The sequence below is a fragment of the Papio anubis genome, chromosome 16 (genome assembly GCF_008728515.1).
Source record: "Papio anubis isolate 15944 chromosome 16, Panubis1.0, whole genome shotgun sequence".
Classification (NCBI taxonomy): domain Eukaryota; kingdom Metazoa; phylum Chordata; class Mammalia; order Primates; family Cercopithecidae; genus Papio; species Papio anubis.
Window position 1 is genome coordinate 11,534,697 of NC_044991.1, and position 70,436 is coordinate 11,605,132.

A 70,436-nucleotide genomic window follows, 5' to 3' on the forward strand; every position below is an offset into this window, starting at 1 on the left:
ATCCTTGGAGCTCCTCTTTGTCCACATCCTTCCCCAGGGTGGTCTCATCCTGCTCTAGGGGCTGATCCCCACCCACGAGCCAGTGACACCCGAGAAGTGTCTCCAGCTGGCCCCTGCCTGCTCAGTTCTGCCCCGTGGAAGTCTTGGATTTATCACCTCGACCTGTCCAGCCTCAGCGCCTGTTCTCCCTGCTCCATCCCACCCCAAACCTGCCCTCTCCAGCTGGCCCCATCAGTTTCAGTAACTCCGTCCTTCCAAGTGCTAGGGTCCAAACCTTGGAACAGGCCTTGACCTTCTCTTTCCTTTACCACCACCCTTCATCAAATAGGCCACACTGCTGTTGGCTCCACCTTCTGTTCCTCGCCCTCTCCATGGCTGCTGGCCCAGCCTAGCCACACCAGCCCCCCTCCTACAGGCTGCTTAAGCCTAAGTCAGATCATGCGTTTCTCTACTCAGACCCTCCCCAGCTCCTGCTCCAGGCCTCACTCATAGCCTCAGCTCAGGTCCTTACAAAGGCCCGCGAGGACCTATGGGGTTTTACCCTGACTCCGTCTGCTTGGGCCCCCTCTGCCGACAGCCCTCCTCCTGCAGAGCCCGACCTCGGTGGGCTCACTCCCTCACTGCCTTTAATCTGTGAGGCCCTCCCTGGCCACCCCACATCAAACCACTACCACCTCTGGATCCTGCCCCATCCCTCCTCAGAGCACTGACTTCTATTCCCTTTACTCATCCGTTGTTTTCCTGCCTGTTTCCCTGTATTTGAATGGAAGCTGCACGGTGCCTAGCATGTGGTTGGTATTCAAGAAGTAGTTGTTGAATTGAATGAATGAATGAGTGAATGAATGGCTGACCAATCTCTGTGTTCTTTCCTGGGGAATGCCCACTTGGCTAAGAATCTCTCTCCAGCCGGCACTCCAGACTTGTAGTGAGTTGAAGCCAGCCTATCTTCCCCGCGCTATACTTAAACCGGGCTCCTGCCACCAGCGGACCCTCCAACCACCTGCCGTATTTCCCACCAGGACCACATTCCCTCTCCCCAGCCTCTGTGTGAGTAGTCACCTCCTCTCTGAAGGCCTCCTGATTCCTCCATGTCTCCCTCTCTTTCTCAGGTGCCCTCCTGAGGGGTACCATGTCCTACCTGTGTCTGTGGGCCTTATGACTGGTAACTCTCCCACCCTCCTGACAGACAGTTAACTCGCCAGGGTCTCCGTCTCCTTCATGTCTGTAACCCCGGCACTCAGCACAGCCTCAGCACACGGTAGGCACCCACTCAGTGTTTGCTAACTAGAGTTGAACATTTGCCTTAGTTTTATGTTTAGTCTTTTCTGTTGGCCTTATTTTATTTCGTTTTTTTGTTTTGTTTTGTTTTGTTTTTGAGACAGGGTCTCACTATGTTGCCCAGGCTGGTCTCAAACTCTCAGGCTTAAGAGATCCTCCTGCCTCAGCCTGCTGAGGAACTGGGATTACAGGTGTGAGCCACCATGCCCAGTGAGTTTATTTTATTTTAATCATGTTCATTTGTTTTCTAGTTCATCTTTAATTTGATTTTTACAACACTTATTCTCCTTTCTCTGATTGTAAAGCTACGTGCTCATTGCCGAAAACATTGAAAATACACTGTAAATACACAGGAAATAGGAAATTCCTCATGATTTGGCAACAGAGATCACTGTGATTAGCATTCGAGTCACTTTGACTTCTTCTCATTGTGCGTTTTCCCTTTTAGTAAACCTTATATTGGGACCCTTTCTTAGGTCCTCACCGTTCTTCAAAGGCATCGTATTTGATGGCTGCATAATATTCCATTTCGTCATTTTATCATTATTTAATCAAGCGTGCCACACACAGATGATCATGACACCCCCTGTGCCCATCCTCCTCCACAGACACAACCCCTGCCCGCCCCCGTGTCTGTAAACACACCCGGCCGAGCCGCAGTGGCCCCCAAGCCTCACAATTGAGGTGATTTCCCAGGGGAGGCTGAACAATGCCCTGGACATGTGGACCCAGCAGGGTGGGGTTCCAGCCTTTTCCTCCTACTGTCCTTCAGACAGACAGAGAGACAGACAGATGGCCAGCCAGACAGACAGGCAGACAGGACAGGCGGGTGGGACACGCAGGCGGGAGGCACCAGGGGAAGGCGGAGACAATAGCGTTGGGGGTGTTTGGCCTTTTGGGGGGGTCAAGTGGCAGGGGAGATGGGGTCGTTGGGAGCAGGGTCCTGGCCTGGAGGGGAGCTGAGCTCTGTGGGGTGAGCTCTAGAGAAGGGCAGGTAACAGGGAGGAGTTCTCTCTGCTCAATCCTCCTAAGGGCATGCAGAAGGTGGTAATTGATGGTCTCAGAACCATAAAGTTGAATTTCAGAATCCTGGGACCACAGAAGACTGATGGGGCTGGCCCCGGAGACCACATCCTCTAACCCTGTGATGGTCAAGTGGAGGTACAGAGGCCCAGGGACTTCTCAGGGCTCCTGACTCCAGCGAAGAGCTGCTCCTGCCTCTCGCTGTGGCCTGGACCAGGTTGCTCTGGTCTCTGTCCCCAGAGACACCGTGAGCTGTTGAAGTGGGAAACGGGGCCTGCAGTGCAGATGGAGCTGGAGTTCCCAGGACTGGGCAGGGGCTTGGGGTGGTCCTCGAGCCAGCAAGAGAGGGGAGGGAGAGGGTGGGAGGCCAGAGACTGGCAGCCTAGATGCATCCACCCCACTGCAGCCCCTCCTGCTTGTCCTGTCCGGGCCCCTGGAAGATCCCTCCAGGCTCTCCAAGGGCAGAGGGCAGCATGGGGAGCAGGCTTGGTCTCCTGCGGAGGGGAGGTCTCTGAAGCCACCAGCTCCCAGCTTCTCCCCAGACTGCTCTGGACCTGAAACTAGGGGGCGTTTGCAGAAAAACATGGAAAAGAATTACCCTAGTTTTGGTGGTTTTGCGGAGCAGCAAGTCCCTGGATTCCCAGGTCAGCTTGACCGAGCTAGCTGTGGGATCTTGGACAACGACCCCCTCCCTCCTAGGACCCCAAAGGCACTCCCAGGGTGAGGGCTCCAGAGCCTGACCACGCCCAGGCCCTCCCCTCTGAATGTTCGAATCCTGCAGACCATGGCTGTGTGGCGGTGGGAGCCGCTGTAACCCACCAGGCCTGGCCCAGTGCGGAGAAGGGATTGGCTCCTGCCCTTAGTCAGAGGCACAGGCTCTGCAGAGAGGCAGTGATGATGTCACAGAGCGTGACAAGGGCAGCGATACAGGGGTTGCCCAAGGAAGGGATCAAAACCTCCCATCTTGCAGATAGAGATACTGAGTCCCAGAGAGGGGACGTGGCCGTCCAGGCACTGGAGACTAGAACCCAGGAGCCTTCTACCTCTCCCCTCTTCAGGCCCTGACCCCCAGAGCTTCCCTGGGGACGGTAGGTGGGCTAGGGAGCTCCATAAGGTAGAACTGAGAGCAGAAACCCCTCCTCTGTTAACTGACTCCTCCCGGAGCCCTGGAATCTCTGCTTCCAGGGTTGGGGTTCATTTACTTCTGCGATAGTCTGGGCTGGGTGGGACTGGCACAGGATGGGTCCCCTATCACCCCAAGTCCAAGGGGCGCCCCAAGCAGGGTGCTGCTGTGCCATGTCGGGCCAGGCTGGCAATAGGCCAGGGCCCCCGGCAGCGCCGAGGCAGCTGGACAGGGCAGCCGCCAAGAATGCCAGGAATGCGGAGCGGCCGTGTCCTTCCCGCTCCTCTTCCTCCCCCCACCGCCAGCCCAGAACAGGATATTCCCTGTCCAGGGAAACCCAAGTCCGGTCCCTTTATGGGAAAACCATGGGGCACCTGGTGGACACTGTTCCTGCACTGGGACGGGTGTTCAACACAGGGGAGACCTCAGAGACGGGGGCATCGGGTGCTGCTGCGGAGGATGCCAGGGTCTGTAGGGCTGGCTCTGTGTGGGTTCAGCACACTTGAGGGCCTACTATGTGCTAAGGGCTTCATGTGAATTAACTCACTTGTCTCACATCAACCCTGGGAGCTTCTGCTTTGCAGATCAGGAAACTGAGGCTCGCAGAGGCTAAGGAGCTTGCCCGAAGGCCCCAGCTAGCAAGCGGCAAAGCCAGTCTGACTCTGATACCCAGATTCTCAGCATAGGCCAGGTGGCCCCAACTCAACTGTGGACATGGGGGCATGGCCTGCACCCTCACATGGCACCTGTGGGGGAAGGGCATGTTATTCCCAGCTGGTCCGTTTCAAAGGTGGCAAAGGTTTGTCTTAGAGATGCAGGGCTGTTCTTGCAGATCTCAGCACCATGGAATTCCAGAGTTTGATTAGGATACAGACCATTGGCACCAGGAGGGGCTCCTCTGGACCCTCCCTGATGAGCAGGGGAGGCGGTTACTCTGGGGGTCCAGGGATAAGAGGTGGGGCTCTGAGAAAGCTGAAGGGGGGACACAGGTGTGGGAAGCCAGCGGGGCTAGCTGCACTGACTCCAGCCCTGGGATCCTAGAGGTGCTGCGCCCTGCTGTGGGCTGCACGCCCATCACCTCCCTTCGAGGCCAGCCCGCCTCGGCCCTTTGGTTTTGCTACAGGTCTGGGGCATTACCCTAGTGGGGTCAGGTGCAGCCAGAGACGTGTAGACCCAGCCTTGGATCAGGCCCTTGGCAGGTAGAGAACGGAGAAAATGCAGAGGCATGGGCTGTGCTGCCACCCTCGCCACCCCTGAAACCAGCCCAAAGTGATTGGAGACTAAGGGACCATCTACACAAGAAGTTCTCCTCATTTAGAAATAGGGGAAACTGAGGCACGGGAGGCCATGTGGCTTGCTCAAAGTCATAGAGCTGTCACCTAGTGGAGCTGTGATTGGAATCCTGGTCTTTCTGTCTCTGGCCCCCACCCGGGGGCCCCTGACGGTCCCTCCCTTCTCCCCTGCTTCCCTAGCCCCCCAGTTCTGGCTGGTTCTGTTCCACTGTGTTGTCCTGTAGGGCTTCGGGTCCCCCGGGGGGCCAGGGTCAGGTAAACAGGATCCCAGCCGCATTCCCTGACCTTGTTTACCTCCCAAAGGAATGTGAGGGCATTCTTCCCCTTCCCGGGCCGTGAGTCAGCTCTCAGCAATGCGCGGGCTGGCTGCTGGCTGCCCCTCCCCCATGCAACCCCCTCGGACCCCTGCCCCTTGCCTTCTCACCCGCTGACGTCACTGATGTCACCCCTCCCCACACCCTCATGGAGCCCACCGGGCCTCCAGTTGCCATGGCGACGGCTCACAACAGGAAGCACGGCCCCATGGAGGCCTGCGCTGGGGCAGAAACACAGGAAGCCGCGCTAAGCACTGAGCAGCATTGTCAGCCCCGTAAAAAACAAAACAGGACAAAAAGATTTAATGAGAACAATCAGCCCAAAGAAAAAGGAAAAAAAAAAAGACCAAAAAAACAAACAAAGCCAAACAGCCTGAAGGCAAGGGGTTGGCAGGGCTCCAAGGACCCCACGTTTTCCCTCCCAGCACAATGTAAGCTCAATAATACTTCCTTCTCAGAAGGAGGCTCCTGGGGGTGAGCAGCGGCTGCAGCAGCTCCTCTGCTGAGGCCTCCAAAGCTACTCTTGGCTACCCTTGGTAACCCCAACCCAGGTCCAGCTCTGTGCCCTCTACTGAAGGCTTTAGGGGACTGGATGGGCTAGTCCTGCCCCCACCTTCCCAAGTATTACACCTCCCAAGTCCTGCTAGGGGACATATTCAGTTCAGTGGAAGAAAGAGAACGGGCTCCTGGGTCACCCAGATGGAAAATCTACTCCTGGCCCAGCCGCTGCCTGATCGTGAGATTCTGTGCAGTGGCGATCTCTCTTGCACCTCACTTTCCTCATTGGGTTTGCAACCATCACCGTTATCAGTATCCGCCTTCACACCTCATAGAGGTGTTGCAAAGCTCAGGTGAGCTGGCACATCAACTAGCACCCAGTAGGTGTTCAATGTGTGCAGCACCCAGTAGGTGCTCAATGTGTGCAGAAGGAACTCATGGAGGATGAATGAATGGGGCAGAAATTCCGTGGAGGCAGCTAGGTCAGCTCTGAACTAACCATCAGAGATGGACAAGATGCCCCAGTGGGTATGGGGATCCCCGTCGCTAGATGGGGCAGGCTTGTGACGGCTTGGTGGGACCTTGTAGAAGGGACTGAGCCCTGGAACAGGGAGGGTGTAGGGGAGGAGCAAAGCTCCCTCCCTCCAGCAGAAGGCTCTGGCCCAGTGGTCCCGTCTGCATAATCCCATTTAGTCTGGTATCTGGTTGATGCCTGCACCGTGACTGTGGGAAGATATCCTACAGTGTCAGAGGGGCCGTTGGTGGTGGTGGGACCCCTGGCTCTTTCTCCATTGCCTGGAGAGAGTAGGGCCCTGGGGCAGAGGAGGCCACCATTCTAGTCCATTTAGGAATGTGATGGATAAGAATGATCCCCATGGGACAGTGGCAGAGCTGGACTCTGACCACATGGGCAAGTCAGGCCATCCCCTGCCATGAATCGGTCCAGCACCTCCTGTTGGCCCAGTGGTTCCTGCAAATGGTTGGTGATAGAGCAAGCCTTGCAGGGCCTGGCTGAGGAGTGGGGGACGGGATGCTTAGGCGAGGAGGCTGACTGAGGTTCAGAGCCTGGCTCCAGGTGGTCAGAGAGGCCACGTGGGGGAAATGGGCCAGAAAATGCGGATGGGACTTTGTTGGGTAAGGACAAAGATGGTGGCCGGGCGCGGTGGCTCAAGCCTGTAATCCCAGCACTTTGGGAGGCCGAGATGGGCGGATCACGAGGTCAGGAGATCGAGACACCCAGGCTGGACGGTGGGAGCCCGACCTCAGCTCACAGAAAGCTCCACCTCCCGGGTTCATGCCATTCTCCTGCCTCAGCCTCCCGAGTAGCTGGGAGGCTGAGGCAGGAGAATGGCATGAACCCGGGAGGCGGAGCTTGCAGTGAGCCAAGATCACGCCACTGCACTCCAGCCTGGGCGGCAGAGCGAGACTCTGTCTCAAAAAAAAAAAAAAAAAAAGGACAAAGATGGTAGCTGTTCCACTCAAGGGCATAGCAGGAGCACAGGTGTGGCAGTGAGAAAGCCCAAGGTGTTCTGGCCATGGGACCCAGATCCACGTACCTGTAGTCGAAGTCGGTGTCACAAAATAAAGAGAGATCCCACGGAAAAGAGGTTGGAGCCAGATCTCAGAGGGTCTTGAGTGTCACTGCCAGCAGTCAGGAGCTGACGCCCTAGGCACCGGGGAACTGCTGGGGGCTTTTGACCAGGGTAGTGATATGTGCAGCCAGCTAATTTAGGGTGATGCCTCTGTGTGGATTAGGAGTGGAGGATGCACCAGGAAACAGCATAGGATGGGAGGTCAGGGAATCTGTGGTCTGCTGGATTGGCTTCTTTTCTTTTGAACTTAATAATAATGAGACATAATAGATGTCCAATCAGGCTGGGCGCAGTGGCTCACACTTGTAATCTCAGCACTTTGGGAGGCTGAAGCAGGCAGATCACCTGAGGTCAGGAGTTCGAGACCAGCCTGACCAAGATGGTGAAATCCCGTCTCTAGTTAAAAAAAAAAAAAAAAAAAAAAGTGCAAAATTAGCCAGGTATAGTGGCGTACGTCTGTAATCCCAGCTATTTGGGAGGCTGAGACAAGAGAATTGCTTGGACCTAGGAGGCGGACGTTGCAGTGAGCTGAGGTCACACCAGTGCACTCCAGCCTGGGCAACAAGAGTGAAACTCCATCTGAGAAAAAAAAAAAAAAAAGTGTTCAATCAATATTTATAGAATGAATGAATAGCAACCACCTTATACTGTGATATTTATTTTGCATACATTGTCTTGTCAGTTCTCACTACAACCCCAAGAAATCGGCCTCATTCTTCCTGGTTTTACAAATGAGAAAATGGAGGTTCAGAGAGGTTGAGGGACCTGCTCCAGGCTGCACAGCATGCTGTGGTGGAGCCAGATTCCAGCTTAGCTGAACCCACCCACCATCTCCCACTGCAGTCTACCCCAGTGCTGGGCTCTGTGCAAGGCCTTGGGGACACGCAGATAACCAAGCTCCAACCATGTGCCTGAGTAGGCCCCAGATTAGAGGCCTCAGTTTTCCCAGCTGTGGACTGAGAGCTGGTGGAGGAGTGCTCAGGGAAGGGGTTGCCCTGGGCCCAGCTGGGGGAAGACAAGACTGAGACGGGGAGGAAGGGAAGGGTGCCCTGAGAAGAGGCAGGATAACTGTGGGGCGCTTGCAGGAAAGGCGCAGAGGCCAGGGCTTGGTAAGGGGATGAGGGGAGAAGCAGACATGCTGAGAGGCAGGAGCAGGTGGTCAGGGGCTGGGAGGAAATGGATCTCGGCCGCAGTTCTGAGTCCCAAACACAAGCAGACGGGGGATGGTGCGAGGAGGCTGCACCTGGAGCCTCAGGTGGGACCCGGAAAAGACATGCCTGCCCACACCTCCTCCTGCCCCTCTATCCTCCATCCGGCGCCGCTCGCGCACCTGCCCCTCCGGCCCCTATCCGGCCCGGGGGTGGGAGGGATGAGGACCTCTTCCAATCCCTGGTGGAAATCCTCTCGGGGGCTGTTGAAAGGGGCTGTAGGAAGGGTTGTAGTCTGTGGGTGGCTTGGGTCTGGAGCAAGGGAGGAGCGGGGAGCTGGGTAGAACTGGGAGGCTCCTGGGAAAAGCCCACGGGAGGGGAGCCGGGGCTCCTTGGACAGGAAGGGATAAGGGGTCTCCACGACGGCGGAGGAAGGGGTGCTGGCCTCGGAGCCACCAGGCAGGGACCCTCATTTTGGTTCTGCTCCACACGAGGAGTGGGATCCTCAGCAAGCGATTCCCCTCTCTGGGCCTCAGTTTCCTCATCTGTAACAGGAGGAGATCTGACCCCAGGGAGGGGCCCCAGGGAAGCCCAGTGCTTAAGAGTGTGGGTCTGTTTGGGACTGGACTGTCTGGGCTCGATCCTGGCTCCGGTGGCCGTGCAGACAGGCCTCATGGTGAGCGTCTTCAGAAAACAGGATGTGACCTAGCCTGCAGGTGTGCAAATGTCTGCCTCCATCACCCGATAGCTGCTGAGTGGCTTTGCGAGATGCTCAGCATTCTCTTCCATTTTCCTGTGACACAGCCATCATCCACAGCCCTTCTCCCTGTACTGTAGAGGGTGCTGATGGTGGATGCTCAGGCAAGGAAAGCAGATGGGGAATGTCCCCTCTAGGACCTGCTGTGGGTCCTGCAGGCTTTGCCTCTTGCTTTCCTGGTGCCCCATCCACCCAACACTCGGGGAAGCGGGGACCGAGCGCTGGGCAGCCGGACGCCGGAGTCCTGGCGCCACCTGGTGGGCAGAAAGAGTCCTGCTGTCCTCCAGTGCTCTGGACGAGAACTGGGCACCAGGCGTCCTGCAGCCATCCCTCTCTGCTTTTTATTCAACTGGGGCCGACCTTTTTAAGATTTTAAATTTAATTTTTTGGCCAGGCGTGGTGGCTCACTCCTGTAATCCCAGCACTTTGGGAGGCCGAGGCGGGTGGATCACCTGATGTCAGGAATTTGAGACCAGCCTGACCAACAAGGTGAAACCCCGTCTCTACTAAAAACACAAAAATTAGCCAGGCATGGTAGTGCGCACTAATCCCAGCTACTAGGGAGGCTGAGGCAGGAGAATCGCTTGAATCTGGGAGGCAGAAGTTGCAGTGAGCCGAGATCACGTCACTGCGCTCCAGCCTGGGCGACAGGGTGAAACGCCGTCTAAAAATAAATAAAATAAAATAAATTTTAAATGTAATTTTTTTAAGGGATGGAGTCTTGCTATGTTGCCCTGTCTGGTCTTGAACTAGGCTCAAGCCATCCTCCCACCTGTAGCTGGGTCTACAAGGGCACCTTTGTAACAACTTTCCCCACTCCCGCTGTGTAACCCCATCTTCTGCCCTCTCCCTGTGGCTTGCTCACTGGGCCTTTATCTACTCAAACACAGGACCCCTATTGTGTGCATGGCCCCAGTCAGAGCATCAGGATGGTGACTGAATCAGGCAGTTCCCTGTCCCTCCCAGAGGAGCTCCCAGGCTGCTGGGGGAGACACACAGACCACAGCAGGACCAGGGCTGGGGCTGAGGGGAGCCCAAAAGTTTTGGTGGGGGCAGGCAGAAGGGTAGCCAGGGGAGGCTGTGGAGGAGGAGCTGATCGGGCTTCGATTTGAAAGCTGAAAGCAATAGTGATAGTGGAAGCGTTTAGTAAGCAGAGAGCAGGTGGGGAGATGTGCCAGTGCAGAATGGCCCCGAGCTGAGAGCTACCGAGGGGTTGTTCTAGGGAGTGATGTGGTCAGTCCACTGCCAGTGCGAGATGGTGGAGGTGGCTGAAGTGAGAGGTGCTGGTGGCTACATCTTGGAGGGTCGGGGGTCATGGCTATAGAGACTGGGAGAAAGGGATAGTGAGAGGCAGAGCGAGGTGAGCCAGAGAAGGACCTGGAACACTCCTTGGGTACCTGGCTTGGCTGGCTCAGTTCACCTGGACAGGTACTGGAAAAAGGGGAGGAGAAGGGGGTGTGGGAGGAAGAGGTGACCTGGGAGAAGAAGAGGGCAGGGTGCTCAGGTCTGGGTATGTTCAGTCTGAAAGATCATGGGGCTTCCAAGAGGAGCCATCCTGGGGGCAGTTGCAGCGGGATGTGCGATGTAACTAGGGAAGAACTCACAGTACCTGGTGACCTGTGAATTAGGGGGGAAAAGTCTAGAATGTTCCCTTGATATAGCCTAAGACGGTGCTTCTCACAAATGAACGTGCACGTGAGTCCCCTGGTGGTCCTGCTACACTGCAGGTTCTGACTCGGTGGGTGTGGTGCGGAGCCTGGGAATCTGCATTTCTGACAAGCTCCCAAGTGAGGTTGATGCTGCAGGTCTCAGACCACACTTTGAGGACAGAAGACCTAAGACACTTAAAGGATGGTGGCCATTGTCCTTGAGATCAGGAACCCAATAGAGGTGGAGGTGGGTCTGAGAGTTTGGGTTTTTACAAGCTCCACAGGTAATTTTGATGCCTGAGCAAGTAAGGCAAGCCAGATGTGGGTACAGACATACTGGGGGTGGCTGCATAATTTGTGGGGTCCCATGCAGAATGAAAACATGGGGCCCTTTGTTCAACAATTGTTATGAATTTCAAGACAGCGGAGCATTAAGCCGCGTGCCTGGCCCTTTGAGGAGGGAAGCCCTGTGTGACTGATGGACCACCTGCCCATGAAGGTGGTCCCCCTGGGGCAGGGGTTTGAGGCAGGAAGGTGAGGGGCTTCTCCTCTGATGACATCTGTTTCCCCCTCTGAAAGGAGAAGGCTCAGCTCAGTGGAGGGCACTACGCTTTCCCAGACTGGGGCATCCAAACTGACCTTCCACCTGCCCGGTACCCCAGTTAATTCACCCCATCTTCTCTCTCTCTCTCTAATCTGGTTACCTGTCTCCATTCTGCTGCAGGGCCATAGTCTGGGCCATGCTCTTGCCTTTGCTGGGCCATGCAGAGGCTTCCTGAGTAGCCTCAATCCTGTTTCCCTCCAGCTAAGGTCCACCATAGGCAGTTGCAGAGGCCCCCCGACTGCCTTCCCTTAGAGATTATATTCAGGGCCCCTTTTTTTGGTATTTACACATCAAAATTATATCTGTGTAATGTATATATATTTTCTTATTATATGGATACACACATTATTATACATGCATATAATTTGTATTTATAATGTGTATATATACACACATATCATATAGTTCTGCAAGGTTCTTTTTTTTTTTTTTTTTTTTTTTTTGAGACAGTCTTGCTCTGTCGCCCAGGCTGGAGTGCAGTGGTTCGATCCTGGCTCACTGCAACCTCCACCTCCTGGGTTCAAGTGATTCACCTGCCTCATCCTCCTGAGTAGCTGGGATTACAGGTGCATGCCACCCACCCTGGCTAGCTTTTAGTAGAGGCGGGGTTTCACCATGTTGGTCAGGCTGATCTCAAACTCCTGACCTTGTGATTTGCCCGCCTTAGCCTCCCAAAGTGCTGGGATTACAGGCATAAGCCACTGCTCCTGGCCCTCTGCAAGGTTCATTGAGAAAAATGATATTCCGGCCGGGCGCGGTGGCTCAAGCCTGTAATCCCAGCACTTTGGGAGGCCGAGACGGGCGGATCACGAGGTCAGGAGATCGAGACCATCCTGGCTAACACGGTGAAACCCCCTCTCTACTAAAAAATACAAAAAAAAAAAAACTAGCCGGGCGAGGTGGCGGGCGCCTGTAGTCCCAGCTACTCGGGAGGCTGAGGCAGGAGAATGGCGTGAACCCGGGAGGTGGAGCTTGCAGTGAGTTGAGATCCGGCCACTGCACTCCAGCCTGGGCGACAGAGCGAGACTCCGTCTCAAAAAAAAAAAAAAAAAAAAAAAAGAGAAAAATGATATTCCCCACCCTGCTTTACCTCTTTCCAGAGGCAACCATTTCAGTTCCTTTAGCTGGTTCTTTTGTGTAAACCATGAAAACTGCATGCAATGGGCCACTTCTGGATCTTTCAGTGTTTGACATTACCTATTGATGGCTACTATAGAGTGGGTGGGTATGGCTCTCCTCTGCTCCTCCTTTTCCTCCATTCTCCCAGCATAATTACATTGTCCTTTTGGTTACAGCAATATCCAGTATGATATCATTAAGATTATGTCAGTGTGCTTCATAGCTGAGCCACATGGTGTGCTATGATTACTTCCACTTTCTCAAAATTAACTGTATTTTTTCTGGACTTTCTATTTGTCTTTTATTTTGCTTCACTTTATTTTATTTTATTTTATTTTATTTTATTTTATTTTGACACAGGGTCTCACTCTGTTACCAAGGCTGGAGTGCAGTAGTGTGATCACAGCTCGCTGCACCCTCAACCCTGTGAGCTCAAGCCATCCTCCCACCTCAGCCTTCTGAGTAACTGGGACTACAGGTGCATGCCACCACACCCAGCTAATTTTTGATATTTTATAGAGACTGGGTCTCACTGTGTTGCCCAGGCTGGTCTTGAACTCCTGTATGCAGGTGTTCCTCCTGCCTCAGCTTCCCAAAGTGCTGGGATTACAGGCATGAGTCACTGGACCCGGCCTGCTTCATTTTTAAAAATGTGCTTATTACTAGTTTGATTCCAGACATCCTGCCAGTCACCTAAACCATCTCAATGCTTTTGGGCCCATCAGCTATTCCATCAATTTCATCTTCCTGAAGGCAGCTCTCCCAGTGCCTCCTAACTTGCTGTCGTCTGAACAGACTCTCCTCTGCACCTAGGCTATACCTGTTGTTCTGGAAATATCCTTCAGTTCTCTCCTTTTCCCCTGGCTCTCATGACTTCTTTTTGTTGTTGTTGTTGCTTTGTTTTTTTGAGACAGAGGCTCGCTCTGTCACCCAGGCTGGAGTGCAGTGGCGTGATCTTGGCTCACTGCAACCTTCACCTCCTGGGTTGAATCAATTCTCTTGCCTCGGCCTCCTGAGTAGCTGAAATTACAAGCGCCCACCACCACGCCTGACTAATTTTTGTATTTTTAGTAGAGACAGGGTTTTGCCATGTTGGCCAAGCTGGTCTTGAACTCCTGACCTCAGGTGATCTGCCCACCTCGGCCTCCCAGGGTGCTGGGATAATAGTTGTGAGCCACTGCACCCAGCCTCCCATGACTTCTTATTTGTTCTACTCCATCTTTTTGGTGGCAAACATCCTGCAGTACCTTCCTGAGAAAGAGTGCATGGGCAATAAAATTTTGGAGACTGTGTGTGTCTGAAATGTTTCTGTGTCCCTCCTCATACTTCATTGGTAGTTTGGTTAGGTATAGAATCCTAAGTTGAAATGATGCTTTTTCAGGAATGTGACGGGATTCCTCTATCGTCCTCCTACTTCTACTGTCTCTGAGCAGTCTGAAGCCATTCTGGGTCATGATTTTTGTATATGACCCATTGGTTATTTATTTATTTATTTATTTATTTATTTATTTTTGAGACAGAATCTCGCATTGTCACCCAGGCTGGAGTACAGTGACGTGATCTCGGCTCACTGCAACCTCCACCTCCTGGGTTCAAGTGATTCTCCTGCCTCAGCCTCCTGAGTAGCTGGGACTACAGGTGTGTGCCACCATGCCGGGCTAATTTTTGTATTTTTAGTAGAGACAGGGTTTCACTATGTTGGTCAGGATGGTCTCGAACTCCTGACCTCGTGATCTGCTCACCTCAGCCTCCCAAAGTGCTGGGATTACAGGTGTGAGCCACTGCGCTTTCTCAATCCAATAAAGGGTGTCTACACAAATCTATAGCTGACATCATAAATACTGGTAAAAATCTGAGTGCTATCTCCCTAAGATCAGGAAGAAAGCAAGTATATTTACTATCAATATTTCTACTCAACATTGTACTGAAGGTCTTAGCCACTGCAATAAAAAGGCAAGAAAAAGAAAGGCATACAGATTAGAAATAAATTAAAGCTGTCGTTATTCACAGACATTATCATCTATATAAAAAACTGGGACAGGCACCATGGCTCATACCAGTAATCCCAGCACTTTGGGAGGCTGAGATAGGCAGATCACTTGAGGTCAGTAGTTCGAGGCTAGCCTGGCCAACATGGTGAAACCCTGTCTGTACTAAAAATACGAAAATTAGCTGGGTGTGGTGCCTGATGCCTATAATCCCAGCTACTCGGGAGGCTGAGGCAGAAGAATCACTTGAATCCAGGAGGTGGAGGTTGCAGTGAGTCAAGATTGTGCCATTGCACTCCAGCCTGGGTGACAAGAGCAAAAAACTTCATCTCAAAAAAAAAAAAAGAAAAAAGAAAACTGGGCCAGGCACCCTGACTCATATCAGTAATCCCAGCACTTTGGGAGACCGAGGGAGGCAGATCACCTGAGGTCAGGAGTTCAAGACCAGTCTGGCCAACTTGGTGAAACCCCATCTCTACTAAAAATATCAAAAATCAGGTGGGCATGGTTGTGCACACCTGTAATTCCAGCTACTAGGGAGGCTGAGGCAAGAGAATACCTTGAGCCCAGGAGGCAGAGGTTGCAGTGAGCCGAGATGGCGCCACTGCACTCCAGCCTGGGCGACAGAGCAAGCCTTCATCTCAAAAAGAAAGAAAAGAAAAGAAAAGAAAAGTGAATGGAATTTACAAAAAAGCTAGTGGAACTAACAAGCGAGTTTTGCAATGTTGTCAAATACAAGGCCAATATAAAGAAATACAATTCAGTTGTATAAACTAGTCATGAACAATTAAAATTGAAAATTAGAAACACCACTTACAATGGCAATGAAACACTTAGGGATAACCTGGTAAAGATGTGAAACTGCAACTGTACCCCCAAACTGTAGAACATAGCTTATAGAAACTAAGCAGAACCTAAATAATGAAGAGATAGAATGTTTTCATGGGTTGGAAAATTCAATACTGTTATGATGTAAATTATTTCCAAATTGATCTATAGATGCAAAATAATCCCAATAAAAATATCAATAGTCTTTTATCTTTTTGGTAGAAATTGACAATGTGCCCTTTGCCCTTTATATGAAAGGGCAAAGGACCTAGAAAAGCCAAAAAAAAAAGAACAAAGTTAGAGGACTTAGACTACCTGATTTTAAGACTTATTATAGGGCTGGGCATGGTGACTAATGCCTGTAATCCCAACACTTTAGGAGGCCAAGGTGAGAGGATTGTTTCAGGCCGGTAGTTGGAGACCAGCCTGAGCAACATAGTGAGACCCCCATCTCTACAATTTTTTTTTTTTTTAATTAGCCAGGCATTGTGGCACACACCTGTGGTCCCAGCTACTCAGGAGGCTGAGGGGGAAGGATCACTTGAGCCCAGGTGATCAAGGAACAGACTTGAGAGGTCAGAATTTAATCCATGCACATAAGAGCAATTGACTTTTGATAAATGTGTTGAGGCAATTCAGTGAGGAAAAGTACAGTCTTTCCAACAAAAGGTGCTGGAACAATTGATTAACCATATAGAAAAAAATGAACCTTGATCCTCACCCCACATCATATACAAAATTAACTCAAAATGGATCATATTCTTCAATGTAAGAGCTTTTGTTCTTTGAAAGACATCATTTAAAAAATTAAAAGGTGGCCAGATGCAGCGGCTCATGCCTATAATCCCAGCACTGTGAGAGGCCAAGGCAGGTGGATTGCTTGAGTTCAAGAGTTCGAGACCAGCCTGGGCAATAGGGCCAAACCCTATCTCTACAAAAAATGCAAAAATTAGCTGGGCATGGTGGTGTGCACCTATAGTCCCAGCTACTTAGGAGACTGAGGTGGGAGAATTACTTGAGCCTGGGAGGTCAAGGGTGCAGTGAGCCATGATCATGCCATTGCACTCCAGCATGGGTGACAGAGCAAGGCCCTATCTCAAAAAAAAAAAAAAAAAAAAGAAAAGAAAAAGGAAAAAGAAAGGAAGGAAGAAAGAAAGAAATTAAAAGGCAAACCAGTCTTGGTGAAAATATTTGTATAAAGAATTCTTTTTTTTTTTTTTTGAGATGGAGTCTCCGTCCATTTGCCCAGGCTGGAGTGCAGTGGTGCCATTTTAGCTCACTGCAACCTCCACCTCCTGGGCTCAAGTGATTCTCCCGTCTCAGCCTCTCAAGTAGCTGGGATTACAGGCACACACCACCATGCCCAGTTAATTTTTGTATTTTTAGTTGAGACAGGGGTCTCACCATGTTGGTCAGGCTGGTCTCAAACTCCTGACCTCAAGTATCTGCCTGCCTCAGCCTCCCAAAGTGCTGGGATTACAGGTGTGAGCCACCATGCCTGGCCAAGAATTCTTGTAACTCAAGACTAAGAAGATGACTTGATTTTTAAAATGGGCAAAATATTTGAAAACACATTTCACCAAAGAGGATATATGAATGGCAAATAAGCCCTTGACAGGGTCCTCAACATAATTAGCCATTAGAGAAATGCAAATTCTCTACATTCAGTCAGTATATGGGCAATAAATAGCTAAAATTGAAGACTGACAATATCAACTGTTGGTGAGGATGTGGAGCAACTAGAACTCTCAAATAGTGTTGGTGGAAATGCAAAATAGCACAGCTACATTAGAAAACAGTTTGGAATTTTCTTTAAAAGTTACCATACATGGCCAGGTGCCATGGCTTACACCTGAAATCCCAGCACTTTGGGAGTCCGAAGCGGGCAGATCACCTGAGATCAGGAGTTCGAGACCAGCCTGACCAACATGAAGAAACACCATCTCTACTAAAACTACAAAATTAGCTGGGTGTGGTGGTACATGCCCGCAATCCCAACTACTCGGGAGGCTGAGGCAGGAGAATTGCTTGAACCCAGGAGGCAGAGGTTTTGGTGAGCCAAGATCACACCATTGCACTCCAGCCTGAGCAACAAGATAAAAACCCTGTCTCAAAAAAAAAAAAAAAAAGGAAAGAAAAAGGCCAGGCACGGTGGCTCAAGCCTGTAATCCCAGCACTTTGGGAGGCTGAGGTGGGTGGATCACCTGAGGTCAGGGGTTCGAGACCAGCCTGACCAACATGGAGAAACTCTGCCTCTACTAAAAATACAAAAATTAGCTGGGCGTGGTGGTGCATGCCTGTAATCCCAGTTACTCGGAGGCTGAGGCAGGAGAATTGCTTGAACCGGGGAGGCAGAGGTTGCAGTGAGCCAAGATCACGCCACTGCACTGCAGCCTGGGCAACAAGAGCAAGAGTCCGTCCCAAAAGGAAAAAAAAAAAAAAAAATGGTTACCATACATAGGCCAGGCACAGTGGCTCACGCCTGTAATCCCAGCACTTTGAGAGGCTGAGGTGGGTCGATCACAAGGTCAGGAATTTGAGACCAGCCTAACCAACATAGTGAAACCCTGTCTCTACTAAAAATACAAAAATTAGGCCGGGTGCGGTGGCTCACACCTGTAATCCTAGTACTTTGGGAGGCCGAGGTAGGTGGATCACCTGAGGTCAGGAGTTCCAGACCAGCCTGGCCCACATGGTGAAACCTCATCTCTACTAAAAATACAAAAAAATTAACCAGGTGTGGTGGCAGGCACCTGTAATCCCAGCTACTCAGGAGGCTGGGACAGGAGTATCACTTGAACCCGGGAAGTGGAGGCTGCAGTAAGCCGGGATCACACTACTGCACTCCAGCCTGGGTAACAGAGCAAGACTCCGTCTAAAAAAAAAAACAGAAAAAGAAGAAAAGAAGAAGAAGAAGAAGAAGAAAGAAGAAGAAGAAGAAGAGGAAGAGGAAGAGGAAGAGGAGGAGGAAGAGGAGGAGGAAGAGGAGGAGGAAGAGGAGGAAGAGGAGGAAGAGGAGGAAGAGGAGGAAGAAGGGAAGAAGAGGAAGAAGAGGAAGAGGAAGAGGAAGAAGAGGAAGAGGAAGAAGAGGAAGAGGAAGAGGAAGAAGAGGAAGAGGAAGAGGAAGAAGAGGGGAAGAGGAAGAAGAGGAAGAGGAGGAAGAAGAGAAGAGGAAGAGGAAGAGGAAGAAGAAGAGGAAGAGGAAGAAGAAGAGGAAGAGGAAGAGGAAGAGGAAGAGGAAGAAGAAGAGGAAGAAGAAGAGGAAGAAGAAGAAGAAGAGGAAGAAGAAAGAAGAAGAAGAAAGAAGAAGAAGAAGAAGAAGAAGAAGAAGAAGAAGAAGAAGAAGAAGAAGAAGACGACTTGGTGCACATTCTTGCCAGTGCTTGCAAGATTTTTTTTTTTTTTTCTGAGACAGGGTCTCTTGCTGTCACCCAGGCTGGAGTGCACTGACATGATCATAGCTCACTGCAGCCTTGAACTCCTGGGCTCAAGTGATCCTCCCATCTCAGCCTCCTGAGTAGCTGGGAGTACGGCATGCACCACCATACCTGGCTAATTTCTGATTTTTTTTTGTAGAGACAAGGGTCTTACTATATTGCACAAGCTGATCTCGAACTCCTGGGCTCAAGCAATCCTCCCACCTCAGCCTCCCAGAGCACTGGGTTTACAGGTGTGAGCCACCACGCCTAGCCTGCTTGCAATAATTTTTAAATCGGACTTTAAAAGTGTTGCTAATCAGTTGTAGCTCATTGTGGGATTTTATGTGTGTTACTCCTGAGCTTGAACAACTTTTCACAACTGTTGGCCACTGGTGATTCCTCTCTTTGCCTGTCCGAGTCTTTGCCACATTCTGCACTCTTGTATTTTACTACAGCTGATTGTCCATCTTCCCACTTGATTGACAGGAACTCTTTACATCACCTCCTTTGTCCATTTATGAGTGTTTTAAATATTTTTCTTTTCTGTTCACTTTATATACATTTTTTTCTTTTTCTTTTTCTCTTTTTTTTTGAGACGGAGTCTCACTCTGTTGCCCAGGCTGGAGTACAGTGGTGCTACCTCAGCTCACTACAATCTCTACCTCCTGGGTTCAAGCAATTCTCCCTGCCTCAGCCTCCCATGTAGCTAGAATTACAGGCACCTGCCGCCACACCCGGCTAATTTTTGTATTTGTAAGTAGAGATGGGGTTTTGCCATGTTGGCCAGGCTGGTTTGAACTCCTGACCTCAGGTGATCCATCTGCCTCGGCCTCCCAAAGTGCTGGGATTACAGGCGTGAGCCACTGTAATCTCTTTTTGTTTGTTTGTTTGGAAACAGAGTTTAACTCTTGTTGCCCAGGCTGGAGTGCAGTGGCGTGATCTTGGCTTACTGCAACCTCCACCCGCCAGGTTCAAGCAGTTCTCCTGCCTCAGCTTTTCAAGTCGCTGGCTGACTTTATATGTATTTTCATAAAGAAAGCTCAAGTTATCAATTGTTTTCTATATGACTTATGTTCCTGGTTTCTTGTTTAAGAAACGATTCCCTACTTCATGATCATAAAGATAAAGATATTTTAAAATATCATCTTCTAAAAGTTTTTGTCTTTTACGTGTAGGTTTTGAAGTCGGATGGAGTCAATTTTTGCCAGGCAGGAGGTCTAATGGTCTAATTTCATTTTTTTCCTGTATGAATAACTACCAACATTATGAAAAAGTTTATTCTTTACCCAGTGACTGCAATTTTAGTCTCCCTCTCTCCTCTCTTTTTCTAGGCTCTCATTGTTATTCCTTTTTTTTTCTGTTTGTCTATTCTTGCAACAATAAGACATCGTCTTATTTGCTTCAGCTTTATGTCTTGATTTTTTTTTTTGAGACAGAGTCTCACTCTGTCACCCAGGCTGGAGTGCAGTGTTGCAATCGTGGCTTACTGCAGCCTGGACCTCCCGGGCTCAAGCGATCCTCCTACCTTAGCCTCAAGAAGAGCTGGGATCATAGATAGGCACATGCCACCATGCCTAACTAAATTTTGTATTTTTAGCAAAGATGGGGTTTTCCCATGTTGGCCAGACTGGTCTCGAACTCCTGACCTCAAGTGATCCTCCTGCCTCGGCCTCCTAAAGTGCTGGGATCACAGGCGTGAGCCACTGTGCCTGGCCAAAAAAATAAATTTAGATCTTCTTTAATGTCTTGCAATGTAATTTTATGATTTTATTCCATAAGGACCTTGCACATTTTCATTAGATATCTTATATATTTTTATTATAATATAAATAATGTTTTACTTCATTTTCTAATTACTACTGGCATATGGAAATACAAAACACCATAGATTTTCTGTTAATATTTTATCCAACAATTTTGCTAAATTTTCTTATTAATTATAATAAAGATTCTGAAGATTTTAAAAATATTCTACATGAATCTGAAAATAATGATTCCCTCCCTCTCTCGCTCGCTTTCTTTCTTTCTTTTTTGATGGAGTCTTGCTCTGTAGCTCATGCTGGAGTGTAGTGGTGCCATCTCAGCTCACTGCAACCTCTGCCTCCCAGGTTCAAGCAATTCCCCTGCCTCAGCTTCCCAAGTAGCTGGGACTACAGGCAACTGCCACCACACCTGGCTAATTTTTGTTTTTTCAGTAGAGACAGAGTTTCACCATGTTGACCAGGGTGGCCTTGAGTTCCTGACCTAAGGTGATCCACCCACCTTGGCCTCTCAAAGTGCTGGGATTACAGGAGTGAGCCACTCCGCCTGGCCTCATATAACTTTTGACTCTCCCAAAACTTAACTACTAATAACCTGCTGTTGATTGGAAGCCTTACTGATAACATAAACAGTCAATGAACGCATATTTTGTATGCTATGTGTATTATATACTGTGTTCTTATGATAAAGTAAGCCAGAGAAAAGAAAATGTTATTAAGAAAACCATAAGGAAGAGAAAATACATTTATTCTTCATTAAGTGGAAGCGGATCATCATAAAGGTCTTCATCGCTTCGTCTTCATGCTTTGTAGGCTGAGGAGGAGGAAGAGGAGGGGTGGGTCTTGCCGTCTCCCAGGTGGCAGAGGTGGAAGAAGACTCATGAATAAGTGGACCCATATGGTTCATACCTGTGTTGCTCAAGGATCAACTGTAATTTAAAATTTTCTAAAATCCTCATTAAGAATTAGTTCGTAGGCTTGGAGTGGTGGCTCACGCCTGTAATTCCAGCACTTTGGGAGGCCGAGGCGGGTGGATCACCTGAGGTCGAGACCACCCTGGCCAACATGGAGAAACCCCATCTCTTCTAAAAATACAAAATTAGCCAGGCATGGTGGCGCATGCCTATAATCCCAGCTACTCGGGAGGCTGAGGCAGGAGAATCGCTTGAACCCGGGAGGCGGATGTTGCAGTGAGCTGAGATCGTGCCATTGCACTCCAGCCTGGGCAACAAGAGCGAAACTCCATCTCAAAAAAAAAAAAAAAAAAAAAAAAAAAAAAATTGTAACATTTTACTTAACCCAATGTATCAAAATATTATCATTTCTATATGAAAGAAATATCAACTTATTAATGAGACATTTTACAGGTTTTGGGTACTAAAGCTTTGAAATCTGGCATGTATCTAATTTTATTCTTATGTCTGAGTTTGAACTAGTCACACTTCAAATGACTGACAGTTACATGTGGCCAATAAAGATTCAGGATATCCAGTGTGATGTTTAATGGAAATGGGGATTCATCCAATCTTGCCTTGTAACCGATCTCAAGGGAATGTTTTCCACATTTCATCATTAATTAAGATATTTGCTGTAGGTTTTTTGTAGAGACCTTTACCAGGATAAAGACATTCCCTTGTGTTGATAGTTTGCTACAAGTTTTAAAACAAACAAATGTTGAACTGTTCCTGCATATACTGAGATGATCACATGTCTCCCTCCTTTATTTTTTAATTTTATTCATGTATTTATTTATTTTTTGAGATGGCGTTTGCTCTTGTTGCCCAGGCTGGAGTACAATGACATGACCTCAGTTCACTGCAACATCTGCCTCCCAGGTTCAAGTGATTCTCCTGCCTCAGCCTCTGGAGTAGCTGGGATTACAGGTACCCACCATCATGCCTAGCTCATTCTCCTTTAATTTTTTTAATGAGGCAAATTATATTGATTGGTTTTCAAATGTTAAACCAACCTTGCATTTCTGGATTAGACTCAATTTTACCATGATGTAGTATTATTTTTACATACTGCCCAATTTGATTTGCTGATGTTGTATTTAGGATGTTGTTATCTATATTCATAAGCGACATTGTCCTGTAATTTTTTCTTGTGCTGTACTTGTCACATGAAGGATTGGGAAGCAGTCTCTCTCTTTCTATTATGTGGAAAAGTTGGGGGTAGCACTGGAATGAGTTTATTTCAATAGCTTACAGGTGACGTCTTCTGAGTCTGAGCTTTCTTTGTGGAAGCATTACGGATTCAGTTCCTTTAATCATTATGGGGAGGTCTGATGTCCAGCTGGTGCTATAGGATTTCAGACCGCTCAAGTTCCAAAATAATTTCATACCAATTGGCATGTAGCTGCTACGATCAACCTCCTAAGTACAATGACTCTTCCAGGGATGCCCCAGATCCCCCAGACCTTTTGATGACACATAAATCATGGAATTAGTGCGTGGATAGCCTTCTGGACCCTGCTTCGTGTGCAGGCTGGAAAGTGTTTTAAATGGTCAGTAACTGGCTATGAAAGTATTTCATAATTTGGTACTATGACTAGGGATGCTACTCATTCGGGCTTTCTCTTTATCTTGCGTCCATTTTGGTAAGGTATATTTTCCTAGGAACTTACCCCTTTCATTTAAATTTTTAAGCTATTGTAATGAGATTATTCATAATATCCTCTTTTACTTTCCTTTTTAAAATGTCTACAGGTTCTTTAACTTTTAATTACTGATATTAGTTAATTGTGTCTGCTCTCTTCTTGATCAATTTCAACAGGGGTCGTCCATACCATTAGTCTTTTCACAGAAATAATGTTTGGCTTTGCTGATCCCATTTCATTATTTTCCCCCTTCCCCTTCCCCTTCCCCATCTCTACTAAAAAGACAAAAATTAGCCGGGGGTGGTGGCGGGTACCTGTAATCCCAGCTACTTGGGAGGCTGAGGCAGGAGAATCGCTTGAACCCCGGAGGCAGAGGTTGTAGTGAGCTGAGATCACGTCGCTTCACTCCAGCCTGGGTGAAAGAGCAAAACTCCGTCTCAAAATAAATAAATAAATACAACGAAAACAACAACAACAACAAACCCATACTTCTTACTTTCCAAACATGGGGCTTTTGAAGCGAACTTTTTGTTATTCATCTCTAGCTTATATGCGTTGTGGTCAGAGAATGTATTCTGTTATTTCTGACGTTTGAAATTTATTGAAATTAACTGTTTTTGTAAGTATTCCATATGTCTTGAAAAGGGGAGTATTTTACCATTGTAGATAACAGTGTGCTATAAGTCTATTAGTTAAGTTTATTAATCATGTTTGAGTCGCCTATCTCCTATATACTATTGAATATTTTTCTTCTCCTACCAATTATGGAGGGATGAGTGTTAAAATCTCCCACTATAATTGCGGATTTGTCGGTCTCTCCATCTAGTTCTCTTCTTCATGTTTTTTATATTTTAAGACTGGTATTTGCATACAAATGTGAAATTGTTCTATTTTTCTGGTGAATTGGACACTTTTCATTGTGAAATGACCTTATCTCTAGTGATGTTTTTCCCTAGATGTTAGAATAACTGCACCAGCCTTGTTTTTGTTAGCATTTGCATGGTATTTTTACCCCATGTGTTTACTTTTGACCTTCACTAGCTTTATGTTTTGGAAGTGTCTCTTGTGGATTTCTCTTGTAAACTGCATCTAGCAATTTATGCATTCTGATAATCTTTGTATCTTAACTGCAATATTTAGTTACATTTATTGAATCACAGAATGTTAGAATTTATAGCTATCGTCTATTTGTCCCCTCCCTGCCCCGTCTTGTATTTATTTCTCTCTCCATTCTTGCCTGCTTTACGGTTGTTCGGGTTGATTTGATCATTCTTTTTCCTCCTCCAATAATTTGGATAACTATACACTGCATTTCCAGTCCTACAGTGTTTATTCCAGTAATGACAATCTGGATTCTTAAATTCGTCAAAGTGTATTTGGTATCTATCTTCACCCTCCTCCTGAAGAATATAAGGATCTTAGAACACTTTAACTCCACTCACCCAAGTATATGCCATCACTGTTACGTATTTTACATCTGTTTTTATCCAGAAGACATTGTTATTGTTTCACACTATCAATGTCATTCATTTTTCTTTATTCCCTGTTGCATCAGACCTCTGTCTGGGATCATCGTTCTCCTGCCTGAAGTTCCCGCTTTGGAATCTCCCTCCGGAGGGTGTGCCAGTGGCAAACTCTTAAGTTTTTGTATTCGTGTTATGATTTCATCTACGTTCTGGATACATGTACCTCACACTGGCTACATAATTCTTAAAAGATAATTTCACTGAAAATGTAATTCTAAGATGATGGCATATCTCTGGCTTCCGTTGCTCTTGATGAAGTCAGGTGTGAATCTATTACTCTCTTTTTCTGTGTGCCAGAAAGAGGTGTTGGATTTTATTCTGAGGGGAATAGGAGGAAAATTTTTAAGCACAGGGTGACCCCGTCAGATCTGCATTTGAGAAGCACACTCTGGCACTAAGATCGGAGAGACGGCAGCTCCGCAAGGTCTCTGCTGTGGTCCAGAGAAAAGACGGGGCAAATTCGGGCGGTGGGTGCAGTGAGGGCAGGCAGATCCGAGTCCCGGAGGGGAGGCTGGAGCGACGGGAGTTGGGGTCAGTGCAGGAAGGAGCAGGGACGACTCCGGGCTCCCAGCGAGGAATGGAGACGCGTCAGCGAAAAAGGAAGGGGGGTGAGGAATCAAGAGTTCGTCTCGGACCTCATGCCACAAATGGCTGAGCCCCCACTACGCACCGAGCGCCCAGTGCACGCGGGGCTGGGGAAGGCTGGGGCAGCGCGGCGGCAAAATCCGTCCCCGGGGGACCTCAGCTCCACGGCGGCCGCTCCTGCCGCTAACGAGGGCCCGGCCCGGGAGCTCCCGAGGCAGCGCCCGCGTCTGACCCGCGCGTCTCGGTACCGACCATCGAGGGTCGGGGGGATGGACAAATGGAAGGCGGATGGAGGTCTCGGTGGACGGACGTGGGGACACCAGGCAAACTGCGCCGCAGCCAAGGCCGGATGAGGGAGACTTCGGCCCCGCGACGTCCGGACACAGTGGGAAGCCTTTTGGGTCCTGCCTCTCCTGCAACTCGAGGGGCTGCGCCTCGGCCCGGTCTCCTCCGCTGCGGGAGGTGGGCAAATGGCCTCCCCGCTCTGAGCCTCGACTTTGTCGTCGGCTCCACTGGGCCCTGCCACTTCGGCCCCTGGCAGTCGCCGGGAGGCTGTGAGGCGCCCGCCTGGGTATTAAGGATCACGTCCGCCGCGGCGCCACAGCGAGAGGGTGCTCGCGAGCCTCCGCCCCGCCCCAGCCGGGACCCCAGCCAAATAAGTCCTGCGGCCGCGCTCGCGGCTCGCGGCCCAATCGCAACCCGGAGGGGGCGGATCTCTGGGGGGGTGGGGCTCAGTCGGGGGCGGGGCTTGGGGCGGGGCTGACCCGCAGGGCGCGAGCTGAGCCCCGCGGCCGGGCCGCGCGCTCCCGCCCCGCCCCCTCCTTGCGCGCGCTCGCTCGCTGGCGCCGAGGAAAACGTTGCGCAGGTTCAAAAATGGAACGTCGGCGGCGTGAGGGAGCGCGAGGGGGTGTGCGCGCGTGCGCGTGCGCGTGCGCGCCCGGACGAGGGTGACGGGGACCCCGCCAGCCCTAGCATCGCGCGCCGCAGCCGCGGCCCCGCAGCTCCGCCCCCGGCCCGGCCCGGCCCCGGGCCCGCTCGCCCGCCGCCCCGCATGGAGCTGTCAGCCATCGGCGAGCAGGTGTTCGCCGTGGAGAGCATCCGGAAGAAGCGCGTGCGGAAGGTGAGGCTGCCCGGGGGCGGCTCCCAGGACCCCGGTGGGGTCCCTCCCGTTCCCAGCACCGCTCCCTCCACGCTGGGGCTGAAGGGGAAAGCGGGGCGCGGGGGCCCCGGCAGCCCTACGCTGCTGGGCCCGTCTCCCCAGCCCGTGCCTCAGTTTCCCTGCCACCGTGTAGGGCGAGTAGAATCAAAGTTGTCGCTCCGGGATGCTAGTGCCGGCCGAGCCTGACTGAGCTGGAGATTAGGATCGGACATAGGAATCCTGAGCTCCATCCCGCCTCACTCCCCTTTTATTATAAATATGGGGAGACTGAGGTCCAAGTTGAAAGGACTTGCCTAGCGCGTTAGCGTCAGAGCTGGGTCTTGAACTCGGGACTCTGGACGCTTGGCACCAAGTCCTTTCAAGTTGTAAGTGCAGCTTTGGAAAAGTCTCCAGCCTGTGAAGTTTTCCTGCTGGACTTTGGCCTTTTCCGATCCCGCCCCCTCTACCCCTACCCAAGCACATCCCTCTTTCCCGCCCCCACCCCCACCTCAACTCCTAGCCCAGTCCAGGGCTCTGAAGCCCGCCCCCTGCGCTAGGGCATCCCCTAGTCTCCTACCCCATCTGCCTTCTCCTTCAAAACATACACCCTGCAATTTAAGGAGGTGTCTGTTCTGCTGGTTTCAGAACCCCACACTTTGGGGCTGGACTTTGTCCCGGCCTGGTGTCTACACCTCCCGTGCACTTGTTTCCCCGCCTAAGGCTGGGGAAATCCTTGGGGAGAAGTTCCTCTCCTGGTATTCACTACTGTCCTTCCTTCGTCTCCTCTTCCCTGCAGCCCTTTGGGAGGCTCCAGGCCGACTGGGAGGGGCCTTAAGGGGGTCACCTACTCCCATTTAACAGAGACAAAAACTGAGGCCCAGGCAGAGGAAGTGACCTGCTCAAGGTCACCCAGTGAGTTAGAGAGAGAGGTAGAGCAGGAGCTCACCTGGGCTGATTGCCAGCCCATCTTCTTTCTCCATAGAGAAAACTCAGTCCTGTCATCTTGGGCCAAGGGTGAAGGTCAAGGTGGTCAGGAGCATCTTTTCTTCCTCTAGCTCTACTTGGGGTTTTACTCTTCTGATTGAGGCAGCTGTTCCTCCTTCTTCTCCTTTTTCCTAGGGTTTCCTCCACTTAAAAGATAATTAATTTATTCCACAAAGCTCAGTGCTTTTCGTGCTGTGTAGCCTGAAGCAGGCACAGCACTAACCCCCTCTACGATGGAGCTCGCAGAGTAGCACAAGAGCGCGAGACCATCATTCCTTCAGCCAGTCACTCAAAATATTTATTGAGGATCTGTCAGGTACCAGGCACCAGTCTAAGCCCCAGGGATCCATCCCTTCCCTCAGGGAGCTGGCATTCTGCAGAGGTGGCACACAGTGAGTGAGGAGATACAGACAGATGCCCTCAGATGGAGCTGTTTGCTCTGCAGAAATGGAACTGCAAGGTGCCAGTGGAGACAGCATGGGAGAGGGTCATCAGGGAAAGCCTCTATGAGGAGGTATCATATTTTGGTTGTAAAGTTCTGGAGTGGAGGGGCTTCACTCACTGAATGGGGCTGGACTGTAAACTTTTTTGTTTTTGGCACCAAGACCTCACTCTTGTCACCCAGGCTGCAGTGCAGTGGCATGAACATGGCTCACTGCAGCCTCAACCTCCCCGGCTCAAACGATCCTCCTGCCTCAGCCTCCTGTGTAGCTGGGACCACAGACAACTGCCACCATGCTCGACTAATTTCCTTTCTTCAGAGACGGGAGTCTCACCGTGTTGCCCAGGCTGGTCTCAAACTCCTTCCTGGGCTCAAGCCATCTTCCAGCCTCAGCCTTCCAAAGTGTTGGGATGACAGGCGTGAGCCACCGTAACTGTCAACTTTTAAAGCCTGTGAGGAAGGGAGGGGCCTGGCTCTAACAACCGCAGGGCTGACCACCCCTTCTGAAGGTGGAGAGTTTGCCAGTCTTCCATGGGGTCCTGCCAGGGTCTTTTGAGTTGAGAGTCCTCAAGTCACTGGCCCATTCATTACCTGTGAGCCAGCGGCAGCTCCTCACAGACTGAGAGGAGACTCGGCAGGTGGGGTAGGAGCGTGAGGACCACCCCAGAGAGGAATGTTCTCGAATTTGGAGACTTCCAATCTAAAAAAGAAAGTGAGCATTCCGACCTGTGCACTGGGGCTCTAGACACTGTGGGTCTTTGGCCACGCATGCACACCTCCATGCAGTCTCAGTTCCCCATGTGTGACATGAGCCCTGGGCTTGGGCCTCAGGAGCCTCAGGAGCCTCAGAGGTGTCTGGAGCCAGAGGCACTCCTGTGCTGTCCTAGGGAGGGCAGTATGGGGTGATCATGTAGCAGCCAGGGTTATACAGGTTGGTGAGGATCTGGTGGACAGTCCCTGGATTGTGTTTGTGTGTTGGGGAGACACGTGTCTGCAGAGGGGATTTGGAGCTGGGATCCTTTGGGCCTTAACTGTCCTTCCGAGTGGCTGGAGGGGCAACCATGAGACTCACTGTGTCTGTTTCTCTCTCTTCTCAGGGTAAAGTCGAGTATCTGGTGAAGTGGAAAGGATGGCCCCCAAAGTAAGCCCCTTCGTGTGTGTGTGTGTGTCTGTCTGCCTACCGACCGGTGCATTCCTCCACCTGCCTTTTGCCCCCTCCCCTGCCTACCTTTTAGCTCCAGCTACTCTTGTAACTGGACAGCTGACCTTGATTTAATCATCATCTTCTCTGGGCCTCAGTTTCCCCTTGGACCACAGGAGGGTCAAGGTGTGTCTCCAGCTTCTCTTCTCACCCTGCCCTCCTAAGTGTTGAGCTCCTCTGCTGGTTGGAGCTTCTCCTCTCCCTCCTCCCCTCCCTCTGGCTTTTCTTGGCAACTGGGAGGTGAAGGCCCAGCATCTGAGCTACTGGAGATGGCTGCTGGACAGGAGGAGGGGCCCCCAGCCGCTTTAAGCACAGTGCTGCATGAATCTTCAGTGCTGTGTGGCCAAGGGCAGAGCCTGAATCCCCTTCGCCTCTGGACGGCACTTTCCAGTCTACAGAGCAGGTTCCTATACAGATTTGGAAGGTAGGTGTGATCAGGTTCTCTCAAGGTGATGAAACAGGCTCAGAGAGGGTAAGCAGCTTGCCTTAGGTCACACAGCAAGTGGAGGCAGAGTTGGGACTTGAACTAGGCCTTCTCCTTTTCAGGAGCCGCCTCTGTGCCTTCCCAGCCTCCCATCTCAGAGTTGGGAGGCAGGGAGCTGCATCTAAGACCTCCCAGCAGCTCCACCTCTCCTGCTGAGGCCCTATCAGGACCCACCAATGCCCTCCAGCAGGGAGTTGTTGGGAGGGGGAGCGAATGAGCTAGTCGTGGAGCCTCCCCATTGGTCTGTGGGTGCCCCACCCCCTGCTCCGCCTGGCAGAGACTGACTCCTGGAAACCCCCTCTGCCCAGAGCTGCTGCTGTTGGGCAGGGACTTTCTGCTGTACTGGTGGGGGCTGACCTGGTATTGGGTCCTGTGGGCATTCTGGGGTGATGGTGGGGAGAGACAGCAGAGAGGAAGACAGCCCACAGTGCCTCAGCTTCCCTCTCTGCAAAATGGGTTCAGAAACCCAGGCCATGCACTCATCTCACAGGCTTGGTGGCCCTGTGGGATGAAAGGCCTGGGCGCATGTTCTGGACGACCTGCGGCTATCCTGATGATGGGGGTTGGGAACTGGCAGGCAGAGAATACACTCCACCCCTCACTCCAACCCCTAGTCCTGTTCTCCCTTCCCAGATATTCTGAGGGCTGAAAGAGAATCCCTACCCCCTGCCCCTGCACTGGGCTGCTAGAAGGTGGGCTTCCGGCCTGAGTGAAGGGGGCAGTAAAGGGAGTGACAATGCCCAGAGTGGGCAGCAGGAGCATCACCTTCCTGGGCGCGCACACCCCTGCCTCTCTCGCTTCGCACTGGGAAGCTGTGGCCACCAGCTGTTAGCCTTCAGGACACTATTGGCTATTTTTCCTCCTCTGGAGACGCCACTCTTTGGAAGATTCTCTTCTGTAAACAGAGGCCGTTATGAATGAAAAGTTCCTTCCCCCACTTTGATCCTGGATGTGAATCCATCTGCCCACTGCAGCTCGTCAGGAGGGAAGGAAAGAGGCTCCCAGAGCAGAGGCCCTCGATGCCTCTGTTGTGCTGTGCCCCTGGCCCGGGCACCCATTTGTTTCTTAACATGCCGAGGCCACCAGATGGGCCCTCATGGCTGCTTCTTCTCACCCCCCTCCACTTTGGTCCTGGGTTCTAGGCCTGGCTGCCCACCTGACAGCCATGAGCCCTGGGGCAGGGGCCCACCATGGCTGGGTCTCTGCTTCCTTATCTTTGAGTTGAGATAGTGAAGCCTCCTTTGCAGGCTGCTGTGAGGGTGAGAGGGTGGATGTAAGTTAGCGAATGTGTGTTCAGCCCAGTCCAAGTGCTTTTAGTAAACATTTGGTTTTCAGACTAAATTAGATAGACAGATAGCCTAGCTGTTCTTTTTGTTTTCCCCAGGCAGGAAAGGGACCTAGGGGATTCCATTCTTCTCAGGAGCTCAAAGTATCCTTAGAAATCTTTTAGGCCAGTCCCGTCATTTTTCAGATGGGGAAACTGAGGCCCAGAGAGGGTTGGTCCTTACAAAAATATAACTGCCAACCCCATGCACTGTGGTGCCCACTTCATGCCATCCACAGTGCCACCGCGGTCTGGGTGTGAGGCAGGTATGGCTGTTAACCATCCCCACCTCACTTGGGGGAAACAGGTTCACTCTGGGGAGAAGCAGGGGAGCCAGCTCTGTCTTCCCCTCCTCAGGGGGCCTTGCTTGGAGAAAAAGCTGAGAAAGAGGGTGGGGGGTGGGGAGTTAGGCAGGCTGTGTCCCCGAGGCCTGGGAGCCTTGGCAGGGCAGTGCCAGCCTGGGTGGGGGTAGTCATTCTCCTGCTCAGCATCTGCCCTCTGGGTGGGGAGACTTACATTCGCAGTAACAGGAACCATGATTTAAGTGGACACTCTGGGACGGGCATGGTGGCTCAAGCCTATAGTCCCAGCACTTTGGGAGATTGAGGTGAGCAGATCACTTGAGGTCAGGAGTTCGAGACCAGCCTGGCCAACATGGCAAAAACCCCGTCTCTACCAAAGCATAATAAATTAGCCAGGCATGGTGGTTTGCGCCTGTAATCCCAACTACTTGGGAGGCTCAGACAGGAGAATCACTTGAACCTGGGAGGTGGAGTTTGCAGTGGGCCGAGATCGTGTCACTGCACTCCAGCCTGGGCAACACAGTGAGACTCCGTCCCTCCACCCCCCCCCCCAAAAAAAAGTGGACGCTCTGTGCCAGGCCCATGCTAAGCCACTACATGCCTTGCCTGATTTATCTCCCCAGCAAACAAGTGTGGTAGAGGGGCTCTCTTGCTTCTGGAAAGCACAGCAAATGGCACAGGGAGGGGCTCGGGGCCCCGGGCAGGGAATGTGACATTGTTAGGTACAGATACCAGCTGTGCCTGAGGCCTCCAGATAACATTTCAGCCTGTCCGGGGCCCTGCTGTTCCCCCTTCCAGAATGCCTTCCTTTCTTCCCAACTTGTGAATGGTTCTGCATCGTTTTGGAGGGAGTGGCTCTATGGAGTTTTAGGAATGATATCAGTGGTCACAGCCATGGCCAGGCTGTCAATTAATAAGCCCCTATTATGAATCAGGCATTGACTCGTTGAACCACTCATAGCAACCCATTTTACAGATGGAGAGACAGAAGCCTACAGCAAAGAGGCCTTGCCTAGGGTTATAGAGCTGGGAAGATGTGAACTACAGGCTGCCTGATAACACAGGCAGCTTCACTAGAGGTGACTAGGACTCTTGGCTGCTGGCCTTTGGGCCAGTTCAGTGGGAAGTGCTGAGGCTTTGCGCCTCTGAACTCTAGTTGTGGAGATTTACAGCTGCGTGACCCAGGGCAAAGCCCTCAACCTCTCTGTGCCTAACCTCCCTGGGCCCTGCTGAAGATTGCCTGAGACAAGATAAGATTCATTAACACCCTGCCAGGGGCAGAGTGGGAGCTAATGTCTCCATCCAGGCTGGGGAGACTGGAGTTAGGAGCCGCAGACTTTTACGCTCCCTGGGCTTTTCATTGATTTAACCAGGCTGCTTTGCCTTCACTGTGTACCACACTGATCGAAATGCTTTCCGTGGCTTAACACATCTAATCTTCACGACAGCCCTATACGACTGGGGTTACTGGTGGGCCCACTTTAGGATGAGGCCCCAGAGCGGTGGCGTTTCCTGAACGAGGCCGCACCCGGCAGTCTGGACCAGAGCCCATGCTATTTCTCCTGTGGAGCAGCTTTAAATCGGAGTGGGGACTGGGACTTGGGGGTTGGCCTGGCTCTGCGGGGATCCGGGTGGTTCCACCTGCCCCAAGGCTGCCTGCGTCACAGCTCAGCAGCGCCCCCAAACCCCGCTTCCCCCTACCCCCCCGGGAAAGGTCGGCGGGGGGCGGGGGTCCTGCATCCGCTGCGCCCCTTCCCACTCCGTGCCCTCACCACAGTAGGGCGAGCCCTGCGCGGCGGGCCTCAGGCTGGGCCGCCCGGGCTTGTTTACCGGACCGTGGGGCGGGGCGGGGCGGTCACGTGGCCGTGTTTATCTCGGAGCCGGCGCGCGCCGTCTCTGTCCCCGCCCCCGCCCCCTCGGTTTGCCGGTAATCCCGGCGCGCGCCCCTCCCCGTGCGTGCGCGTGACCGCCGGCTGCGGGGGCGGGGCCTAAGCGCTCCGCCCCCTCCACGGGGTGATGGGTTCCCGCCCAGCGGGCGCCGCAAGCCTAATGCAGACCCCTGCAGTTCCCCAGTGTACACGCCGCGGTCCGCGCAGCGCAGGCAACGAGCGTGTCCCTAGAGCCCTGGCTCCTTTCCACCGTTCCTCCCCTGGTGTGGGAAGGGTGTCCTGGGGCTTACGGGAGCCCGCTTTCCTCCAGGCACTCGAGGGTCTCCGGTGATCATGGGATCTAAGCCCATTGATCCGCGGCGCCCAAGCTGGTGGCGCGCTCCTGGGTTGCCAGCGCCCAGCTCTTCGGAAGCGCGTTCCCCTAGGCGCCTCTGGGCTCCTGCACTGCGGAGGGCGCGGTGCGGCGCGGCGTCCCCCTTAACGCCTGGGTCCAAGGGGTTAAGACGCTGGTGCCGCCCCTGCCCCCAGCTTGAGGCTGCATTTGGCCGCCAAGTGTGACCCTGTTATCTCAGACCCGGCTGCCCGGGCCGGCAACCACCCCTTCTTCATCCAGCGGAGCCTTTCGAGGCGCCCGCTGTGCGCCGCGCCCAGCGGTCGGACACTGAGGACCGGGGGCGGGCGACGCCCCCTCCCGCGGTCAGCACAGTCGGGGGTCCCAGACGCGGTGGCCTGTGAGGAGCCTGAAGGTGGAGTGTGGCTGAGGGCCAACACGGGCCAGCCACTGACTGGCTCAGTGACGCTGGGCTGGCTGCCCAACCTCCGTGTCTCAGTTTCTCCACCTGTAAAATGGGGGTAAGAACTAAGCACCTACCTCACTAGCTTCTTTTGAGGATGGGTGCGGTCCTGGTGGTCCTGGTGGCACACCTGCTGTTACCGTAGTGGTCATTATTCTTGAGATGAGGAAACTGAAGTTCAGAGAAGGGTAGGGACTTGCCAGGATCTACACAGCAGGGACATCAGCAAGCAATGGGCAGGGCGGTGCGGAGGAGCACGCTGTAGAGAGAGGAGCACAAAATTCCCCTTCCTACCAGTTAGAGCTGAGGAGATTCAGCCTTTTCCGGGGGGAGGAAGGGTTAGAGTGTCTGCCAGCCTGTGGTGGCTTCTGCTGTAGTTTCGCTTTCGGCGTTCTGCAGGGGCTCCCCAGCCCTTCCCAGAGCCCTGAGCGGGCCACTCTGCGGGGCTCTGCCGGCCAGGGTGTTTTCTGGTCCATTAGTGATTATGGCCAGGGCCAGGTATAGCTGTAAGGAGGGTGGAGGAGGGGCAGGCTCGTCCTGCTGGCAGTGGGGCAGCCTGGGAGGGATGTCAGGGAAGGCTACAAATACCTGACTCTTAAGGGTCAGCTAGGAGTTGACTGTAGGGATGGGGCACCCAAAGGGGAGGGAGGGCCGGCTGGCAGGGGGCACATGGGAAGGGGCAGCCCAGGCTCAGGGCTTCACAGCGAGCCCACAGAGGCCCGACACTAAGTGGGTGTGCCAGAGTGTTAGAGGAAGCAAGGAGGCAAGCATTCTGTCCTTGGGGAGCATTTTGGGACTGTGAACTAGCGTTAGGTAGTTCCCAGGATAGCGTAAGGTAGAGGCCGCAGCTCTATGGAGGCAGCAGGGCGGGGGGTCTCCCAGGTGCTTTCTGCCTTTTAACCCCTCGCTATCGCCCATTGCTTTCCGTCTTACCTAGCAGAGCCTCTGGCCAGGACCATAGGGCATTGCTTTGCTTTTGTCTGTATGTATTTTATACACAGTCACACGTCGGTTAATGACAGGGATACGTTTTGAGAAATGCATTGTTAGGTGATTTCATTGTATGAACATCAGAGTGAGCTTAGCCACACCTAGATGGTACAACCCACTGCACACTTGGACTGTGCTCCTAGGCTTCAAGCATGCACAGCATGTGACTGTACTGAATACATCCAAACGCAGAAAAGGTGCAGTAAGAATACAGTGTAAAAGATAAAACTTGGGACACCTTCTAGAGCACTTCCCAGGCACAGAGCTTATGGGGCTGGAAGTTACTCTGTCACCCGGACACATGTCACTCAGTGTCAGCTAGTGGAATGTGAAGACCTGGTCTATTGTAAACATTGTACACTTATGCTACACTAAGTTATGCAGAAATATTTTCACATTGTACACTTAGGCCATACTAACTTGTGAGGAAATATTTTTCACATTGTACACTTACGCTACACTAATTTATACAGAAATGTTTTTTTCGATAATAAGTTAACCTGAGCTTATAGTAACTTTCTTTATAAGCTTAATTTTTTAAAACTTTTTGTCTCATTTCGTAGTAACACTTAGCTTAAAACATAAACATGTATGGCTGTACAAAATACTTGCTTTATATTCTTTTCTTTCTTTTTTTTTTTTTTTTTGAGACAGAGTCTCGCTCTGTTGCCCAGGCTGGAGTGCAGTGGTGCAGTCTCAGCTCACTGCAAGCTCCACCTCCCAGGTTCACGCCATTCTCCTGCCTCAGCCTCCCTAGTAGCTGGGACTACAGGCACCCGCCACCATACCCGGCTAATTTTTTGTATTTTTAGTAGCGAGGGGTTTCACCATGTTAGCCAGGATAGTCTTGATCCTGACCTCATGATCCTGACCTCATGATCCGCCCGCCTCGGCCTCCCAAAATGCTGGCATTACAGGCGTGAGCCACTGCACCCAGCCTTGCTTTGTATTTAAAAGCTGTCTTCTATTTAAACAAAAGTTCAATTTCTTTTACTTTTAAAGTTTTTAAAAATTTTTTTAAAAATATTTTTATTTCTATTTTCATTGTTTTTGAGATAGAGTCTTGCTCTGCCACCCAGGCTGGAGTGCAATGGCACAATCTCGGCTCACTGCAACCTCTGCCTCCTGGGTTCAAGTGATTCTCCTGCCTCAGCCTCCCGAGTAGCTGGGATTACAGGTGCCCGCATGTCTGGCTAATTTTTGTATTTTTAGTAGAGATGGGGTTTCTCCATGTTGGCCAGGCTGGTCTCAAACTCCTGACCTCAAGTGATCTGGCCACCCAAAGTGCTGGAATTACAGGCGTGAGCCACTGTGCCCAGCCTTAAAACTTTATTTTTAAAACCTAAGACACTGGCCTTAAAGCTCTGTTTTTAAAACCTAAGACACAAACACACACGTTGGCCTAGGCCTGCGCAGGGTCAGGATCATCAAGACGTCACTAGATGATAGGAATTTTTCAGCTCCTTTGTAATTTTACGGGTCCACCATCACATGTGCAGGCCGTCATGGACAGAAACATTGTTATTTGGCACATGACTGTACGTATATTGTTTTTAATGGAAAAGTTTTTATGTTTGCATCGATGGTGAGTGATACTGGTTTTTCCATTTATGGAAGGCATAGTTTGCTTTTAAAATAATTTAAACCAAAAAAGCTGCTCTAAAGGCAGATACAAAGTAAACAGGAGTGCTAGTGGAACGAGGGCGTGGCGGGTGTCACCACGGTGGTTCTACAGATAGGTGAGCTGTGGAGCCGCTGTGCTGACATCACAGGGTCTGCCCCAGCAGGAGGGTGCTCCCTGGCTGGGTGGCGAGGGTAGAAGATCCCCTGTAGCATTACCAAGGGGGCCTGTGCTAGGCCTGCTGAACCATTCAGCCAGTAGACATTTACCAAACACCTGCTGTGTGCCAGGCCCAGAAACAAAGGAACTTCAGACCTGGCTGTGTTCTGGGTGGAGTGCACTGAGGAGGGAGACCATTCTGGGCTTGGAGGGCAGGGAGAAACAGCCACAGCAGCACACACAGTGCACGGACAACACATCAGGCACGCTGTTAGTCTTGTAACACCCTCTAAACACTTGGATGACACATCTCATCAGCACAAGAGTCCTTTACAGATGGGGACATTGAGGTACAGAGCTGTTCAGGAAGTTGCTCAAGGTCACACAGCTAGCTAGGGGCAGAGCTGGACTTGAACCCAGGCTGCGAGCATGTCCCTGGAGCTCTGGCTCCTTTTCACCCTCTCTTGCCTGGTGTGGGAAGGGTGTCCTGGGGCTTACAGGGGCCCTCTCTCCTCCTGGCAGCTGAGGGTCTCCGGTGATTGTGGAGTCTAACAAGGAGTTGGACCCAGTCACATTGTAGTGTGATATGAACGAGGGCAGCTCTGGTGTCGCTGGAACCCTCAGGAGGCCCAGACTGGGTCTGTCCTTGAAGTAGGTGACAATGACACCAGGACAGGGTGAAGGCACACTTGCAGTGGGCCCTGGGTCAGCAGTGGTGGCCTCTGCTGGTGTACCTGCCCAGTAGAAGCGATGACTCTGACCTTTCTTTTTTTTTTTTTTTTGAGACAGAGTCTCACTCTGTCACCCAGGCTGGAGTGCAGTGGCGCGATCTTGGCTCACTGCAACCTCCGCCTCTTGGGTTCAAGCAACTCTCCTGTCTCAGCCTCCTGAGTAGCTGGGATTACAGGTATGCACCATCATGCATGGCTAATTTTTGTATTTTTAGTGGAGACGGAGTTTTGCCATGTTGGCCAGCCTGGTCTTGAACTCCTGACCTCAGGTGATCCGCCCACCTCGGCCTCCCAAAGTGCTGAGATTACAGGCATGAGCCACTGCACCCAGTGCTGACTCTGACCTTTTGTTCCTCTCCCCAGGTACAGCACGTGGGAGCCAGAAGAGCACATTTTGGACCCCCGCCTCGTCATGGCCTACGAGGAGAAGTACGGTGTCCTTGGCGCCGCCGGGTGGGGCTTAGGGCCAGCTCAGAGGCTCCTCAGGAGCCTGCTGCTGGCTTGGCAGGGGTTTTTGGGGCAGGGCGGGGGTGTCTGATGGGACAGGGCAGCCCAGCCTACAGCTGGGTGGAAGTGGTGGGCACTGAGTCCCAGGGCAGCTGAGGACCCTGGGTCCCTTTCCTGTTGTTGGGCGATTTTGGTCACTTCCCTTACCCACCCGGGCCTCAGTCTCTCTGCTGTAAAATGGGCCACCCTGAAGAACACCCCGATTTCCCAGGGTGAAACCTCAGAGGGGCTGTAAGAGGTTTCTGTTCCAGTGAAGAATGTTAAAATGCTTCACAAAGATGCCCTGTGTGCCAGGGGGCGGCACTGCCACTTGTGTGGGGGTGACAGATCAGAGACAGTGTCTCTAGAGGACCTCTTAGGGCTACAAGGAGCGTCTGATGAAGCTCATGGAAGTCGGGGCAGGAGCATGGGCTTTGGGACTGGGATTTCTGAGTTGTGGCCTGTTCCCCTGCCACCTCCTGTCCAAGTGGCCCGGGCAAAGTCAGTCTGCCACCTCTGCCAGTGCCTCTCAGGGATTCTGAGCACGCCCGACTGTTCTGTGTGCCCTCTCTGGCCACCCTCCCCACCAGCAGGCAGCCCAGGTCCCCTGCCACTCCCAGCCCGCCTGCCTTGTGCGGCGTGGGGCCATTTCACAAAATCGTTTGTATTTGGTCCCTATGGCAACCTGCTGAGGCAGGAGTGAGGGTTTTGTTTGTCAGAGAAGGAAACCAAGGCTGCTACCTAGAGCCTCAGAGCAAGGACCTGGCCAGGGCTGCTGCCTCCGGGTGGGGGCTTTTCCGTTGCCCCTCGTTGCTGGATTCTCGTGGTTCCTCCTCCAGGAGGTTTCCTGCCAGGGATTCAAAGGACACATTTTATTGTTCTTTCCTTTTAAAATCAGGGTGTTCCTGTCGCAGGGTTTCTTTCTGTCTCCCAGGTGTGTGGTGGGGCCTTGGTCCAACAGGGTGCAACACTTGGGAATCCTGTGGAGCGTGGTAAGGAGAGCAGTGGGCAGGTATCAAAGGCCTGGATTCCAGTCGTCCGCCAGAGGCCCTTTCCCTTTGGCCCATGGGCGTCCTGCTGGGGATGGATGCTCAGTGGATGGTCAGACATTTGCAATAGATGCCGTGGGGTTCCTGGTGTGTGCTGAGCTCAGAGTAAGAGCCTGGCCCAAGGTCACATGACCAGGAAGGGGAGAAGGGATGAGCTCCTGGCCTCCACGTTCTTTCTGCTGTCCACGTGGCCTCTGTACTGGGGGCCGCAGAGAGTGTGGATGGAGAGAACTGAAGTGGGAGGCAGGATGAAATGACTTTGAATCTCCCCACTACTTTCGGCAGTTGTGTGGAGTCTCTGATTGTGTTGTCTTGTGTGTCATGTGTAGCTTCGTGGCACTGTGAAGTCGTGCTTTTTTTTTCGAGACGGGGTCTCACTCTGTCTCCCAGGCCGTGGTGCGATCTTGACTCACTGCAACCTCTGCCTCCCAGGTCAAGCAGTTCTCCTCAGCCTCCTGAATAGTTGGGGCCACAGGTGTGTGCCACTGCGCCCGGCTAATTTTTGTATTTTTGGTAGATGGGGTTTTGCCGTGTTGCCCAGGCTGGTCTCAAACTCTTGAGCTCAAGTGATCCGCCCACCTCAGCCTCCCAAAGTGCTGGGATTACAGGCGTGAGCCACCGCACCCGGCCTAAGTTGTGCTTTGTGTGTGTGTTTGATACATGGGAAGGCATCCGCTGGGCACTCAGAACAGACTGGTTTTCATCCTGTCCCTGGACAAGATGGGACAGACAGGGTAGGAGCTGGTCCGCTCTCCTGGGTTCACAGAGATCCCAAATGCGGGGCAGTCTGTGCGGAGCTTTACTTACGGAGGGACTCGCCATTCCCTTCAGCTCTCCTGGGACATTCAAGGCAGATTGGATTGACAGGCTTCTGTATCATTCCCCTAGCAGGAAAAACTGAGCCACGTGTTTAGGGGCTCCTTAGGAGCATGTAGAGCAGAGCCCTCACATGGCCCTGGAGCCCCATAAGGACCCACTGTTTTTGGAGATGCTGCGAGTCCTCCCTCAGCAGTTACCTTCCCCATTTGTCAGATGGGAAGACCTTGGCCCTGGGAGTTGAACATCTGACCCCATTGTTATGGCCCCAGCCAGGCAATGGGGAGGATTGGTGGGCAGGCCTGTGGGGAGTGTCCCCTCCCTGACAGGCAGCAGAGGGTGGGCGAAGCGACGCCTTACCTTCCCTTAGATGTCACCAGTATTTCCTTTTCTTTTGCCACCTGCTTCACGCCCCAGGGAGGAGAGAGACCGAGCATCGGGGTATAGGAAGAGAGGTCCGAAACCCAAGCGGCTTCTGCTGCAGGTAACCAGCCTGCCTTTGTGCCTCCTTTCTCCCCTGCCCAACTGCAAGTCCCCTCTGCCCCTTGGTGCATTTGCACTGGCTGGTTGAACTGATCTGCGTCCCCTCCTCTGTACCACCCAGGGCACTGTGGGGTGGGGCACTTGGGTAAGTTTTGATGGGAGGAATTGGGAAAAGCCTGCCTGTGGGGCTGGTGCCCAGGGAAGACAGCCTGGGTGAGAGGTGCCACATGGGAGGGAGGGTAGGCATATGGCCAGTGGACTCCTAGAATTCTCAAAGCTTAGAATCTTGCTGTAAGGAAGGCTTGAAAGCTTTGAGCCTTTCGATGCTCAGAATCCCTGAACAAAATTATCATTGAGAACCTCAGAAACATAAATGTTAGAATTGAGGAAACATGAGAGGCTGGAATTTCAGAATCCAAGAAACAGAATCTTTTTTTCTGTGAGACAGAGTCTCGCTGTGTTGCCCAGGCTGGAGTGCAGTGGTGCAGTCTTGGCTCACTGCAAACTCCACCTCCCGGGTTCACGCCATTCTCCTTCCTCAGCCTCCCCAGTAGCTGGGACTACAGGTGCCCACCACCACGCTTGGCTAATTTTGTATTTTTAGTAGAGACAGGGTTTCACCATGTTAGCCAGGATGGTCTTGATCTCCTGACCTCATGGTCCGCCCACCTCGGCCTCCCAAAGTACTGGGATTACTGGCGGGAGCCACCGTGCCCGCCCAGAAACAGAATCTTAGAATTGTAGAACTACAGCCTTGGAATGTCAGACTCTTAAAAGTGTGTCATTTTTGAGTGGGAAGAAACTTACAGGGTCTCCTCTTCCAGCCTCAGTCAGGTGGGACCCAAGTCTCTGCAGCATGCCGGAGTACCTGCTTCGTAGGTCTTGGGGGCCTTTGCTGACCTCAGTGCTTTGCAGTGACAGGCGAGTGGATCTTGGAGCAGTGCAGTCACAGGTTGAGTCTCCCTGATCCAAAATCCAAAATGCGGCCGGGTGCGGTGTCTCATGCCTGTTATCCCAACACTTTGGGAGGCTGAGGCGGGTAGATCACCTGAGGTCAGGAGTTCAAAACCAGCCTGGCCAACATGGTGAAACTCCGTCTCTACTAAAAATACAAAAATTGGCCGGGCGCGGTGGCTCAAGCCTGTAATCCCAGCACTTTGGGAGGCCGAGACGGGCGGATCACGAGGTCAGGAGATCGAGACCATCCTGGCGAACACGGTGAAACCCTGTCTCTACTAAAAAATACAAAAAAAACTAGCCGGGCGAGGTGGCGGGCGCCTGTAGTCCCAGCTACTCCGGAGGCTGAGGCAGGAGAATGGCGTGAACCCGGGAGGCGGAGCTTGCAGTGAGCTGAGATCCGGCCACAGCACTCCAGCCTGGGTGACAGAGCAAGACTCCGTCTCAAACAGACAAACAAACAAAATACAAAAATTAGCTGGGGATGGTGGTGGGTGCTTGTAATCCCAGCTACTCAGGGGGCTGAGACAGGAGAGTCACTTGAACCCAGGAGGTAGAGGTTGCAGGGAGCCAAGATCATGCCATTGCACTCCAGCCTGGGTAACAAGAGTGAAACTCCGTCCCTCCCCACCAAAAAAAAAAACACAAAATCTGAAATGCTCCAGAATCCAAAACGTTTTGAGCACCAACATGATGTTCAAAGGAAGTGCTCATTGGAGCATTCTAAATTTCAGATTTTTGGATTAGGGATGCCCAGCCAGTAAATGTAATGCAAATATTCTGAAATCCTAAAAAAATTCGAAGTCTGAAACACTTCTGGTTCCAAGCATTTTGGATAAGGAATACTGTGCCTGTGTGTGGTTGTAGGCAAGCCTTTTCACCTGTAAAATGGGGATGAAGAGAATACCCACCCTCCTTAATGTAATAAGAGCCACCAGGCAGGATATTGGAAGCCAGAAAGTCAGGATTCTTGGTTCATTTGCATGGGGTCTACATCAAGCGTCCTGGCCACTCCTGATTATAGCCCACGGAGGCTTTCACCAGAGCTGGTGGGCCTCTCTTCATGCAGTGGGCATGTTCTATTGGGTTTGGCATGAATTGAGCCTAGGAAGGAAAGTAACATCTCCCGGACGTCCGTGTGCCAGGCTCTGTGCCTGGCGTGCCTCACAGATGAACACACTCCATCCACATACTAAGCCTACAGGGCAGGTGTGTTCGTTATGTCTTCCCCTCTAACGTGGCAACTCAAAGCAATACACACTGATTATTTCCCATGGCTTCTGGGGGTCAGGAATTTGGGAATGTGCTAGCTGGTTCTTCAGTGGTTCTAGTCTGGGCTGCAGTCATCTGCAGGCTTGACCAGGGCTGCGGGATCTGCCTCCGAGGGGGCAGCTCACGTGTCAGTGAGTCAGGGCTGGGCGTTGACAGGGACTGTTTCTCACCATGTGGACATCTCCAGAGGGCTGCTTGAGTGCCCTTACAGTGCAGCCACCAGCTTCCCGAGTGGGTGGCCCGAGAGAGAGAGCAGGGAAGAAGCCAGTGTCTTATGTTCTGGCCTGGGAAGTCACACACCACAGCACTGGGGGTGGGAATGGACTGCGCGTAGGTGTGAATGCCAGGAGGCGGGTGTGGTTGGGGCCTTCCTCGGAGGCTGGCTCCTACAGTCTCTTCACTGTTTCGCTGAGAAAGAAACTGAGGCCCAGGGAGGCTGGTAGCTTCCCCAGGACTGACTGTTGGGACCCTAGTCGCTGTAGTTCTTTCGTGATGAGGTTGCCAAGGACGAAGAAAAACCTGCCTCGCAGAATGGTGGAATGTACTGGGATTCTTTTTTCTTTCTTTTTTTTTTCGCTCTGTCTCCCAGGCTGGAGTGCAGTGATGCGATCTCGGCTCACTGCAACCTCCGCCTCCTGGGTTCAAATGATTCTCCTGCCTTAGCCTCCCAAGTAGCTGCGATTACAGGTGCCCACCACCACGCCCAGCTAATTTTTGTATTTTTAGTAGAGACGGGATTTCACCATGTTGGCCAGGCTGGTCTTGAACTCCTGATCTCAGGTGATCCAGCCGCCTCGGCCTCCCAAAGTGTTGGGATTACAGGTGTGAGCCACCGCTCCCGGCCCGTACTGGGCTTCTGGTGGCCTGTGAGGCCACTGGGAGGAGTGGGTTTTGAGTCAGCTGCCTATAGGACGTGCCTCCCAGCCACGGCAGTATTTTCCCAGTCCCCTCCCAGTTCAGCCCTCCTCCCATCACTGCGGCAGCCCGCACCTCAGGACATGTGATGCTGTTGGCAGGCATGACTGTGAGCAGGGCCTGCGTGTGTCATCTCTTCCCTCAGCTTAGAGGTGTTTGACCTCACAGGTCCCATCTGGTGGCTGCATTCTCTTCCTGGGAGCTCTTGGCCTCTGGTGGCAGGTGGCAGGAGAAGGTACTGTCCCAGTGATCCCGAGTCTCCCAACATCTTGGCACCATGGATCTTTTGTAGATGCATGTAAATTCTCCCCAAATAAATAAGAAAAATCCCGAAATTATAAACTCCAGGGGTGGACGGACTTGCCCTCCAGCTCCAGAGGTGTCGCAGGCAGTCAGCAGGGGGAGCTGCAGGAGGCAGCTCGCAGAGCCCAGGAGCTCCCTGGAGGGGTCGGGGTGCATCTGCAGGCCAGGTGGAGCCCTGTCCCTTCGGCTAGGTGGCATGGGCATCCGGTGCTGTGTGTGCTGCTTGCCTGGCTTTGCCCCAAGCAACTCCAAGAGCACACCTTTGCCCTCTGCCTCCACGGTCTCCTGGGCGAGCTGGCAGTGTCGGTTTTGGAGGTGCTCTGGCGCGCAAAGATGCCTTTCCTAAAATGAAGGCTAACTCTTTAATGCATCCAGATTTGTTTCTCTTGGTCAGTTGTCAATGTGTCCTTCTTGTATGCTTCTCTGCTGGGTATCAAAGAAGTAAACCCTGGGGAGGTGAGAGTGCTCTCTGGGGCCCAGAGGCGGGGCCGAGCTGGCAGAGCCTGGGGCTTGTTGGGGCCCACTCTCTGGGCTGGGGTGGGGTGCGGTGGGGTGACGGCCGGCCATGGCATGGGGAGGAGTTGGGTGGGCAGATGTGGGAAGGGCACTCCGGGTGGGAGGAGCAGCATGAGCAGAGGTGTGGCGGGTGGGAGGGTGGGGCTGACCCGCGCTGCCCTGGCTTGCCCCCGCAGCGGCTGTACAGCATGGACCTGCGGAGCTCCCACAAGGCCAAGGGCAAGGAGAAGCTCTGCTTCTCCCTGACGTGCCCACTCGGCAGCGGGAGCCCCGAGGGGGTGGTCAAGGCGGGGGCACCTGAGCTGGTGGACAAGGGCCCCTTGGTGCCCACCCTGCCCTTCCCGCTCCGCAAGCCCCGAAAGGCCCACAAGTACCTGCGGCTCTCACGCAAGAAGTTCCCGCCCCGCGGGCCCAACCTGGAGAGCCACAGCCATCGACGGGAGCTCTTCCTGCAGGAGCCACCGGCCCCAGACGTCCTGCAGGCGGCCGGCGAGTGGGAGCCTGCTGCGCAGCCCCCCGAAGAGGAGGGTAAGGCGGCCCCGGCCCAGAGACCCTCAGAGCTGGAAAGGGACCTGTGGGTCATCAGGTCCAACTGATTCAATGTCGAAAGAGGGCCCGTAGTGCTTTGTGGGGATAGTAGGGTCTGGGCTCAGGGTCCAGCACTAGCCCAGGGCTCCTCCTGTCGTCCTGCTCTGGCCGAGCTCTTGTCCAGGTGGGGAAGATGCACCCCGTTGCCTCCTCCCAGGTGTCTAGCCCTGTGTGAGGCCCTGAGCTGACTGAAGACGCAGAAAGGAAGAGCTGCAGTTGGGATGGGGTTGGGTGGTCTGTGTAGCTTCCAACCTTGTCAACGCTGCCCCTGTCTGTCTGTGTGTCTCACGCTGCAGCAGATGCCGACCTGGCTGAGGGGCCCCCTCCCTGGACACCTGCGCTCCCCTCAAGTGAGGTGACCGTGACCGACATCACCGCCAACTCCATCACCGTCACCTTCCGTGAGGCCCAGGCGGCTGAGGGCTTCTTCCGAGACCGTAGCGGGAAGTTCTGAGTCACCGTTTTTACTCTTCTTAAACTGTTTTCTTTTGGGCTTGGGGTGGGACTTCCAGAGATAGGGATGGGTTGGGGGCGGGGTAATTATTTTATTTAAAAAAATACCGAGCAGCAAAAGGGGAGAAGATCCCACTACTCTCCCACCACCTGCCCTTTCTCTGAGGGACGTTTACCACGAGGCCTCAGGCTGGGGATGGAGAGAGTTGCTCTGGGAGTTGGGGCACCACCCCCAGGGCAGGAGGGGGACAGAGTCACCTGCCCAGGACACCACCGTTATCATTCTCCTCTAGTGACGCAGCAGCTGGTTCTAGGGGTTAACGGAGCATTGGAAGGCCCAAACCCTCTCCCTTGAGCGGCCCACCCCAGCCTGGTTGGCTGGTTTTCCTCTTTTCTTTTTGTTTCGATTGGGTCTTTACCTTGAACTTTCCTCTCTGGCTTTGCAGTGGGCTGTGGAGGCTGGTTTTGACCAAAAGTGAGTGGGGCGGGAGCAAGGGGCAGGAGGAAGGGTTGAGGTTGCTGGGGCGAGTCCCTTCCCCTTCAGAGAGGCTTCTACCCTTCCCAGGGAGGAGGCGCCGCTGAGACCCTTCTGCTGAGAGCTCTGCCCTCCCCCCATCACCTGGCCTGTGCAGAAACGCTCACGTACACCCGGCTGCACAGGTGTGCACGCATTACCCTTCGCGTGTACGTTCCCGTGTGCCCCGTGAACGCATGTGTGTCTACAGATGTGTCCACATGGGCCTTGCGAACCTGGTTTAGAAACCCTGGCCAGGCGAACGTGGGGTGGTTCACAGCACAAAAGAACTCACCACCATGCCTGCACTTACCCCACCTTGCATGCACCTTGCTACGTGCTTGCAGCTTTCAGCGGAGGGCAGGGGTCTGGCACAGGTGCGATGGCACCCCATGCTCCAGGCATGCAGATGGGGTTTCTCAGGCTGCGGGTGTGCAGGCGTCTGCTAAGTTGTATGATGTATCAGCACAGGCTTTGAGACATCTGGACCCTGTCCTTCCTCCCCCGAAGGGTTCTTGTTCTTTCTGACTCAGGTGACTTTTCAGCCCTTCCAATTCCCCTCTTTCTCTGCCCTCCCCTCCAACTCAGCCAGTCCAGGTGTGGGCAGTCAGGGAGGGAGGGGGTGTCCCACCACGTTCTCAGGGCAGCCCTTGGCTCCTAAGCCCCTTCCTCCTTCCATTCTGCATCCCCTCCCCATCCAACCTAAATGCCACAGCTGGGGCTGAGCTGTGTTTCTGTGGAGGGACCTCTGCCATGCCTCTCTGAGGTCAGGCTGCACTGTGTGATGGGCAGGCTTTGCCCCAGCCCACCCCCTGGCAAGGTGCACTTGTTTTGTGGCTTGTACAAGGTGTCCTGGGGGCCAGTGGCTTCCCTGCCAGTGAAGAGTGACTTCTCCCTCTCTTCCAGTTCTGTAGGGGAGAAAAAGCCAGATTGGGGGGGCCCGAGGGAGGCGTGGAAAAGGCCGGCTTCCCTGGTTTTCCTTGGCTGTCAGAGTCAGGGTGACACACACCAAGAGTGGAGTGTGGTCGGCGAGTTTGAAACCCGCCTGCCCTCCCCGCAGCTCTGTTCTGGGTCCTCAGGAAGTCACAGAGTCTACGGAGGCGAGGAGAGGGTGATTCTTTCCCCAGATCCCTTCTTCCCTAGTTCCCAAACCAAAGACAGCCTGCAGCCCTTTCTGCTTGGGGTGCTCTGTTGACAGGCTTCCCAGATCCCTGAGTCTCTCTTTCCTTCCTTCTCGATCTTTAGTTGTCCACGGTCAATTCAGTGCTTCCATTGGGGGACAGTCCCCTCCGGGGTGACCTGATTCACCTCCAGCCCAGGGAATGGAATCTAGAGGAATACGTGGGGTGGGTCTGGACAAGGGGTGGCAGGAATCACCACCCATCTCCAGCTGTGGGCCCTGTGGAGGGGAAGGGGAAGCTTGGGGTTCAGAGGGAACTCTTCCAGGAGAGGGGTGCCCAGCGGAGGTGAAGTTGATAGAGGGGTGTGGGGGGTCTCTGGTTGAATGTTTTGGCCCATGGCTTTGGAACATGGCTGGCAGCTTCCAGCAGAAGTCACGCTCCCCATCCCCCAGGGGACATGGGGCCTTTTTCCTGCTTCCTGGTCACTTTCAAAGAACTATTTGCGCAGTCTTTGGGTCTGTGGATTCACGGGGCTTTCTGTGTGGGCGCTGCAGTTGCTTTTGTCTGCAGCAGCAAGACACGTCTTTCCTCTTACTCAGCCCTTTATGGCCCATGGGGAACTCTGTGGCTCAGGGAGAGCTGAACTCCAGGGGCGTGACCTGGGACAGGTGGTGCCTGAGGTGCCCAGCTCAGGGCAGCCACGTGGCTCATGGGCTGCAGTGAGCCAGCTCCCTGGGGAAAAGGCTGTGGACCATTAGGACCATCCTCCAGGACAGGTGACCTCTATGAGGTCACCCTATGGCTGTGGCCGTGCAGGCCTCCTTCCAGCCCAGAGTGGCCCAGTAGAGTAAGGCAGACAGTGACCTCCACCCCGCAGCCCCCTTAAAAGGCCAGTACTCTTGGGGGTGGGGGGAGGGTTTAGAAAGCATTTGCTCACCTGCCTTTCTTTCCCCCAGCCCGCACCCGCTTTGAATGTAGAGACCTGCGGGCACTTTTCCTTTTGTGGTGGGGGGTGTGGAGGATGTACCCCTACCCCTGGCACGGCCGCCTGGAATGCAGGACTATCACTGCTGTTAGGGTGATGACCTCGTTGCCAAGCTCCTCCTCTCCCCTTGTTCTGGGGGCAGGCGCTGTGCTTCTGTGAGGTGGTTTAGCTTTTGCTTCATAAGTGGCCAGCCGCGGCCACCAGGTCTTAGCACAAGAGCGCTTCCTTTGCACAGAATGAGCTTCGAGCTTTGTTCAGACTAAATGAATGTATCTGGGAGGGGTCGGGGGCACGAGCTGGCTCCAAACACATGCCTTTGCTGAGTGTGTGTGCGCTGGGAGATCAGAGTGGATGTAGAGCGCGGTTTTATTTTTGTACTGACATTGGTAAGAGACTGTATAGCATCTATTTATTTAGATGATTTATCTGGTAAATGAAGCAAAAAAAATTATTAAAAATACATTAAAGATGATTAAAAAAAAGAAAGTTCCTGGGCATCTGGTCATTCCTTCTGGTGGTTGTCAAGCACATCTGTCCACCAACAGGCTTTGTGTGAGCAACAAGGCTGTTTTATTTCACTTGGGTGCAAGTGGGCTGAGTCCGAAAAGAGAGTCAGCCAAGGGAGATGGGGTGGGCAGTTCTGTAGGACTGGGGTAAGCAGTGGAAAGTTACAGTGAAAGGTGGTTATCTATTGTCAGCAGAGGAGGGGGTCACAAGATGCCTGGTGGGGAGATCATAATACTCATTGTCCAGAAGAAGAATGTCACCAGGTCGATTGATCGATCCATCAGTTGGGGCAGGGGCAGGAGCAAGCAATAATGGAATGTCGTAAGGTTGGTCAATCAGTTAAGACAGGAGCTGGCTGTTTCACTTCTTTTGTGCTTTTGGGCTGCCCCAGACTTCTTGGCTCCTGCAGGCCATCTGGACGTGTACGTGCAGGTCACAGGGGTTACAAGGGCTGAGCTTCAGCTCAGAGGCCTGACAGTGGTGTCCCCACTGTGCTGAGGAAAGAGCTCCAGTCCCTGGCGACGCCTGGGGTTTAGGTCCCAGGTCTGCTGGTCACTGACCATGATCTCAGACAAGTCTTTCCCTTCGCTGAGCCCCCTAGATGGGCAGAGAATTCACTGAGGTGACGGGAAGAGGAAACTGTGGAGTGTCTCTGGGCGAGGCCATCGCCGTGGCCCGTAGTGTGTCATCAGAGGCCTGGAAGTGCTTCTGGCACCTTTTATCTGCTTCCCCCCGAGTCCTCTGTTCCAGAACCCTGGAGCGGTGAGCATCCCAGGTCTCTGCAACTTCTGGATCGCACGACTGTCGTGAGGCTAACACTCACCTACTATGTGTTCGGCCAGGCTTAGCATGCACATCTGAACATTGAGACAGGTGGTCAGAGCCAAGGGCAAGTCCTGGGAGCACGTCTGCATTTCAGTGCATCACGGGCTGCAGGACGGAGGCTGGGCCGGAGCAGGCAGGGCTGATTGTGGGGAGAAGATTTAAGAGACTGTTGCAGCCGTGCAGGTGGAGGGGGTGGTGGCCGCAACTGTGGACGTGTCAGTGAAAGAGAGAAAGAGACTGGGGATAGATTTAGGTGGTGGAAGTGTCAAGATGTGGCCACTGATTTGATGCAAGCGAGAAATCAACAATATGCCAGGGGCCTGGGGCAGTGGCTCACACCTGTAATCCCAGCACTTTGGGAGGCTGAGGTGAGCGGATCACCTGAGGTCAGGAGTTAGAGACCAGCCTGACCTATATGGTGAAACCCCGTCTCTACTAAAAATACAAAAATTAGCTGGGCGTGGTGGTGGGCACCTACAATCCCAGCTACTCCGGAGGCTGAGGCAGGAGAATCTCTTGAACCCGGGAGGTGGAGGTTGCAGCTGAGCCAAGATCGCCACTGCACTCCAGCCTGGAGACTACGTCTTGGAAAAAAAAAAAAAAAAGGTGGGGGGGTGATTTGGACACGGACGCATGCTGTGAGATGACTGTGTGAAGACAGAGAAGACGCCATCCATAAGCCAGGAAGAGAGGCCTGCATCAGAGCCTTCTTTCCAAGCTCAGAAGGAACCAATCCTGCTGACCCTTGATCCTGGACTTCAGCCTCCTAACTGTGAGAGGATACATTTCTGTTGTTTAAGCCTCCTAGTCTGTGGGAGCTTATTACAGCAGCCACAGCAAGCTGACGCAGCGTCCATGAGAACAGAGTCTAAGGCCAGGACTTGGGTGCAGGTAGTTTATTTGGGGGTGGTTCTAGGAAGCAAGAGTTGAGACAGGGCCAGGGAGGAGGGAAAACCTGGGTAAGGGCACATTATTGAGGTAAGTGCTGTGGGAATGGGAGCTCGATTCCACCTGGACTTTCGGGGAAGAGTTTGAAACACCTCCCGAAATCATCTGTCCAGCTGGGGATAGAAACATATAGCCCCGTCCCATCCTCCCCATCCCATTGCTGAAGCTGCTCTGGGGTGTTGACTTCCTACACTTCTCAGCTGTGTCCATGCAGAGGCCAAGGCACTCCCACCTGGCATCCAGATTACCCCACCAGGCAGAAAGTGAAGACAGGACCCTGGCCATGGCTAAAGGCAGAGATGAGAATGGCAGGGCAAGAGCTGAGCAAGTGGAAACACCTGGCAGAGGAAGGAGTGGCCAGGCTGGTTTCACCGAGTTCAGAGTGTGTGTAGGTTGGCAGTACAGGCGGCTGTAACACAGTGCCATACACCAGAACACAGACATTCATTTCTCACAGTTCTGGGGGCCGGGAAGTCCAAGACCAGGATGCCGGCAGATACAGTGTTTGGTGAGGGCCACCTTCTCACTGTGTCTTTACCTGGCAGAGAGAGGATGCTTTGTTGTCTTTTTCTTTTTTTCTAAGGATGCTAATCCCATCATCGGGGCTCCACCCTCATGACCTCAAATAAATCTAAAGACCTCTCAAAGGCCCCACCTCCAAATACCATCACACTGGGGCCTAAGGCTTCAATGGAGAATTTGCAGTGGGGAGTGGGACAGTGGACACACACACAAACATTCAGTCCATGATACAGGTGTTCAGGTAGAGTGGTCCCACAAGCAGTTCACAAACAGTTCTGAAGCTTAGAGGAGAAAAACACATTTGGTAGAATTCTTATTTTTTAAACTTTTTTTTTTTCTTTTTGAGATGAAGTCTCGCTCTGTCGCCCAGACTGGAGTGCAGTGGTGCAATCTCGGCTCACTGCAACTCTGTCTCCTGGATTCATGCCATTCTCCTGCCTCAGCCTCCCGAGTAGCTGGGACTACAGGTGCCTGCCACCATGCCTGGCTAATTTTTTATATTTTTTTAGTAGAGACGGGGTTTCACCATGTTAGTCAACATGGTCTCGATCTCCTGACCTTGTGATCCACCTGCCTCGGCCTCCCAGAGTGCTAATAGGCATGAGCCACTGCGCATGCCCTCTTTTTTTTTTTTTTTTTTGAGACAGAGTCTTGCTCTGTTGCCCAGGCTGGAGTACGGTGACATGATCTTGGCTCATTGCAACCTCTGCCTCCCAGGTTCAAGCAATTCTCTGCCTGAGCCTCCCAAGTAGCTGAGATTACAGGCGCATGCCACCAAGCCCAGCTAATATTCGTATTTTTAGTAGAGAGAGGATTTCACCATCTTGGCCAGACTGGTCTTGAACTCCTGACCTTGTGATCCACCTGCCTCGGCCTCCCAAAGTGCTAGGGTTATAGGCGTGAGCCACCGCGCCTGGCCTAAACTTGTTATTATGAAAAAATCCAAACATGCAAATGTAGAGACAGCAATATAAAGACCCTTATGCACCACTCACCCAGACTCCACCATCCTCAGTGCTACCCCACACTTGGTGGGATGCAGAGGCCAGGGCCTGGGCACATAGTGGTAGATAAAGCCGCAGGGGTGGGGGAAGGGTCAGAGGAGGAAGAAGGTGATGTGTCCATGTTTGGTGGTGGGCAGATCTATGCATGCCTGCCCCCAAGACCAAGGGAGCCAAGAAACCAAAGACAGAGGTTGACAAATCCAATTTCTGAGAAAGAAACATTTAGTGGGGACTTAGGAACAGAGGCCGTGTCGCTGGCAGCTGAGAGATGGCAGATCCCTGCAGCCGCCCTCCAGAAAGTATTCTTTATATAGCAAGCTTTTAGGGTGAAACGTGCAGCTGGTCACGTCTTCAGACTTTGTTTTCAAGACTCATGAGCACTGGGGAGATTGGGTAAGCATCTTTACGAGGGGTCATCTACGCGATGGGTATTGTTTAAAGACCTTGCTGCAGGACACATTGGTATGCAGGGTTAGACACCGGTCCTCACGGCGGTTACACTTCAAGGTGGCGTCACTCTTGCTGTTTTCCTATAGCACACTCGTGCGCACGCGCGTGTGTATGCTCACAGGTAGTAACACTAGGGCTGATTCTGCCTCCTCCTAGTTTCCTGCACTGAGGGTAGAGTCTGGCTCTAGTCGCTTGCTGGCAACTCCTTGGTGATTTCCTTTAGGAAGTGGAGCACTCAGGGCTGGGCGCAGTGACTCATGCCTGTAATGTAATCCCAGCACTTTGGGAGGCTGAGGCGGGTGGATCACCTGTGGTCAGGAGTTTGAGACCAGCCTGGCCAACTTGGGGAAACCCCATCTTTACTAAAAGCATAAAAATTTTCTGGGCGTGGTGGCATGTGCCTGTAGTCCCAGCTACTCGGGAGGCTGAGACAGGAGAATCACTTGAGCCTGTGAGGTGGAGCCTGCAGTGAGCCGAGATTTTGACACTGTACCCCAACCTGGGTGACAGAACGAGACTCCGTCTATAAAATAAAATAAAAAATAAAATAAAATAGTGGGACACTCAGCATGCTTCGTCTTTAGCTTTAAGCCTTAACCCAAATAACCCAAATTCTGAATCCCCAAGAACATGTCATGGCTGGGTGTGGTGGCTCAAGCCTGTAATCCCAGTCTTTTGGGAGGCCAAGGCGGGTGGATCACTTAAGGCCTGGAGTTGGAAAGCAGCCTGGGCAACATAGCGAGACCCTGTGTCTATGAAAAATAGAAAAAATTAGCTGGGTGTGGTGGCACCTGTAGTCCCAGCTACACTGGAGGCTGAAACAGGAGGTTTGCTTGAGTCCAGGAGGTCAAGACTGTAGTGAGCTATGATCATGCCATTGGACTCTAGCCTGGGCGACAGAGTGAGATCATGTCTCAAAGGAAAAAAAGAAAAACAAGAAAAGTCTCAGAATTGCCCTGGTCCACGTGCTCAGTATAGCTCTCGTGTATGTTACCTGCGTGCTGACGATGGCTCTGAGGTAGGTACTATTGTTGCACCTGTTTCTGTGACTGGAGACAAGTGGTTAGAGAGGCTGTGGTTAGTTTTTCAAGGCTACATGGCTAGGATGTAGCAGAGCAGGGATTTGAACCTGTATCTGGCACCAGACACCTCACGACTAATCTTTCTACAGCAGTTCTCAAACTTTTTGGTTGCTGAATCCATTTACATTCTTAAAAACTGTTAAGAACCCCAGAGAGCTTTTGTGTATGTGGGTTATAGCTATCAATATTTATCATATTAGAGGCCAGGTGTGGTGGCTCATGCCTGTAATCCCATCACTTTGGGAGGCTGAGGCAGGTGGATCACCTGAGGTCAAGAGTTCGAGACCAGCCTGACCAACATGGCGAAACCCCATCTTTACTAAAAATACAAAAATTAGCCGGGCATGGTGGCAGGCACCTGTAATCCCAGCTACTTGGGAGGCTGAGCCAGGAGATTCACTTGAACCGAGGAGGTGGAGGTTGCAGTGAGCTGAGATGGCGCCACTGTACTCCAGCCTGGGCAACAAGATCGAGATTCTCTCTCAGAAAAAAAAAAAAAAAGGTAATGGCTTCATTATTTTTTAATGAATTAGATATTTTTAAATTTCTCAGTTTTTATTTCATATATATATATATATATATATATGAATTTTTTTTTTTTTTTGGAGACAGCCTTGCTCTGTTGCCCAGGCTAGAGTGCAGTGGCATGATCTCGGCTTACTGCAACCTCTGCCTCCTGGGTTCAAGTCATTCTCCTGCCTCAGCCTCCCGAATAGCTGGGAATACAGGTGTACGCCACCACACCCAGCTAATTTTTGTGTTTTAAGTAGAGATGGGGTTTCACCATGTTGGCCAGGCTGGTCTCAAACTCCCGACCTCAGGTGATCCACCTGAGCCTCCCAAAGTGCTGGGATTACAGACGTGAGCCACCGCACTGGGCCTGAAGCCATTACCTATTAACATAAGTAACGTATTTTATGACAAATATATTTTCCAAAACAAAAAGATTCAGTGAGGAGAGTTGGTGTTGCTTTACTCCCCCCCCACACCCCGTGTCCCCCCGCCAACCCCCTGTTGCCTCTTTTTTGTTTGGCTTAATAGGAAGGTGGATTCTCATATCTCCTGCGTTAAACCTGTTGCAATATTGCATGGCATGCAGCCTCTGGAAAATTCTGCTCTTCATTGTGAGAACATGAGAGTGGGAAGACAAACAACATCTTAAACATAATGATGAGAACCTTGGACCTTGCAGGCCCTGAAAAGGCTGGGGGCACATTTGGAAGCCACTGCCTTCTTCCGTGTAGCTCTGCCTGGGCAGGAGGCCACAGCCAGCCACCTGAGGCCGTCGGTGGTCCATTCCTGGAAGGCGTGGCTTCTGGCCGGTGCCCTGGGAGAGCTCCTTGCCTGGAGATTGCCTGTCAGCGCCCCGCTTCACGCCCCACCGCGCCCCCTCGCTTCACCGCCCCCTCTCCCGCCCCTCCCCCTACTTCCCCACCCCCTGCCGCTTCACCATTCGGTTCTGGACGCCTCCTGGAAGGAAAAGCCATACAGCATATGAAGGAAAGCAGGCCCGGGAAAGTTCCTGTGAAGCTGGTGGGGAGGGGAGGGGGCGAGAGGGAAAAGCTGCAGAAGGAAAGAGGAAGGAATGAAGGCACGGGGTGGGGGGGGAGGGGAGGAGGGGACGGCGGCGCTGGGGGCAGGGGAAGGCGGACGCCTCTTCCACTGTCCTTAGAGGGAGGAAGCACAGAGGATGCAGGCCCAAAGGGCCGGGTGCCCTGAGAGCGAGAGGGAAAGGAAGAGCAGCACCCCAGGAAGGTGGAGCGGGGGAGTGAGGCAGCCCGGCTGGCCTAGGATGGGGCAGGTGCCGCCTTCCCTGCTCTCCACAGAGCCCAACTGTCCTGAAAATAAATCCCATGGGAAAGTGGGGAAGAAGCTGCCCGACCCTGGGACCCCCAGGACCTCCCTGTCCTCCTCTTGACTGCACCTTTGGGCCCTGCCTTTTGGATGGAATCCGATGGGGGTCTGAGCCCCGCCTGTCCCTGCCCCGCCTGTCCCTGCACCCCCTGCCTCCTTCCTCCCGGTGCTCCTCCGCTTGTTCGGTGCTTTCTCACCTCACTGGGTCCGTTCTTATTATTTTATTTATTTATTTATTTATTTATTTATTTATTTATTTATTGAGGCAGAATATTACTCTGGTTGGCACCTTTTTTGCTCACTACGGCCTTGACCTCCTGAGCTCAGGTGATCTTCCCACCTCAGTCTCCCAAGTAGCTAGGACTACAGGCTGCACCACCACGCTGGCTATTTTTTTGTATTTTTGGTAGAGATGCGGTTTCACCATGTTGCCCAGTCTGGTCTCGAACTCCTGAGCTCAAGCGATCTGCTCGCTTCAGCCTCCCAAAGTGCTGGGATTACAGGTATGAGCCACCTCACCCGGCCTCACTGGGTCCATTCTGACTTTGGGAGGGTGTGGTGGGATTTGGGCCCCTGCCCACCACAGACAGGAGGCAGGAATCTTTCAAGGAAGCCACGTGGCTGGGGGGATGGGGAAGTCTCCTCTGGAGAAGGAGGGCCAGGTTCCGGTTCATGGCCAGGCCAGGGTAGTCAGGCCAGCAGGAGTGCAGGCCATTGTCCCTTCGTTGCTGGAGGGAGAGCGCTTTGCGGGAGAGGAAGAGCCTAGGCCTCTCACCTGCCCATCTGGGGGCTCGCTTTTTCCCTGTCTGCCTGATCATCCAGCCGACACTGTGCATGTCCGGTTCACCTGGGGTTATAAGGTGAACAAATGCCTGGCCATCCTCAGAGGGCCTGCTTCTGTCTGGTTTCGGCCTCTGGCTTTGAGGCTTTAGTTACTTGCAGGCAATCTTAATTTTAAGTAATAAAATAGATTGTTAAATAGTTGCTTTATTCAAGATATTTTTGTGTATGGAGAGTAACACTCATTAACATTGGTACTTTATTACCCAATTTATTCAAGTAATATAACTCTGAAAATCAATTTTCCTTAAGCATGTAAACATCATTAATTTGATTAATTATAAATCTAGTATTGTAAATCTAGACTGATTCTTTTGAACACTCCAGACGTCTTAACTAGCAGGCCAGACACACACAAATACAGTATTTCAGACTGATCGAGATGGCTGACGGGATCTGAGCAATCTAACGATTGATTCTTTACAGAGATGCACAAACCAAGGAGACTTAAACGGAGACCTTTCGTCATTAGGCTGAGTCTCTTTAAATCATGATTTATTTGTGGCATCCGGGACTAAGTTTCTCTTTGTTATAGAAGTGCTATTGGGGTACCTGTCAGAGTGGAGGAAAATGATGTGCAGCCACTAGAGGGCCCCTAAAATTTATTCTGTATATTTATTTATTTATTTTTAATTTTTACAAAATAGAGCTACGGTCTCTCCATGTTGCCCAGGCTGGTCTCACACTCCTGGCCTCAAGTGATCCTCCAACCTCTACCTCCCAAAGTGCTGGGATTACAGGCGCGAGCCACTGTGCCCAGCCTAAAATTGATTCTTCTTCTTAGTTATTATTATTTTTGGTGGCAGAGCAGAAAAGCATTTCTAAGTATATAAATACCTCTGACTTGACTTTTTACATCGTCCTACCTAAATATGTTGTTGTTTTACTGACCATTCTCTCTCTCTCTCACTTAAATGAACAAATGAAAATATATTGTGTATAATTTCTTTTTTTGAATGCAGTTTATTTCCTTTTGGCTTTTCTTTTCTTTCTTTCTTTCTTTTTTTGTTTTCAGACGGAGTCTTGCTCTGTCGCCCAGGCTGGAGTGCAGTGGCGCCATCTTGGCTCACTGCAACCTCCACCTCCTGGGTTCAAGCGATTCTCCTGCCTCAGCCTCCTGAGTAGCTGGGATTACAGGCATGCATCACCACACCCGGCTAATTTTTGTATTTTAGTAGAGCTGGGGTTTCACCATGTTGGTCAGGCTAGTCTCAAACTCCTGACTTTGTGATCCACCCGCCTCAGCCTCCCAAAGTGCTGGGATTACAGGTGTGAGCCACCTTGCCCAGCCTTCTTTTTGGTTTACTGCTCCCTGCTTCCCCCATCCCTTGTTTCTTCTCTCTCACTTCACACTGCTCTTCAGGTAACTCATGTAAATGATTTGGAGTACAACCTTCAGAAATGTTCTCCATGCTCATAGAATTACAAAGGAACATAGGTACTTATGCATGAGCATAAGTAGGTTTTTTCACTGTGTTATAAAAACAAGATCACATGATGCATTAGGATTCTCTAGAGGGCCAGAACTAATAGGATCTATCTATCTATCTATCTATCTATCTATCTATCTATCTATCTACCTACCTACCTACTTACCTATCTATCTATCTTTCTAAAGGCGGGTTTATTAAGGAGCATTAACTCACACGATCACAAGGTCCTACAATAGGCCACCTGCAAGCTGAAGAGCAAGGAAGCCAGTCCAAGTCCCAAAGCTGAAGGACTTGGAGTCCAATGTTGGAAGGCAGGCAGCATCCAGCACGGGAGAAAGATGTAGGCTGGGAGGCTGAGCCAGTCTGGCCTTTTCACTTTTTCCGCCTGTTTTATATTCTGGCTGCGCTGGCAGCTGATTAGATGGTGCCCACCCAGATTAAAGGTGGGTCTACCTTTCCCAGCCCCTTGACTTAAATGTTAATTTCCTTTGGCAGCACCCTCTCAGACATGCCCAGGATCGGTACTTTACACCCTTCAATCCAATCAAGTTGACACTTGGTATTAACCATCACACATGATTATACACATCATTCTGTCTCTTTTCTCAATAATTTCTTGTAGAAATTTTGGCTGTGTACTAGTCAATGGTGTGAATGTACCATAAATTACACATTCATCCACCAGTGGGAATTCACTTTATTTCCAATTTATTTACCCTGCAAACAGCATTTCAACAGCCTCTTTGTAGATATATCCTTAGTACTAGTGCTTACGCCTGTAAGCCAGATTCCTTCAGTAGTGGGATTGCTGGGTCAAAGGACATCTATAATTTTGACTTTAATAGATATTTCTAATTCCTTTCCAAAAAAGTTCGTAACAATGTACATCAGCAGAATTCTGGAAGTTTCCTTTTCCCTGCACGCTTGCCAGCAGTGCGTTATCATTACAGTTACCAGTTCCATAACTTGGGTTTGAACTGAGCGGGTCCGCTTACACAGATTTCTTTTTTTTGAGATTGAATTTCGCCCTTTCACCCAGACTAGAGTGCAGTGGCGCGATCTCAGCTCACTGCAACCTCCGCCTCCAGGGTTCAAGTGAGTCTCCTGCCCCAGCCTCCTGAGTAGCTGGGATTACAGGCGCCTGCCACCACACCCAACTAATTGTTGTATTTTTAATGGAGACAGGGTTTCACCATGTTGGCCAGCCTGGTCTCAAAATCCTGACCTCAAGTGATCTGTCCACTTCAGCCTCCCAAAGTGTTGGGATTACAGGCGTGAGCCACCGTGCCCAGCTATTCTTTTGCATAAAAGTTACACCAAGTGTGCCAGGTTCTCCTGCTTCCCCTCCTGCCCCCGCCACCCCTGAGACAGCCAAAACCCACCCCTCTCCCTCCTCCTCCTCATCCTACTCAACCTGAAGATGATGAAGCTGAAGACCTTTATGATGATCCGCTTCCACTTAATAGTAAATGTGTTTTCTCTTCCTTATGATTTTCTTAATAACATTTTCTTTCCTCTAGCTTACTTTATTGTAAGAATACACTATATAATACGTATAGCATATGAAATATATGTTCATCCACTGTTTATGGTATCAGGAAGGCTTCCGGTCAACAGTAGACTATTAGTAGTTGAGTTTGGGGAGAGTCAAAAGTTATATACACATCTCTATAGAAAGTAAAAAGGAGGCCGGGTGCGGTGGCTCAAACCTGTAATCCCAGCACTTGGAGAGGCTGAGGAGGGCAGATCACCTGAGGTCAGGAGTTCGAGATCAGCCTGACCAACATGGTGAACCCACATCTCTACTAAAAATACAGAAATTACCCGGGTGTGGTGGTGGGTGCCTGTAATCCCAGCTACTCAGGAGGCTGAGGCAGGAGAATAGTTTGAACCTGGGAGGAAGAGGTTGCAGTGAGCCAAGATCTCGCCACTGCACTCCAGCCTGGGTGGCAGAGGGAGACTCCATTTCAAAACAAAACAAAACAAAACAAAGTAAAAAGGAGGCCAGGTGCGGTGGCTCACGCCTGTAATCCCAGCACTTTGGGAGGCTGAGGCGGGCAGATCACGAGGTCAGGAGTTCAAGACCAGCCTGGCTAACATAGTGAAACCCTGTCTCTACTAAAAATACAAAAATTTGCTGGGCATGCTGACGTACGCCTACAGTCCCAGCTACTCAGGAGGCTGAGGTAGGAGAATCGCTTGAACTCCGGGAGGCCGAGGTGGGAGCTGAGATTACCCCACTGCACTCCAGCCTAGGAAACAGAGCGAGATTCTGTTGCAAAAAAAAAAGAAAAAGAAAAAGGCCTATGGATGTGATGGCTTCAAGGTTACTCCGCAGAGCTGGAGCGCTGGCGGTGCAGGTCCTGAGGGCTCCCAGTCCCAGTGGCACGGTTACGGTGTGCTCCATGGCATCTGAAGGTGGTGTTCCTACTGATGACAAGCAGGCAACTGCTTTGGAGAGGGAGGTCATCATGGCTGCAAAGAAGGGACTGAACTCATACAATATACTACTCCCAAAGGCAGCTTCAGACACCAGAGAAGACCCTAATTTAGTCCTCTCCATCACCAACAAGAGAATAGTGGGCTGCATCTGTGTAGAGGACAACAGTACCATCACCTGCTTTGGGTTGCACAAAGGCGAGACCTAGCGATGCCCCAGCTATGGAATCCGTGACAAGCTGGTGCCCCACCAGCAACACGTGTGCCTGCACCAAGTTACTCAAAATGTGCTGCAAAGTTTCTTCTTTCCAATAAAGACTAGTCATTGCATTGGCTCCTTCTCCCATTAAAAAAAAGAAAGAAAGAAAGAAAGAGCCAGGTGCAGTGGTTTACGCCTGTAATCCCAGCACTTTGGGAGGTTGAGGCGGGTGGACCACCTGAGGTGAGGAGTTTGAGACCAGCCTGACCAACATGGAGAAATCTCATCTCTACTAAAAATACAAAAATTAGCTGGGCTTGGTGGCCCATGCCTGTAATCCCAGATACTCAGGAGGCTGAGGCAGGAGAATCGCTTGAACCCAGGAGGCAGATGTTGTGGTGAGCAGAGATCACACCATTGCACTTCAGCCTGGGCAACAAGAGCAAAATTCCTTCTCAAAAAAAGAAAGAAAGAAAAGAAAAAAGGCCAGGCATGGTGGCTTATGCATGTAATCCCACATCTCTGGGAGGCCGAGGCAGGAGGATTGCTTGAGCCCAGGAGTTCAAGACCAGCCTGGACAACATGAGCGAGACTCTATTTAAAAAAAGAAGTAAAAGCGGTGGTGGCTCAAGCCTGTAATCCCAGCACTTTGGGAGGCGAGATGGGGCGGATCCACGAGGTCAGGAGATGAGAGACCATCCACAAGCTAACGGTGAAACCCGTCTCTACTAAAAATACAAAAACTAGCCGGGTGGCCCGAGGCCTGTAGTCCCAGCTACTCGGGGAGGCTGAGGCAGAGAGAATGCGTGAACCGGGGAGGCGGAGCTTACCCAGTGAGCTGAGGTCAGCCACTGCACTCCAGCCTAGGCCCTTGAAGAGACTCGGCTCAAAAAAAAAAAAAAGTCACATGCAGATTTTTTTTTTTTTTTGAACTAAAGTTACTTAAGCTGGAGTGCAGTGGGGTAATCTCGGCTCATTGCAACCTCGGCCTCCTGGGTTCAAGCGATTCTCCTGCGTCAGCCTCCTGAGTAGCTGCGATTACAGGCATACGCCACCACACCCAGCTCATTTTTGTATTTTTAGTAGAGATGGGGTATCGCCATGTTGGCTAGGCTGGTCTCGAACTCCTGACCTCAAGTGATCCACCTTCTTTGGCTTCCTAAAGTGTTGAGATTACAGGTGTGAGCCACCATGCCTGGCCTAGTTGGTCTATTTATGTCTTTTCCCATACAAACATTTTAGATTTTATGTAATCAAATAGATCTATATTTTTGTTGAATGTCTCTGGATTCTCTCTTTTAATTACAAGGATTTTCCTAATTTCTGTTTTGTACATGTCTTCTGGATTTTCTTCTAAGATTTTAATTTTTTACATTGAAGCTTTGAGCCATCTGGAATTTATTTTTGCATATGGTATGAAAAAGGACTCAATTTTCTTCCAAATAGATAGCCAGTTGTGTCAGCACCATTTATTAAGCAGTCCAGCGTGTCCACCAAAATTAAGGCTGTTGAGGCAGAAATAATTTGATAAAGGTTTGTTGGAAGCCAAATGTGAGGATCGACCCAGGAAGACACATCAATAGGGTTGGGGGTATTTCAGAGTCTGTCACAAGGTTTTTTAAGGAAAGTTTAAAAGAAGGGAGGAGGAGCTGGGCGCAATGGCTCACGCCTGTAATCCCAACAATTTGGGAGGCCGAGGTGGGTGGATCACCTCAGGTCAGGAATTCAAGACCAGCCTGACCGACATGATGAAACCCCGTCCATACTAAAAATACAAAAAAAATTAGCCAGGCACGGTGGTGCCTGCTTGTAATCCCAGCTACTTGGGAGGCTGAGGCAGGAGAATCGCTTGAACCCAGGAGGTGGAGGTTGCAGTGAGCAGAGATTGTGCCACTGTACCACAGCCTGGGTGTGTCACGAACAAAAATACATCTCAAAAAAACAAAACAACTGCAACAAAAAACAACACGGGGGAGTCCTTTCCTTAGAGGGTACAATACAGAGGTTGCCCTCATGGGGTACAGATGACATCATACAGGCTAAGAATGTCTACACACAAGACAGTCAGTTGAACTTCAGACTTCAGCTCACCTTAAAAGAAATTAGTGTCCTATTTAGTGTCTGCAGGTTACACACTAATCAGTACATCAGTCATTTGAGAAATTTATAAGATTATTTAGTTGGAGACGGAATGTCACCATCGTGTCAAAAGACTGTTGCAGAACCCCGAAGGGTAGGTTTGAGTGCCTGACACGCTGTAAGTCAAACACTGACACATGGGAGCTTAGGAGCAGAGAAAGGTTTATTCAGTTTGGCCACAGCCTGAGGATGGGAGAGCCAAACTCTGGAATCTGACCTGCCTTTGTAAGGTGGGTAGGGTGGGAGGTGAGAGTCCCCCATGATCAAAGCTGCTTGCATCCCTTCACCAATCAAACTTCTGGACATCGCCAAGGAGGTCGCATGACCTCAGGATCTTCGTTCTTTAGAAGTAAAACAAGTTCATTAATCTTGTGGGCAGCCTCCAGGGGGCAGAATGTGAAGTTAATCAATTATCAGTGAATTGGTGAACACCCTCTACTTAAATGACCGCACGTGGAGGAAGAAAAGAACAGAGAGGAAAATAAGTAACAAACATCTTATGATTGTTGTAGCATAGGCTGGGTTACCGCTCCCAAGGCGGATTACTTTGGAAGCCAGCTTACAGTTAAATGTGACTCGAAGGTTATCAACAGTTATTCATTCAATTACTAATGAATTTTCTGGGTAGTGGGTGGGGGATTCCCCGAACTGAGGACTCTTTCCCGTTTCAGACCATATAGGGTAAGGTACAGATGTTGCCATGGCATTTGTAAAACTGTTAAGGCATTGGTGGTAGCGGTAGGCTTTTCGCACGAGAATTAATTATAATTAGCACATAATGAGCGGTGAGGATGATCAGAGGATTTGACAAGTTTGGCCCCGGCCTCTTTACCGCATCCTGTTTTATCAGGGGGTCCTTGTGATCTGTATCCTGTGAAACCAGCCCTGCTGAACTACCTCAGTATGAAAATAATCTTAACCTTTGAGAAGAAGCCTACAGTTCTAATTGATAGTTATATTTCCTGGTAATAATGTTGTAACCAACATCTTTGTATATTCCTTAAGCACTTAAATACTTAAAAAGGGGGCTGTGTCAACCCTGAAGAGGATCATTGAGACTTTACTCATCTCTGTCCTGCATGATAAAAGAAAAATAAAAGTCTGTTATTCCAGTAAATTTATTTTTTAATTAAGAGATCAAGGCCAAACATGATGGCTCACGTCTGTAATCCCAGCACTGTGGGAGGCCGAGGTAGGTGGATCACCTGAAGTGAGGAGTTCGAGACCAGCCTGACCAACATGGTGAAACCCCGTTTCTACTAAAAATACAAAAATTAGCTGGGCATGGTGGCGAGTGCATGTAATCCCAGCTACTTGGGAGGCTGAGGCAGGAGAATCACTTGAACCCAGTAGGCAGAGGTTGCAGTGAGCCGAGGTCGCGCCACTGAACTCCAGCCTGGGTGACAGAGTGAGATTCTATCTCAAAAAAAAAAAAAAAAAAGTGAGAGAGAAAGATTAAAAGTCTTAGATTTGCTTGCCTATTCCTATGCCAATATCTGTCTGTCTGTCTGTCAACGAAAAGAGTCAAACTCTGTAAAATATTTGAATAGATTTATTCTGAGTCAAATATGAGTAAGCAAGGCCCATCACAGCCTTCAGGAGGCCCTGAGAACATGTACCCAAGGTGGTTGGGGTGCAGCTTGGTTATACATAAATTTAAGAGGCATGAGACATCAATCAAATACATTTGAGAAATACATTGGTTTGATCCAGAAAGGCAGGACAATTCGAAGTCAGGGGGCTTCCAGGCTCTAGGTAAATTTAAACATTTTCTGCTTGATAGTTGGTTTAGTTTGTCTAAAGGCCTGGGATCAATAGAAGGAAAATGTTGAGGTTAAGATAAAAGATTGTGGCCGGGCGCAGTGGCTCACGCCTGTAATCCCAGCACTTTGGGAGGCCGAGGCGGGTGGATCACCTGAAGTCAGGAGTTCGAGACCAGCCTGACCAACATGGTGAAACCCCGTCTCTACTAAAAATACAAAAATCAGCCAGGCGCTGTGGCGCGCCTGTAATCCCAGCTACTCGGGAGGCTGAGGCAGGAGAATCTTTCAAACCCAGGAGGCAGAGGTTGCAGTGAGCGGAGGTCCACTGTACTGGAGCCTGGGTGACAAAACGAGACTCCGTCTCAAAATAAAATAAAATAAATAAAATAAAATAAATATTGTGGAGACCAAGGTTGTTTTGAAGTCTCATAGTGGCTGCCCTTAGAGACAAAAGATGACAAATGTTTTCTGTCAGAACTTTAAAAGGTGCTAGACTGTCAGTTACCACCGGTAACACTCAGGTCTGGATGACAGAGCAAGTCTCCTTCTAAAAAAAAAACCAAAAAACTAAAAACAAAAAACCATCTCTGATCCCCGAGTTTTCAGTGAGACTGATTTGAGTAATAATAAAATTTCAGTCTCCTGCACAGCGTGCTCTGTGTGAATTACTCTTTCTCTATTGCAATGGCTCTGTCTTGATATAAATTACCTCTGTCTAGGCAGCAGGCAAGGTGAACCCCTTCAGCGGTCATATTGGAAAGTTAAGTCATGAAACACAGGGTTAAATAAAACTCGTCTGATGAGAATTTATGGTTTATAGGGTATGACTCCCCAGACCCCTTAGGTAGGAATATGGGCAAGATTAAAAGTAAATGAATAAATAAAAAGCAGAGCTTAGTCCTCATATCTACCTACCTATTTATCTATCCATCCATCCATTCATCTATCCATCCATCTATCCATCATCATCTATCTGCTTCTGAGACCTGAAAGGCTAGTAAAGGTAATCAAAATATCCTTCTTTGATATATTTTGAGGTGGCTACTCCTGCAAACAGAAGCAGCCCTGCAAAGCAGTCTTTTATTATTATTATTATTTTGAGATTGAGTTTCACTCTGTCCTCCAGGCTGGAATGCAGTGGCATGATATCTGCTCACTGCAACCTCCGCCTTCTGGATTCAAGCAATTCTCCTGCCTCAGCCTCCTGAGTAGCTGGGATTACAGGCACACACCACCATGCCCAGCTAATTTTTTTTTTTCTTTTCTATTTTTAGTAGAGATGGGGTTTTGCCATGTTGACCAGGCTGGTCTTGAACTCCTGACCTTGGGTGATCCGTCTGCCTCGGCCTCCCAAAGTGCTGGGAGGCAAAAGCGGTCTTTTGTTGGGGGAGATTTGCATCTGTAGAAAATCTGCATTGCTGCAGCCTGGTTTTCTCCGAGGCCCTCCCTTGTCCAGATCTAGGAAAGAGGAACTGAGAGTCTGACACCCTGAAAGTCTGAAAGAAACATTTACCATCTTTTTCCTCCGAGGACTGCTACCTGTGAGTTTCATCTTCATAACAAGATCACCTTTGCCAGCCAGGCTGCTGCTTCTCCCCTTCCCATAACCTGTTTTGCCAGGATCCAAGCCCCAGATCTTTCTGTAACCACAAGATGGTATACAAGCTGCTACAGCTCTTTGTGGGGTTGGAGTGCTCCCTCTGTGGTTCTCCGTCATGGACATGTTAATAAATTAGTGTGCCTTTTCTCCTATTCATCTGCTTTGTGTGGACTAAGCTCTGATTTTTTCTTCTTGCACAAATTCCCATCTAAGGGATCTGGAGAGTCATGCCCTACAAACCATAAATTCCAGGAAGTGCTGGGAATATAGGTGTGAACCACTACACCGGCTTCTTAACCGTTTTTAAGTGTACAGTTCAGGGGTTTTTCTTTTTTGAAGATAGGGTCTCACCGTGTCGTGCAGTGGTGCAATCGCAGCTCAATGCAACCTCCACCTCCCGGGTCCAGCGATCCTTCCACCTCAGCCTCCCATGTAACTCAGATGACAGGCGTGCACCACCAAGCCCGGCTAATTTTTTTTTTTTTTTTTTTTGTATTTTTGGTAGAGACAGGTTTTTACCATGTTGCCCTGGCTTGTCTTGAACTCCTGAGCTCAAGCGATTCGCCCTCCTCAGGGAGGCTGGGATTACAGGCGTGAGCCACCTCACCCGGCCCAGTGTTGTTAACTATACTTCCATTGTTTGGTGACAGATCTCTGGAGGTTTTTATCTTGCAAAACTGAAACTCTATACTCATTGAATGACAACTCTCAGTTTCCCCCGCCCCTAGCCCCTGACAGCCCTCGTTCTACATTCTGTTTCCTTGAGTTTGACTGCTGCAGATATCTCAAGGAGGTGGGATCATGCAGTATTAGTCTTTTTGTGACTGGCGTATTTCACTTGGTATAATGTCCTTCAGGTTTACCTATTTTGTAGTGCATGACAGAATCTCCTTTTTAAAGGCTGAATAATATTCTACAATGGTATATACCACCTATTTTGTAGCATATGACAGAATCTCCTAATATTCTACTGTTTGTATATACCACATTTTCTTTTTAAAAATACTTTATTTGGCTGGGTGCAGTGGCTCACGCTTGTAATCCCAGCCCTTTGGGAGGCCGAGGGGGGCGGATCATGAGGTCAGGAGATTGAGACCATCCTGGCTAACATGGTGAAACCCCATTTGTACTAAAAATACAAAAAATTAGCCAGGCGTGGTGGCACGTGGCTATAGTCCCAGCTACTCGGGAGGCTGAGGTAGGAGAATCACTTGAACCAAGGAGGCAGAGGTTGTGGTGAGCCGAGATCATCCCACTGCACTCCAGCCTGGGCGACAAAGCGGGACTCCATCTCAAAAAAACAAAAACAAAACAAAAAACACTTTATTTCATTTTTTAAACTTTTATTATAGGTACAGGGGTATATTTTTAAACTTTTATTGTAAACTTTTATTATAGTTATGACAGAACCTCCTTTTTAAAGATGGAATAATATTCTACTGTGTGTACATACCACCTATTTTGTAGCATATTACGGAATCTCCTAATATTCTACTGTTCATATATACCACATTTTCTTTTTAAAAATACTTTATTTTATGTTTTAAACTTTGATTGTAGGTACAGGGGGACAATGAACAGTTTGTTACACAGGTGATGAGGACTACACCGTGATTTTTTCATCTTGCTCAAATTCCTATCTAAGGGATCTGGGGAGTCATGCCCTACAAACCATAGATTCTCACTAGATGGGTTTTATCTAACCCTACATATTGTGACTTACTTTCCATCCTGACTCTGGCATAGCATTACGAGACAAGGAAGAAAATAAAAATATTTTATCTTAAAACATGTTTCTTTGCCATATCTTGAAATGACCCTACAAAGCTGTCCTTTGTGGGGGAAAATTTGCAACCGCAAAGAATCTCTATTAATGTAGCTAGGTCTTTTTCTTCCAGGCCCTCCCAATCCTAAACAGATTAACTAGGAGTCTAGCACCTTTAAAAAATATGAATAGGGCCGGGCGCGGTGGGTTGCTCATGCCTGTAATCCCAGCACTTTGGGAGGCCGAGGTGGGTGGATCACGAGGTCAGGAGTTCGAGACCAGCTTGGCCCACATAGCAAAACCCTGTCTTTACTAAAAACATAAAAAATTAGCCGAGCCTGGTGGCAGGTGCCTATAATCCCAGCTACTCTGGAGGCTGAGGCAGGAGAATTGCTTGAACCCAGGAGGCAGAGGTTGCAGTGAGCCGAGATCATGCCATTGCACTCCAGCCCGGCGACAGTGCAAGACTCTGTCTCAAAAAAAAAAAAAAAAATCTGAATAAGAAACATTTGTCATCTATTGTCTCTAAAGGCAGCCACTATAAGACTTCAAATGAACCTTCGTCTCTGCAATCCTTTTTTTTTTTTTTGGAGTGGGGGATTATAGGCACCTACCATCACACCTGGCTAATTTTTGTATTTTTAGTAGAGATGGGATTTCACTATGTTGGCCAGGCTAGTCTCAAACTCGTGATCCACCTGCCTCAGCCTCCCAAAGTGCTAGGATTACAGGCATGAGCCACTGTCCCTGGCTGGTCTCCACAATATTTTAACCTGAACATTTCCTTTCTATGATCCCAGTGATCCCAGGTCTTTAGACAGCTCAGCTGTTGTAACCAAACGAGTTACAGAGAAACGCCACACTTTGAGACACGTTAAGAAGTCCTTTATTAGCCGGTGACCGAGAGGCAGCTAATGCTCAAAATTCTCTCGGCCCCGAGGAAGGGGCTAGTTTTGTTGTTATACCGTGGTCTAAATAGGGGAGGGTGAAGTTTAGCTGAAGCAATTTTTACAGAAGCAGAACTGGTAAAAGTTAAAAAAAATTAATTGGTTACAAATGCAGTTACAAAAAATAAACAGTTCCAGGTGCAGGGACTTAAACTATCACAAAGAGAGAAATGCAGGAGTTTGGGGTGCCATCCACCACACACGTCCCCAGGAGCTGCTAGTGCAGCTTGCCTCAATATCTTATCGGTAGGTACATTCCTGGACGTGCTTTGAGTCAGTTTACACTAGTTATGCCTTAAGGGAGGGAGGTGAAAGGGGGCTGCAAGTGAAACTAAAATGAAGTCTGTCCGGCACTCTCTCTCTGCTAGGAGAGAGTTACTCAGGTTAAAACAAGGTAGGGTATCACAAGGAAATTGTCAATCAGTGTTGCAGGGATCAAAGGACCAAAGAGACCAAATGGGTGAAACAGGAGGATTTTATTAAGGTGTGCACAGGCTCAGCTGATTCGCATCCAAAAGACTGAGCCCTGAACAAAGACAGGGCTTGACTTTTATACATACAACTGAGGGGGTTGGCCATCTAGTTGCGCGAAGCTTACGAGGCAGGCAAACGGACTTACAGAGGCAGAACAAAGGCACTTAATCATACAGTGACGGGCTTTGCAACTTGAGGAAAAATAGGAACTTACCAAACTAAGGCAGGATTTACAGCTGGTACATGTCTTACTCGAGCATGTCTGATGACCTTCTTATGTTACACAGAGGAGAAAGGGGAATCCCTAAAACTGAGTAAAGTAACCTTGAGTTTCACTAAGGAAGGATTACTAAGAGGGGATTGGGGAGCCGAGAGAGGAGAAAAGCCTGTTTTCTCATCCTTGCCCATAACTGGGAGGGGAGGGGGCCCTGGAGCACATCCTTTGAGGGCTCTGGTTTTGCAGATAGTTATCAAATCTTTGCCAGAGCTCTGCTGCCTATTGCCAGGTCTTGGAGTGGGTCAGCCTAGCAAGAGAAAACTTGTTTTTCTCTTTTGACCTCTGCTTCACCAGAAAATGTTTAAATTTATCATAGCCTGGAAGCCCTCCTACCTTTGAGTTGTCCCACCTTTCTGGACCAATCCAATGTTTTTTTTGTTTTTTTGTTTTTGAGACAGGGTCTTGCTCTGTCGCCCAGGCTGGAGAGCAGTGGCATGATCTTGGCTCACTGCGAGCTCCACCTCCCGGGTTCACGCCATTCTGCCTCAGCCCTTCGAGTAGCTGGGATTACAGGTGCCCGCCACCATGCCCGGCTAATTTTTTATATTGTTAGTAGAGATGGGGTTTCACCATGTTAGCCAGGATCCTCTCCATCTCCTGACCTTGTGATTCACCCGCCTGGGCCTCCCAAAGTGCTGGGATTACAGGCATGAACCCCGGCGCCTGGCCCAGTGTATTTCTTAAATATATTTGATTGATGTCTCATTCCTTCCTGAAGTGTATAAAACCAATCTGTGCCTTGATCACTTTGGGAACATGTTCTCAGGACCTCCTGAGGGCTGTGTCATGGGCCATGGTCACTCATATTATGCTCAGAATAAATCTCTTCAAATATGTTACAGAGTTTTATTCTTTTTATTGACAATGAACTTGTGACATGGGGATTTTTGTACAGATTGATTCATCACCCAGGTATTAAGCTCAGTACTGATAAAAGAAAAACTTCAGCTGAATTAAATTTAAAAGAGTTTTTTAATTTTAATTTTTTTTCTTTTTTTTTTTTGAGACAGAGTCTCGCTCTGTCGCCCAGGTTGGACTGCAGTGGCCGGATCTCAGCTCACTGCAAGCTCCACCTCCCGGGTTTATGCCATTCTCCTGCCTCAGTCTCCCAAGTAGCTGGGACTACAGGCGCCCGCCACCTCGCCCGGCTAGTTTTTTGTATTTTTTAGTAGAGATGGGGTTTCACCATGTTAGCCAGGAAATTTTAATTTTAATTTTAATTTAATTTTAATTATTTTTAGAGACTGAGTCTCACTCTCAACAAATAAAAAAACTCAAACTCAAAAACTCAAACAAACAAACAAACAAACAAACAAAAATCCCCCTTCTCTCTTTTCTTTTCTTTACTTTTTTTTTTTTTTTTTTTTTTGAGATGGAGTCTCACTCTGTTGCCCAGGCTGGAATTGGAATGTAGTGGCACAATCTCGGCTCACTGCAACCTCTGCCTCCTGGTTTCAAGTGATTCTCCTGCCTCAGCCTCCTGAGTAGCTGTGACTACAGGCCTGTGCCACCACGCCCAGCTAACTTTTTGTATTTTTAGTAGAGATGGGGTTTCACCATGTTAGCCAGGATGGTCTCGATCTCCTAACCTCATGATCCACGTGCCTCAGCCTCCCAAAGTGTTAGGGTTACAGGTGTAAGGCACCACACCTGGCCAATTTACCCCTTTTGATAATTTTCTCAATTTGAGAGATTGATGAAAACCTTAGTCACTGATGTCACTATTACCATCATAAATGTACTTATTTG

At 50.8% G+C, this 70,436-nt stretch overlaps 1 protein-coding gene across 3 annotated transcripts; it reads left to right on the forward strand.

Moving 5' to 3' along the window:
- The first annotated feature begins 25,922 nt into the window (after positions 1-25,922).
- On the forward strand, positions 25,923-48,105 carry CBX7 (chromobox 7). Of its 3 annotated transcripts, none has more exons than XM_003905559.5 (6): positions 25,923-26,222; positions 28,764-28,807; positions 37,525-37,590; positions 39,930-39,996; positions 44,135-44,486; positions 44,843-48,105. In XM_003905559.5, exons 1-6 carry the CDS (start codon positions 26,154-26,156, stop codon positions 44,998-45,000), a joined length of 756 nt encoding a protein of 251 aa, XP_003905608.1. In that variant the 5' UTR covers positions 25,923-26,153; the 3' UTR covers positions 45,001-48,105. The 3 variants fall into 3 exon arrangements, with proteins under 3 accessions (XP_003905608.1, XP_009215579.1, XP_021777257.1); XM_009217315.4 differs by having other exon boundaries at positions 44,846-48,105; XM_021921565.2 differs by having other exon boundaries at positions 44,414-44,486.
- The last annotated feature ends 22,331 nt before the right edge of the window (positions 48,106-70,436 follow it).

Excerpts from the sequence above, each read along its gene's own strand:
- CBX7 (XM_003905559.5), top strand. The coding sequence starts at position 26,154 with ATGGAGCTGTCAGCCATCGGCGAGCAGGTGTTCGCCGTGGAGAGCATC. Across the intron at positions 37,591-39,929 it reads GTCATGGCCTACGAGGAGAA|GGAGGAGAGAGACCGAGCAT; the intron begins GTACGGTGTCCT and ends TTCACGCCCCAG. Across the intron at positions 44,487-44,842 it reads GCAGCCCCCCGAAGAGGAGG|CAGATGCCGACCTGGCTGAG; the intron begins GTAAGGCGGCCC and ends CTCACGCTGCAG.